The sequence below is a fragment of the Notamacropus eugenii genome, chromosome 4 (assembly GCF_028372415.1).
Source record: "Notamacropus eugenii isolate mMacEug1 chromosome 4, mMacEug1.pri_v2, whole genome shotgun sequence".
Taxonomy (NCBI): Eukaryota; Metazoa; Chordata; class Mammalia; order Diprotodontia; family Macropodidae; genus Notamacropus; species Notamacropus eugenii.
In genome coordinates, this window is record NC_092875.1 from 132,979,035 (window position 1) to 133,051,123 (window position 72,089).

A 72,089-nucleotide genomic window follows, 5' to 3' on the forward strand; every position below is an offset into this window, starting at 1 on the left:
CCTTTATTTCCATTCCATGTAATCTTAAATTTCAATCACATATCAGTTCAATAATAGGTACATATAATTTCAAAATAAACATATACATATAAATATAAATATATATATATGTGTGTACCTGTATATGTCCATACATGTAAAGCAAGTCTTCCATCATCAAATTTCCCTTAATGGGCTCCACCTGAGACCTATAAATGGGTGAGAAAGAGGTTTAACTCTCATTAACATTATTAACTCTAATATTATATATGGCTATATATATATGTATGGCTATTTTTTTACATACAAATATTGTAACTTTTAGTTTCTGTTTCTAAAGAGTTACAATAATTGCAAAAAGTAATTACCTGTTGAGTGCCACTTTAAACTGAAAAACATGAAGACAAAAAAATTAGGATGGCAAATCATTTTATGAAGAATTGCAGGAAAAAAGCTGAGTTTTTCCAGTGTCATCAGCCTGCTCCAGACTTACCTAAATAAAGTAATTCAACAAGGAATGTACGCTTAATTTTCCCATGTACAAAAGGTCATCATTTATTGAAAGGATTATACTTCACATATGCCTAGGTAAATACAATTATAAGCTTCAGAATATCAAATCAAATTTGAACAGAGAAACATTTCAGGTGAACAAAGTATTTTGTTGTTGAAAGGGATAAAATATAGTTTATCAACTGGATAAAACACTGTCTTAAAGGTTGTGCTTCAAATCGTCTGTACATGTAGACATAAATTTTTGTCTATCAGAACATGTCTAAAATATTAATTAATTCAAGAACTGTCATAATCTAGCTCCAAATCTCTGTGGCAATCTTATTTCCTGCATTTCCCAGCTCCAAGCAAAGTTGCCTAATAGGTTGAGTGCTGAAGTTAGAGTCAGAAGAAGTGTTTCCAAATTATGCCTCTGACAATTAGTATTTGTAAGACTATGGCCAAGCCACATGAATTCTCAGATCCTGCTTCCTTATCTGCAAAATGGGAATAATATGAATAACAATAATAATCATCTGTAATTATCTCAGACAGCAAGGGTCAAATGAAATTGTGTATGTATAGTACTTTGAAAACTTTAAAGAACCATATTAATTTCAATTGTTAACGTGATATTCATCATAACTCACCACACATATTCCAGCTTTCTTCGTACACTATTAATATTATTGTCTGTCTAGGATATCAGCATCTATTATTTCCTTATCTGGATGAAATATACTCTCTAATGCTGTCAGAGTGAGACGTGATTAAGTAGTAAAGTCTGTAAACTATTAATCAATTAACTTGACTTCTATCTTTGGTTAAGGACATTAGGTTTATGAATACTTTGAACAGGAATCAGTGAAGTCAATATCCAGCCTGGTTTCACACAGAATAGGTTATACTGAAGTAACCTCATTTCCCTTTTTGTGGTGGGGGTGGAGATAATTATATGGGTAGATAAGGGCAGTGTTGTAAGCATATTGAAATTTAATTTGAGGAATATATTTGATAGAATTTCTCACACATTGTTTTAGACAAGATGAAGAGTTTCAGGGTAGAGGAAAGGAGGGTTTAATAGACATTCCACCCACTGAATGACCAGACATAAGGGATGGTAATTTACTTAAGGCAAAAGGGAAACTGAATGAGAGATCCTGAGTTTTCTCCTTATTACTGTAGTAGTCATAATAATTATCAGGTATTTGGAAGAAGCCAGAGAAAGAAAGTCTGTGAAGTATAAAGTCTGTGTATATCTGGAATGCATAAATTACATTGTACAATAGTAGATTGCAAAAATACTTGGCAGCCTAGGTCAATAGACTGAATTGAAAAGATCAGACAATCAATACATATTTATTAAGTACCTATTTGATGACATGAAGTATGATCTAGTGAATAGAGAACTGACTTTAAAGCAAGAAGATCTGACTGTGAGACATCTTTGTTTCTCACACAGTATGTGTGACCCTGGTAAAGTCACCTAAGCTCTCATTATTCTAGGCAACTCTCTAGCACTATGAGTTGCACAAAAATGCTAAATATATTTTTAGAAAAGTTTTTTTTTTTCATACTATAGAAAGAAATGGATCCAGTCCCTACCCCTATAATGCTCCACATAATGTATTAAGGATAATCCCCAACCCTGTAATATTGCACACATTGTATAAGGAAGTATACAAAGAGAAAAATGAAACGTTTCTAGTCATTAAGGAGTTTAGGGTATAACTGAAGGAAATCAGAGATTTCAAGAGAAATCTGTTGGAAGGCAGCAATCAGGAGGAAGAGAATTCTGGGAATGAGAGACAGTCACTGGAAAGACACAGAAATGGGAGACAGAATCATGTGTGACCAATTCAGCAAATAAACTAGTATGATCAAGCTATTGATTGCATGGAGTAGAGTAATAAAGAAGAAAAAAATAGAAAGGTAAGAATGAACTTAATTTTGAAATGATTAAATCCCAAACAGAAGTTTGTGATTGACTCAAGAAATAGTAAGGTACCCTAGGGATTATTCAATAGAAGGATGACATGTTCAGAACTATACTTTAGAAAATTCACTTTGATGGTTATGTGGAAGATGTATCACAGTGGGAAGACAGGAGGTCAGGACACCAATTAAGAGACTATTTCAATAGTACAGGTGAAATATAATAAGAATCTGGCTTGGGATAGTGACTATCTGAGAAGATTCATATGCAAGATTTATTGTGTAAAGATGAATGACAAAATTTGGCAGCTGATTAAATATGAGTGGTGAATGGGATTGTGAATTCAAGGACAACATTGGGCTTGGTAAGCCCAAATGCCCTGGGAAAACCAGTGATGGACTTTTAGATGACCATCCTACTTCCAGCATGGTCTGGGTTGCCATCCCCCAAGGATGCAATTCCAGTAGAGAAAGGATCTTCCATCTCCAAACAGTGAACCACTGCCATTGACACAACAAAAATTTCAGTCTTACTAAAACAGAAAAGGCACCTGAGAAAAGAGTCAGGTCAAACCTTTCCCCCTAATCACTCTCAGGTAGTGTTCTGGAGATAGCTCAGGTCTTTAAGCTCAAGAATCCCAGGAATATCAATGCTTTTGGTCCACTGACCCTGCTTCTAGTCTGGTCTTGCAGCAGCTATACAAATAAACAACCTTTGAGGAAGTAAAATCTGTCAAATGACTAAGAAAGTTGCTCCAGCACCAGTTCCCACCTCCCTCCCACCAGCTCCACTTCACATACACACAAACACACACATATGTGCACACACAGGAGCTGTAGCAGCAGCAGCAGCAGCACAGAAGCAGTCACTCTGTTAGTAGCCACAGTTACTGAAAACCTGGGAAGGAAAGTTGTTGATACCAAAGTTCTTGGCACTGTCCAGTGGTTCAACATTAAATATGGATAAATTTTTAAATGTAGATGACACTAAAATAGATGTATTACCATCTGTTTTGCTGATGATCTCTAAGGTTCACTGGATTTTCTAACTACTTGCCTCTGAAACTTCCTATATATTGTTTTAAAATTCTTAGTACAGTTTTAAGTCATTGAATATAATGACTATTAAAGCTCACGTGTACATTAAGAGTTTTGTAGGTGAGAGTCTGGGAGCAGCAGCCTCACATCTAACTCAGAGTTTTATTTTTTTGAAGTCAAAGAAAGACAAAGTTTATTAAAGATTCACCATATTGGGTTGACTCTTAAGAGCCTAGGCATTTGTGACACTTGTATTCACAAGCGGGCCAGATATAATATCTCAGCTAGACAGAGTCTGAACTGGATTGAATCTGAGGACCTTCATGGAGGCAAGATAGAACTTAAATACAGGAAAATACTGTAGGAGGGATCTGGGGTGGTCTGATAGTCTTGGGTGATGAGAAGAGGGTTTTAGGGAGGGTCTTAAGGAGAAGTCCAAGGAGGACCTCATTGGGACTGGGGTGTGGTCAAAGGCTGGACATAGTTGGAAGCAATCAGGAGATATCAGACAATGGAGGGTTTGAGTAGGAAGCAGGTGGGGCAATCCAGGCAATGGAAGGCCAGGCTAGGCCTAGGGCAACAGATTTGAGTATGAAAGGGCAGATTAAGTGGGGAGGTTCAAGGGGAGTTCAAGGAGGTTCCCAGTCTGAACTGTATCATTTCTCCTTTAAACAGATTAAACCCAAATTCTTTTGGGGTAAAGGGCAAAAGTCTCAGCTCCTGAAACTCTTTCCAGCTGGCAAGAGGCATAGAGCTGTCCTGCCCCAATGGGTCCTGTTCAAGGGGTACATAGCGTGAGCTGTCATCTGGCTTGCACTCTAGAAGACAAACCTGGCAAGGGGCTTAGGCAAACAAGGAATAAACAGGCACAAAAGGAGTATAAAGAAAAGACAATATCCCTGGCATAAAAGACAGTTTCTCTGGAGAGAATTAAAGGTGACTATGGCAAGGCCAAAACATAGAAGGGCATGTTTGATAGGGGAGTTTTTCCCTGTCAGATATCCCCTTCCTTTCCAAGTTGCTCCATGGGCATGTAGAACAAGGAAAGCATATTTTGAGTAAATAAAAACATCAACTGACCTGGGGTCCTAAGGAATGGGTTAAGACTCCCAAAGCCTGTCTTCTCCTTTCATCAACATCCACAGTGAAAGGGTTTACCTAGATAAGGCTTAGTTTTCAAACTCTCAAAAACTTTAGCCTGGTCTGAGTCAGGGCCTTGAGTAGAGTCAATAAAACCAAAATCAGGAATCCAGAGTCTACAAAATCCTTCCATGCTTAAAAAAACTCGAAGCTGTTTCTTAGTGATTGCATCAGGGATAGTGCTTTTGCTCTCAGAGGTTAAGGAGAGAGAGGTGGGCATGAGTTCATGGTCCAGATACTTTATGGACTGGCATGCTAGCTGGACTTATAGCCTCAAGCGCCCAAGAAATTAAGGCCTTCTGTGGCAGCAGCTAAAGATGCCTCCTGGGTGTGGCTACAAATAAGAATATCGTTCATATACTGAATTAAGCTACTACCTAGTAGTTTCAGGTCCTTTAAATCCCTTCCCAAAGTCTGGCCAAATAAATTGGGGTTATCTTGAAACCCTTGGGGCAAGAGTGTCCCTGTTAGCTGATATGGACTTGATTTCCCAGGAATTCATTCAAAGACAAAAATAAATTGTGAGTATTCTCCATTAGGCATTTTTGTGGGAAGGTGAATGGGATTTATCTGGGCCATTCACCCTGAGCCAACAGGTTTATCTGACCAGCAGGGCCTGTCGACCCTGAAGGAGCTCGCTGTGAGTAACGATGAGGCGGGAGGCAAAGATGTAAGGCAACTCCGTTTATTCAAACTAGCTCAGGCACTTATATAGTATCATGTACCCCTTAGTTACGTAAGCAGCACAAGCAAGATTAAACTAGTTTAAGCAAGTTTTGCTACTGCTTTCCAGCCACATTTCAGGAAGTATCTGGTGGTGAACAGGGGCGGAACCCTTCCTCCCAGCTCCATCTTGTTCATGCCTTACCAATCTCCCCTCAGATTACCTGAGCCGTGATTGGTGTACGCCGTCCAAGAGAGCTGAGGGTTGGCAATTCCCTTACAGGAAGGATTAGAGAGTTGCATGGAGGTGAACAAGAGACAAGCAATTTATACTTGAGGAATTTTTCAATTAAAGGTTGTAGTCCTTCCCAGGCCTCAGGCTTAATCAGATATTGGTCCTGAAGAGGGAACACTTTAGGGTCTGGGAGGCTAACAACAGCTGGGGTGGAAGAAATAGCTGGCCCTGGAATTCCAGGATCCCAAATAATTGGCCTGACTGACTCCCATACTTTCAAGCAAACATGGGGAGATCTAGTGAACAGAGGCAAAAGGGAGATGGGAGAAAATAACTAGAGAAAATTGACTTCCTAATTTCACCATCAGGTCCCTTCCCAACAAGGGCGTAGGGCAAGAGGAGATCATAAGGAAGGAGCATTTAGGAGGGGTTGTGTCTGGAGATATCCCTTAGTTTTCCCTTCAATGCCTATGACCCAAGGGGTCAAGGGGAAGGTAGGAGGAGAATAACTGGTTAAAGCAGAGAACTTAACCATGTTAAAGTGGGTAACCTTACCTTCAGCCTCTGTTTTTGGAGAAAGTGGGAGCACTGTCAGCACCTAGGCTTTCCTGTTGTTCCAAGTCCTGAGAAGTCTGGAGGACAGGGTACCGGGTGTTGGCTCCACCATTCTTCCTATCTGAGGGACAATTTTTCCTCCAAGTCCCTTCTGGTCACATGGGCATTGTTCCATAGGTGTCGGTTCCTGGGGTTCCCTGAGGGGGGGGGGGATGCCCTGGAGGGGTGCTCCTTGGACCAGTGACCCTCTTTGTGCCATTGAAAGCAGGTTTCTCTACTGCCCAAGGAGCCAGGCTTCCTCCAAGGTGGCGCCCAGGAGGGGTACTCCTTGGATCTTGGCAGCAGCCAAGAACTGAACATGCTCCTTGTCTCTGGCTCTTTCCCTGAGTTCTCTTTCCTCAGCTGCAACAAGGCCTCTGTTTTTAAGGACTCCAAATGCCATTTCCACTAATTGAGCCTGAGGTGTTTGGGGTCCCATTACAAATTTCTGCATTTTCCTCCTAATATATGGGACAGACTGATTAATGAAATATATGCTAAGGATTGCTGCCCCTTCTATGGAATCAGGATCCAATTTGTATGCTTTTTAATAGTTTCTACTAGCCAGTCTTGAAAAAGGGTAGGGTTTTCGTTTCCTCCTGAGTAATCTCCCTAACTTTTTGAAAATTTACTTGTTTTTGAAATGCAATTTTTAGGCCTTCTAACAGGCTAATTACAATACAGTCTCTCTTTCCTGTATCCTCACTCTTTTGATAATTCCATCCTGTGTAACTAGTGGGAACAGCAGCTGCTCTTAGGGAGTATTTTGTGGGATCATTGCTAGCCATATGATCCCCAAACTTTTGGGCATGTTCCCACATAGTCCTCTTCTCCTCAGTGGTACAGTAGACAGAGAAAAAGATATGCAAATCATTCCAACAAAGTTCAAATTGTAGGGAAAGGTCCCTAAAACTCTCAGTAAATTTAGTGGAGTCTTCCAAGTATTTCCCCAATTTCTCTTTAACCTGAATGAGGTCTAAGATGGACAATGTGACATGAGGCACTGTGGGGGGAGGGACTTGGTTAGAGAGATAGGAAGTCCTCCTCTTCATGAGGGAGGGGCTGGGGAATACTGACTCAACTGGTTTAGGCTGCAAGGTCAGGGCATCTGGCTGGCAAAGGGGAAGATCAGCTGACCCCAGAGGAAGGGAAGAAGTCAGGGGGGGAGATCCCCCAGAGAGTGTAGTGGGAACAGGGCCTCAGGACAGAGGTATCTCAAGGAGTTTTTCTAAGAGCTTAGGTAAGTAGCTGCTCTCACTTTGCCATCTTGGCTCTGCCCAAGTGTTTTCTAAGAATTTGGTTCTCAGAGAGCTTGACAAAGGCCTTTATGTAAGGTATTTCTATCCATTTTTCCTTTTGATAATAATATAATTCTAACTGTAAAAGAGTATTACATTGTAAGTTCTCAAAAATGGGCCATAGTTTGTGGTCCTCCAGGTGATACTGAGGCCAAACTGTTGCAAAAGAACACCAACTTATATAGTTGCAAATTTCCATCGTATATAAAAAGATCTGCATATGTACAACAATGCCACCAATTCCTCAAGTGTCCTACTAATTCTAAATACTGAATAAACAACAAATAAGTGATAATAAAGAGCTTTACAATACCCTGTATTTATTTTGTCACCCTATTAAAATGGGAGCTGCTTATCTAGAGTTTAGTATGACACTTTGTTTATGGAAATTTTTTAATAAATGCTTTTCTATTAATTCATTGATTCATTCATTCAAGAGAAACTCAAAACACCTCTCTTGTAGCACATGATTTTGACTCCTATATTACTGAGGCCCTCCATCATGAGATCTCTCATTTCACCTAAAAATGCATCCTCATTCATCCTTTCATTTTTTAAATTTCATATTTAGTCATTGCCCTTTAACAGCTACTTCTCTATTTTTAAAAGAATATGTGTCATATCTCAAAACAAAAGGAAAATCAAACATATACAACAGCAAAGCTTTCCTGAACTTTCTGACCAACAAAGTACCATTTTATATATATCACCTTTAAACCAATTCTGAATAGCAAGTAGATAACTATCTTAACTAAATCTGCAAAAATTTATAAGGATAAAATGTATGCTTTGAAATATGTGAGTTTGTGTAGCTTTACACCTCTGGTCTAGTAAGAAATGGCAAATGAGAAGTCTTTGCAATAGAATTTTCTCATGAAAACAGCATAATAAAATACTTAATGAAATACATAGACTATGGAATTGGTTTCTTTAGCTGTAAGTGCTTTGAATAACTCTTTTTTTGTAATGAAGACTATTCAATGTGCCTACAGAGAGGTGATAACTTTTTTCCCTAACCTCAAAAGTAACCCCTTTTTACCAACTACAATGATGCTCTTAGAAGGCTGTTGCTTAGGTTATTTAGCCACAGTAAGTAGTTGGTAGTACTTAAAATAATGCTGATCTCACTGCCACATTGTGCTTTCTATTCCAGTAAGTACTTCTTCTGATAGGATTATACCACTGGGAGAACATAATTGTTTGTCTCTTTAATGTAATTACCATAAGTACTACCATCAGAGACATGCTGAGAGAATGTCAAGAGTACAAGCTGACCTTATTGGTTCAGGTGTCTGGTCTAGTTAGGTTTTTAAGATGTACAGCACCCAGATTTTGAACTTCTTTACATGATTAGCTTTTGTTTCTGATATAAATTCAAAAATAGTGGATTAATTAATAAGTGATGGCTGTTGGACATATCTGACGTTTACATTCTTGACCAATTAGTTAGTCTTTTGTATAGGGGGAAGTCCAGCAAATAAACACACACACACACATATACACACACATATAATATATATACATATATATAAACACATACACACATACATTGTGTGTATATATGTATTAATACACATACATACACACACACACCTATATGTTATTGTATTGCCAAGGCAATATTCATAGCACTGGTGGTGACTACGAATATGCCAGCAATAGTTTTCAATTGCGAAATATAAAAGACTCTCTATATAGAAGCCAGAAGAATAACATTTATTTAGACACAAGCAAGTCAAGTCCCAGAACCAGAAAACAAAATCTGTCATGGTGACCAAGAAGTTAATAAACATGGTCTCCACAGGGAGCCATTCCCAAGCCTCCTGCTTTCAGCCAGGGCCTTCTCACAAGCAAATACTTGTGAGCCTGAGCCTTGCCATGGGCACACCTACCTTCATCCTCTCCCCATGCCCCAACCATGCTTAGTCACTTCCTCCTGGTTCTGCTCTACGCTTCCTGTTCTGCCTGTTCAGCACATGTGACTTAGGCTTCCAGGTGATTTAAACAAATCATATGGGTTTATTAATGAATGAGAAAGAGCTTTCCATTTAAATTACTATTATATTTGGCCCCAAGATCTTTCATATTCATATTTCATAGGTTGGTGGAGGAACTGGTATTAATAGAACCTTAATAAGGATAACAGAAAATAACCATATAAAAAAATATCTTAGGCAACTGGTGTCAATAGACCTTTATAACAGTATAACAGGGATCACACAGAATGAGCACATAAAACAGTATTTTAGAGTGGAGCTTGAGCACAAGCACCCCATCATCCCCCCTCAGCAAATTGGACCCAGAATCTTGGCGTAAGGGGTGAAGGACTCTTCTTTCATAACTACTTCCTGTTGATATTGGATGTAGATCTGTCCCTGCCCCAAGAGATCCCATTAGAGAGATCAGTTCTTTAGCTGGCATCTGGAGTTTGGTTGACTTCAGGTCCAGAGATGACACATCACCATCATGGATAAGGGGTGACATCCAGCTTAAGCAATCATGTATCTGCAGGTCGAGGGTACTAATCTTATAGGAAGCAAGTCTAGCAAACAAATTTAACAGATGAAAACCAAAAAAAAAACCAAGGCAAAAACAACCAGAAGCAGAGTATATATAGGATGAGCTGTGATTCTGGAGTCCATGAAAATATCATAGCCTTATTCATGATAGAATATATTAGTTAAGGGTACAATTTGGTAATCATCCTCTCCTGAATAAATAATAGTTATGGTATTTTGTTTCCCATTGGCTATAATTTCCACAGCTTTGGAACATTATCTGGCTTCCATTTTGCTTGCAATTTAGCTCTCAATTTTATTCTATCAGTGGAACCCAGTCCTTGAGTTCATCTGCTATTTATTTCAAAAGGAGGGTCAATTTTAACAAGTAGTCTTGTTTCACAAAGAATAATACTCACTTGAACTATTCTATTATTTTTATAAAACTTCATGGCTTCATCACCTAAATTTTGGAATATCACAACAATTTCTCCTTGATGATTAGAATCTAACACTCCAGTCAATATATGTATTCCTGGAATTGTTAATCCTGATTTAGGTAATATGTTTTTTTCCAGGTTTCATAGCCATTTAGATTGTAAGGCCAAGGATCTTGGAAAGTGTGGAGTGTGATGGCAATCAAAATAGGATCTTTTGCTGTTTTTGTTTTAGTATAATCAAGTGCATTATTGAATCTTGCCTTTATCAATTAAGAGTCAAGGAGTAAAGTACAGAAACAAGAGTTTCTTTAACTTAAAACAGTATATCTATTTGTATTGTTAATGTGATTAAAGCTCTTTTCCCAACCATTGATGGGTCTGTCCATTAAGGGGAATTTGATTAGGAAAGATTTATAGGAACACCCACAGCTGTTGTTAATGAAGCACTGTCTCTCAAGTGTTGGGTTGCTCTCTGGCTCTAAAAAGAAAGGTATAAATACTATGAGGTTGAGGTTTTACTTTGGGGCTTAATTTTTGGTAAGAAGGTTTGAGAGCCAGATGAGGACTCTGGGAAGCTACTAACAGCCCTCTGGCTTCGAGAACCCAAATACCATGCTTCCCTCTCTGGTAACAATGATTAGACAGCTGCACCTGTCTGTTGATTTATAGTTAGTCAGAGGAAGCCAAGTCTGTTGATTGCTTTGGGGCTTACTGACAAAGTATTCATTTGGCCAGATGAAGGCTCTGAGAAGCTGTTAAGGAGTTCCCCATTCCCCCTTCTCCAACTTTGAGAACCCAGTGTCCTGCTTTTCTCTCTGGTAAGGATGGTTAAACAGTTGGGGTCCAATTGTCTGTTGAATTCAGGCAGAAGAAGCCATATTGTTGATCTTTTGATTTCTTTGCATTTTTCTTTGAAATTCAGGGTGCTGACTCCCAGGACTAACAGAATTATATATGTACTTGGTTAAAGGAAAATATGTGTGCTTGATTAAAGTGATTGTTAACCCCTCAAAAGCTATCTTTCCCTTTATGAATGCAGATCTAAGAACCTGCGATAACAGGTACTCCTTTGCATGTTGGGGTGCTTACTGACACAGTTATAGGGTAGTATAGATGGAAGTTGTGTGTTATTATAGTTAAAATGTGAGTATATGTTTTGAATGTAGCAAGAAAAAATAGTTATAATCTACTGGTAAAAGGACATAGGATCATATATTTCAAACGGGAAGGGATATCAGAGTTCACACTATGCTATCGCCACATTTTAAATTTCAGGAAACTAGGCATAGATAGTTTCTGTTACTTATACAAGGTCATGTTGCTTTTAATTCATATTACTGATACTTTAATTGAAATTCTCTAAAGATGAGATTATGGATACTCAAGACTAATTAGAGCAGTTTAAGGGGAAAAGGTTATACAGGGAAATGTTATCTATTAAAAGATGTAAAAATTTGCCTGAGCTACAATAAAAAGGAAAGTTCACGAAATGTAGAAAATCAGGTACACACTAGAGACTGAGAACGGAAAAAAAACTCTAAGAGGTAAGTTTTACGGGATTCTAAAGTGAATAATGATAGTTTCTGTAATGGTGGGAAGTCAACAGCAAAGAATATAAGGAACAAATTAAATTTGTTGCTTTCGAAAGATTCCCACTTTACAGCTCAACTTTAAAGCAGAGTATTTGAGGTACTAGGGCAAGAAGTAGTTAAAAAAAAGACAAGCAAACTTGAGGACATCTGGGAGCCAAGATGGCAGAGTAAGCAGTAAATCACTGTAACTCTTTCATATTCACTGCCAAATAACCATAAAATAACACTCAAAACTATAGCCTGGAAGAGCAGAAGCAGCAAAAAGATGAGATGAAACAATCTTTTAGCCTGGGGGACTCAAAGGATTGGTAATAAAGGTATGTCTCACTAGGGTAAAAGGGGAGCACATTCCAGCGCAGGAAGCATCTTAGCAAGCTACCAGCAAGTCCTACCTTAGCCAATGAGTGGGACATTTGGGGCTCCAGTTTGATGAAGCAAGCAAACACCAACCCCACTTGCTTTAGCATAGGCAGGGGAAGTTAAAGACTCCAGCTCCAAGAACCACTAGGTATCTCAGTGTAGCCCTGGGCACAGAGATATCCTCCAGCAGACATATTTCCATGTGTTCCAGTGCAACCCCGATGAAATGTGGAAGTATTCCACTAGGTCTCTTTACATGCCAGACATCACCACTGGGACCCCAGCTCAGCACAAAGTAAGCTGTCAAACCCCCTATGGCCAATAGCAGCATCACCTAGTCCTTGCCCACCTCCTCTACATAGCACCAGACACAAAGATTCCCCTCTAGGCCTCAGGGAAACTTCAACCTAGCACCAGGTAAACAACAAAGGCCTGTAGCCATTGGCACAAGAAGCCTGAGACAGTGCCCCTTCTACCTGAGAAGCAGAGCTCAAATTTAAGAGAAAGGAAAAAGGACAAAAAAGAGGAACAAAAAAACAAGAAAAGGAATCTGACCATAGAGTTAGTATGCTGACCTGGAAGACCAAGAAACAAACTTAGAAGAGGACAACAATGTCAAAAACACTTATGGGTGAATCCCCAAAGAAAAATGAGAAGTTGTCTTAAACCCAGGAAGAACTCATGGAAGAGAGCTTAAAACAAAGGGAATGGAGCTTAAAATTTATATAAGAGAAGTAGAAGAAAAATTGGGAAGAGAAATAAGAATGATGTAAGAGAATTATGGGGAAAAACAAAGTAAACATCTTGGAAAACTGCTCAAAAAATAGAACTGGTTAAATGGAAAAGGAGATGTAATAAAATTTAGAACTGGGTAAGTGGAAGCTAATGACTCTATGAGATATCAAGAATCAAAGAAATTCAAAAGAATGAAAATATTGAAGAAAATGTAAAATACCTCTGGTGTGGAGTAGGGGGTGGGGGTGGGACTGTCCTAGAAAATATATCCAGGTATAATGGCAAGCAAAGTAGGATCTTTCGTTAATTTTGTTTTAGACAATCAAGTGTCTCTCAATCTTGCCTTTGATTAAACAAGAGTCTTTAACTAGAAACTGTGTGTGCGTGTGATGTATATATGTATATGTTAGAGTTTTAACCAATCAGATAACGTGGACTCTAGCAAATCAGGTGCTAAGTAAAACTGTGTGTAAAGAAAGCCAAAGTTGAGAGAATGGAGATGTGAAGAGAGACAACACGGAGAAGAAGAGAGCTGAAAGCATACCTCCAACAGTAGAGAAGAAGACCTCTGATAGCCGGAAGGAAGTCCTGTCAATCTCTGTTGATTTCTCAGACAGAAGCCCTGTCTGTTGGTCTTCATGAGTGAATTGAGATACTGGTGCTGGTGGCGTGTGTTCATATTGTTGTTCCCCTGATGAACTTTGTTTTTTTTCAGAGACAGAAACTGCAAAGTGGAGCAGTCCTCATGATCTGAGACATGGAGCAGGAGCAGAGAGCTGCCTATATGTGAATCCAGGTGAGAGTCGAGAGTGGTCAGCCCACAGACCCTGGGACTTGGAAATCAACCTAGAGTTATAGGATGAAAGAGACTTGGACACTTGATATTGATTAAGGGCATTTTTCTTACTGTGACCTGGGGTAGATGATTTGGTGTTTTGAAAAAGGACTTTACTTGGATACTTTGTATTGATTAAGGATGTTGATATTGTTATAAGATATATATGGATTGAACAACTTGCTTTATTTAAATAATTTGTGTGAATGTCATGCTTTACTTTGTTGAACAATGCTTAGTTTGTTGCTGAATAAATAGAGAGTTCATTGCCCTATGCAATTAGACCTTTGAAATCATTCACAGCAGTAGTTGTCAGGTGTGCTTCTCTGATTGGCTTTACACCAGGAGAGAAAATATCATAACTTTGGCTGTCTGAAAGCCATAATCACCAGAAGCACTTAGACAGCATCTTTCAAGAAATTATCTGGGAAAATTGCCCTGAAGTCCTGGAACCACAGGGCAAAATGAGCATCAAAAGAATTCATAGGTTACCTCAGGAAAGAGATCCCAAATGAAAATTTCAAGGAACACTACAGCTACATTTCATAACTATTAGGTCAAGAAAAAATGTAGAAGCTGCCAGAACGTGGTATCCTGATTGTGACTCCACCACACTTGAAATATTTCTTTCTGGGAATTCTAGAATTTCGCCATAATATTCCTGGAAGTTTTCATTTACAGATATCTTTCAGGAGGTGATCAGTAGAGTCTTTCAATTTCTATTTTACCATTTGGTTTTAGAATCTCAGGGTTATTTTCCTTGAAAATTTCTTGAAATATGGTATGGTGACTCTTTTTTTTTGACTCTCAGATTTCAGTTAATCTAATAACTTTTAAATGATCTCTCCTGGATGTATTTTCCACATCAGTTGTTTTTCTAGAGGGATATTTACATTGCCTTCTATTTTTTTTACTCTTTAGTTTTTGTTTTATGGTTTCCTGATTTCTCATAAATTCATTAGCTTCCATTCTAATTTTTTCCCCCATTTCGTTCCGTTTATTTAATTTATTAATCAGGAGGCTCCATTTTGTCCTCTGCCTGCATCTCTAATACCCTTCCCCCTATCTCGGCGCACTCATGACATCACCTCTCATGATGAGGGTGAGGCCAAGCACTGCCCCCTTCCTTGCCCCTCCCCCATCATTACTCCCAAGATTTGTGACCTCTCCTTCTTATGGAAAATTAATTTTTAGAGTGCTTCAAAGCGATCTTTTGGTAGTTCAGCACTGAATAACTCAATTAAGGTAGTTATTTGTGAGGATTGGAAGCTCAATTCCATGTGGACAGTCTCGGGCGGGTAAAGGTGGGAGCTTCTAAATCTTAGAGCTCTCACGAGACCTTCCCAGGAAACGGCAGGGAATAGAGGTGAACCGAGCTATCTTGAGTAATTCCACCTCTTCCCGTGAGAAACGTGATGGGAGAGAGATCTCCCCGCCCTCGAGATGGTCCCGGATCTGGGCACACTATTGTTATCTAACAGCACAGTATTCAGATGCAAACTGTGTGGCTGAAGGTTAAGTAGGATTGAGGAAGCCTGAAAGTGCTCTTAGCACGTGAGGAGCCAAGAGGACAGTAGGCTCCGCTTCTCTTCTTTCCTCTCTCCCCTCCCCCTCTCTCCCCGCTTGTACTTCTACTTCCAATCCCTTAAGATCTTAGCCTCCTTAGGAAATCTCCCCCTCTTCCTCCTAAGGAAGACCCCCCTGCACTTGTAACTAGACCCTGAAATAAAGCTCAACCCTTGTTCGACTCTGGAACGTCCTTTCTCTCATATGTGCATCCAGCGTGGCCAGCCGAAGACCTCGGAGGTGAGGTAAGAAAGACTCGGGTAGCCCACTCAGGCCTCTAGGCTTGGCAATTATTATTATTATTTTTATTTATTTATTTATTTATTTAACTTTTAACATTCATTTTCACAAAATTTTGGGTTCCAAATTTTCTCCCCATTTGTCCCCTCCCCCCACCCCAAAATACCAAGCATTCTAATTGCCCCTATCACCAATCTGCCCTCCCTTCTATCATCCCTCCCTTCCCTTGTCCCCATCTTCTCTTTTGTCCTGTAGGGCAAGATAACTTTCTATATCCCATTACCTGTATTACTTATTTCCTAGTAGCAAGAACAGTACTCCACAGTTGTTTCTAAACTTTTGACTTCCAACTTCTCTTCCTTCCTCTCTCCCCACCCATTCCCTTTGGGAAGGGAGGCATTTCAATATAGGCCATATCAGTGTAGTTTTGCAAATGAATTCCATAATAGTCATGTTGTGTAAGACTAATCATAATTCCCTCCATCCTATCCTGCCCCCCATTGCTTCTGTTTTCTCTTTTGATCCTGTCCCTCCCCAAGAGTGTTGATTTCAAATTTCTCCCTCTTCCCATTGCCCTCCCTTCCATCATCCTGCCCACCCTGCTTATCCCCTTCTCCCCCACTTTCCTATATTGTAAGATAGGTTTCCATACTAAAATGAGTGTGCATTTTATTCCTTCCTTTAGTCAAATGTGATGAGAATAAACTTCATGTTTTTCTCTCACCTCCCCTCTTTTTCCCTCCACTGAAAAGTCTTTTACTTGCCTCTTTTATGAGAGATAATTTGCCCCATTCCATTTCTCCCTTTCTCCTCCCAATATATTTCTCTATCACCCGTTAATTTCATTTTTATAAGATATGATCCCATCCTATTCAATTCACTCTGTGGTATCTGTCTCTGTGTGTGTGTGTGCATGTGTGTGTGCGTGTGTGTGTGTGTGTGTGTGTGTGTGTGTGTTCAGTACCCAGATACTGAAAAAGTTTCAAGAGTTACAAATATTCTCTTTACATGTAGGAATGTAAACAGATCAAATTTAGTAAGTCCCTTATGATTCCTCTTTGCTCTTTACCTGTTCATGCTTCTCTTCATTCTTGTGTTTGAAAGTCAGATTTTCTTTTCAGCTTTGGTCTTTTCATCAAAAATGCTTGAAAGTCCTCTATTTCATTGAAAGACCATTTTTTTCCCCTGAAGTATTATACTCAGTTTTTCTGGGCAGGTGATTCTTGGTTATAGTCCTAGTTCCTTTGACTTCTGGAATATCATATTCCATGCCCTTTGATCCCTTAATGTAGAAGGTGCTAGATCTTATGTTATCCTGATTATATTTCCACAATACTTGAATTGTTTCTTTCTAGCTGCTTGCAATATTTTCTCCTTGACCAGGGAACTGTGGAATTTGGCCACAATGTTCCTAGGAGTTTCTCTTTTTGGATCTCTTTGAGGCGGTGATCTGTGGATTCCTTGAATACTTATTTTGCCCTCTGGTTCTAGAATCTCAGGGCAATTTTCCTTGATAATTTCATGAAAGATGATGTCTAGCTCTTTTTTTGATCATGGCTCTCAGGTTGTCCCATAATTTTTAAATTGCCTCTCCTGGATCTATTTTCTAGGTCAGTTGTTTTTCCAATGAGATGTTTCACATTATCTTCCACTTTTTCATTCTTTTGGTTTTGTTTTGTGATTTCTTGGTTTCTCATAAAGTCATTAGCCTCCATCTATTCCATTCTAAATTTTAAAGAACTATTTTCTTCAGTGAGCTTTTGAACCTCCTTTTCCATTTGGCTAATTCTGCTTTTGAAAGCATTCTTCTTCTCATTGGCTTTTTGAACCTCTTTTGCCAATTGAGTAAGCCTATTTTTCAAGGTGTTATTTTCTTCAGCATTTTTTTGGGTCTCCTTCAGCAAGGTGTTGACCTGCTTTTCATGCTTTTCTTGCATCTCTCTCATTTCTCTTCCTAGTTTTTCCTCCACCTTTCTTACTTGATTCTCAAAATCCTTTTTGAGCTCTTCAATGGCCTGAGATGATTAAATATTTATTTTGGATGTTTGGGATGCAGAAGCTTTGACTTCTAAGTCTTTCCCTGATGGTAAGTATTGTTCTTCCTCACCTGAATGGATGGGAGGAGATATCTGTTCACCAAGAAAGTAACCTTCTGTGGTCTTATATTTTTTCCCTTTTCTAGGCATTTTCCCAGCTGGTGACTTGACTTCTGAGTTTCCTCTCCACACCCACCTTGCCTCCAGATCTGCCCAGATAATGCTTAGTGTCTGAGATTCAAATGCTGCTTCTCAGCCTCAGGGCTTTGGGAGGGGGCAGGGCTGCTATTCAGTGTGAGATTAAGTTCAGTGCTCAGGTGGGGGCAGGGCTGCCACACTGGGCTCAGTTCTCTCAGGGGGTTTATGCGGGAGTCTTTCAAAAATGGATCCAAGCTCCTGCCTGCTTTGGGAGCCCTTGTCTGCTGCTGCCTCCACTGCTTCCTCCCAAGGGGGCCTGAGTTATGGAGACATCCCACTCCCCTCTCGGCAATCTGAAAAGACCCTTTCACTGACCTTTGGTGCCTGTGGGTGGAAGGACCTGTGAGGCCCCTAGAGATTCTGTCCCTGAAGCCTGCTTGGATCTGTTTCTCTCCGTGCAGCATGGCCAAGGCAGAGGTAGGCTCTGCTCTGGGTCCAGTGTGGGACAGACTTTTGGTGTTGGTTTTTCAGGTCTCTCTGGAACAGAAATCTCCTTCACTCTGCTGTTCTGTGGCTTCCACTGCTCCAGAATTTGTTGGGAGGTCTTCTTTACAGGTATTTTATGGGCTGTATATTAGGAGTTAGCATATGTGTGTCTTTCTACTCCACCACCTTGGCTCCTCCCTTCCATTCTAATTTTTAAGAAATTTTCTTCAGTGAGCATTTGGACCTCTTTTTCTATGTGGCTAATTCTGCTTTTAAAGGTATTCTCCTCTTCCTTTGTTTTTTTAGACTTCTTTAACCATTTTGTCTAGTCTTTTTTTTAAGGTTTATTTTCTTCAGCTTGTGTATGTGTGCCTCCTTTTCCAAGCTGTTGACTTGTTTTTCATGACTTTCTTGCATCCCTCTGATTTCTCTTCCAAGTTTTTCCTCTACCTCTCTTACTTGATTTTCAAATCCCTTTTTGAGCTCTTTCATGTCCTGAGACCAAATCTTACTTTTCTTGGAAGCTTTGGGCATAGGATCTTTGACTTTGTAGTCTTCTTAGAGTGTGTTTTGATTTTCCTTTTCAGTGTAGTAACTTTCTATAGTCAGAGCTTTGTCCCATTGTTTGCTCATTTTCACCACCTGTTATTTGACTTTTGACTCTTTGTTAAAGTAGCGTTCTGCTTCAATGTGGAGGGCTCATTGTTCCAAACTTTAGTGGTTTTGTTCAGCTGTTTGCAGAGATACTTCTAGGGACCAGTAAGGTTTCAGGTCTTCCAAGGTGGTAAGGTCTAAGAAGAAGTGTTTGGTCTGTGCTCTGGTCTGTGAGTGATCACAAGCATTCTTTTCTAACCTGAAACTGTGAAGTTCTTTGTTCTATTGTGGCCACAAGCTCTGCTCCACTTGTGTTCCTCCTCACACTGAGATTGCCACCCAGGACTTCAACCTACATCTAAGTATGGGCAAAGCAACAGAGTCCTACCTAAATGCTAACAAAAAGACTCCTTTAATCTCCTTCTAATTAATTGTTAGACCCCCTTACCATCTGTGACTGAGAGCTCCAGAAGCAGTCACTACTGTGGCTGATTTAGTCACTCCCCAGACCTGCTTCTGGTTTACTGGTACAGGTTGGAGAGTTATGAACTGTCTCAATCATTCTGTAGAGTAATTAGAAACTATGCCCAAGGGACTATAAAAACCCACATACTCTTTGACCCATCAATACCACTACTGCGTCTGTATTCAAAAGGAGATAAAAACAAATAGGAAAAGAATGAATATGTACAAAAACATTTTTAGCAGTTTTTTCTGTGGAGAACAAATTAGAACTTGAGGGGATGTCCATCAGCTGGGGAATGTCTGAACTGTGGTATGTGATTATAGTGAAATACTATTGTCTGTGTTCATCCTTTGTTGCTAAAGAAGACTATGCCATCAGAGAAATGACATGACTCGCACTTGTCTTTGTTTTTGAGTGAAGGAGGGCTGTGCAGTTCACCAGCCTCACTTCTTCTCCAGAGCCATCTGAATCCAGTGACCAGATATTCATCAGGATGAGTGGAGATGACCTAGGATAAGACAATTGGGGTTAAGTGATTTGCCAAGGTCATACAGCTAGTGAGTGTCAAGTGTCTGAGGCGAAATTTGAACTCAGGTCTCCTGACTCCTGTACTGGTACTCTATCCAAACTATAAGAAATGATGAGCAGGTTTTTCAGAAAAACCTGGAAAGATTTACACGAACTGATGCAAAGAGAAATGTACTTTGTACAAAGTAACAACAATATTGTAAGATGGTTAGCTGGGATTGACTTAGCTATCCTCAGCAATACAATGATCCCAGATAACTCTGAAGGATATTTTAGACTGTCAGTTTGCTTATGAGTAGCTAGATAGCACTGTTGATTGAGCATCGATCATAGCATCACAAAGACCATAGTTCAAATTTGGCCTCAGTCACTTACCAGGTATGTGATTCTAAGCGACTCACTTAACCTTCTGTTAGCATCACTTTCCTCTACTGTAAAATGGGGATAAGGTTAAATCAATTAATAATTTAAATTAAATAAATTTTTAGCAAATAGCTTATACTTATGCTAAAAATAAATAAATAGAATTTCACAGTAAGTAAACAAGTATAATTCATAAGGCAAAAGCAACATAGTTTTCTGAAGGAAAAACAGGCTTAAGTAACCCACCAGGTGCTTTGCAGGAAAACATAAGTATGTAGTCAAAGGGCAAACTCACAAATATAATCCACTTAATCTTTCAAGAAGAATTTGACATATACACACATAAAAATCTCCTAAAAATAAGAAAATAATGCTTAGATTGAAATATGAATTTTTATGAATCAGAAAGTAGCTTTGAGCTGTGAAACAAAGAGAAAAATAGACTAAATGGCTGTGTGAACAATTGAGTCCTTCAAGGAGATTGGTCTCATTTAATATTTTTATACCAGATATAGAAGAAAAAGTATACAAAGAAACCTCTGGGTTTTCAGAAGACACTAATCTCTTCTTGTAACTGTACTGACAACTTGTCAGGGATAAAATTCAGGAGGATTTTGTAAGTCTCTGTGAGTGAGCTCAGAAATAGAAGATAAGTTTCAGTGTGAGTAATTTAAAGCAACACATTTAAATAAATAAAAAAAAAATCCACCTATCACCAATGTCAATTACAGCACAAAACACATAAAACTTTGCTAAAAGAGGACTTACACAATACATTCATAGTGGGGAATTGTGAGCAGTTTGGGGTGGGGGGAGGAGGGCAGATACTATCCAATATTCAAAATAAGTCAGCAAGCATTTACTATGTACTAGACTCTGTGCTAACCACAAGGACACAAACATTTACAAAAATAAAGAAAGGACTTGCCCTAACGTAACTCACATTCTAATAGGGAAGAAAAACACCTGAAAGGGTGATAAAAAGCAAAGCAAGTGTACCATCGACTAGGAAGTATATTGGTAAAATCTAGAGAATGACGAATATCTGATCCAGGACTTTTTAAAAAATGGAGCCATAAAGAATAATTCACCAGTTAGTCAATCAGTAAACAACCAGTTATTAAGTATCCCCCATATGCCAGGCACTGTGCTAAATGCTGGGGATAAAAGGAATTATAAAAGGATAATCCCTGTTGTCAGAAGAGACAATATGCAAACAGTTATGTAGAAACAGGAAGCATATAAGGTAATTCAGTGATGATTTTAAAGGGATGGCACTAAGATTATTGAGGATTGGGAGAGGGTTCTTATAGAAAGTCAGACTTTAATAGAGAATTAAAGGAAGCCAGTGAAACCAGGAAGCAGGAATAAGGAAGAAGACAGTTCTTGACATGGGGGAAGACAGTAACAATTCCCAGATTAGGAGCTGAGGTATCAAATGTGAGGAGAAAAGAGGTTGACATCGCTAGATCTCAGTATATGTAGGTGTGAGTAAAATTTATGAAGATTGGAAAGGTAGCAACAGACCAGGTATTTAAAAGCCAGATAATTTTATATTTGATCCTGGAGGCCATAGGGAATGACTGGAATTGGGAGGTAACATAAGCAAATTTGTAGGTTAGAAAAATCAGTTTGATGACTCAGCAGAGGATTGACTTGAGCAGAGAAGGATTTGAGGCAGGTAGACTAACCATCAGGCTATTGCAATAGTCCAGGTATATGATAAGAAGGACTTGTGGTAGGGTAGTACCAGTGTCAGAAGAGAGGTGGAGGAATATATAAAAGATTTCAGCAAAGTAGAAATAATACAACTTGATGATTATTTGGATTTTTGAGAGTAAGTAAGAATAAAAATTCAAGGATAATACCAAGTTTGTGAGCCCAGGTGCCTGGAATGATCAATTACACTCAACAGGAATTGGAGAGTTAAGAACTGGAAATGGTTTGGATGGAAAGATAATGAGTTTAGTTTTGGATCTGTTGAGTTTAAGAGGGCATCAATGCATCCTGTTCAAGATGCCCCGTAGGAAGTTTAAAATTTGATACCAGAGTCAGGGCTGGATAAATAGGTCTGAGAATCATCTGTATAGAGATAACAATTGCATCCATGGGAGCTGGGAACACCAAGTGAAATAGTATAGACAGAGAAGAAAAGAAGGTCCAAGATAGAGCCTTGGAGGCAATTAGGTTTAGTGGGAATAACCTGGTTGAAGATTACACACACACACACACACACACACACACACACACACACACACACACAACATGTAGGAGGATACTCAGGAGACAATAGTTTTGGGAAAACATAGAAAGAAGACAGTATTATTAAGGTGTAGAGGGTGATTTTTTGTTGTAATTGCTGTTCATCTTTCATTCTTGAAGTGGATCCCACTAAAGATGAGAGAGGAAAAATGGAAAAATGAGTATTGAGAAAAAGTCATTACATATGTTGATTAAGAAATCATTGGTGGCAAAGTGCTGGAGAATCAAAGAAATGCAAAAAAAAAAAATGGTTTCCTGGAGAATTCCATCAGTATAGTACCTCAGTTTCATAAAAGCACAGGGTTTCTGGGTAATGGATAACGTTCTTGAACTTTCCCAGTCACCAATGGAATGAAACAAGGTTGCATGTCTGCTTCCATGCTTTTTACCATAATGCAAGATGTCTTCAATGAAGAAGAAAACAGAATCAAGGTTAGCTATCACACTGACAATAAATTATTTAACTTGAAAAAGCTACAAGCCAAAACTAAAGTGGAAGTTCGTGCATGATTTTCTTTTTGCAGATGATTGGGTCCTCAATGCATACTCTGAAGCTGAGATTCAACAAGTTATGAATTGATTCTCTGCTGCTTGAGCTAATTTTGGCCTGATGACACTAAGAAAACACAGGTTCTCCACCAACCAGCACCACATCATCCATATGAACATATGGCTGTTATAATAAAAGAACTTTTGATTACTATGGATATGTTCACTTACCTTGAATATACACATAGAAGATGATAATGTTGACACATTGATTTCCAGAGCTAGCTCAATGTTTGGGAAACTATGAAGGAAAGTGTGGGAGAGAAGAGGTATTAGACTGCCAACCAAGTTTAATATCTACAGAACGATTGTGCTGACTTTATTCTTGTATGCCTATGAAATCTGGACAGTCTACAAATGCTGTTCGAGAAATCTGAATTTCTTCTATATGAATTGTTTTAGGAAGATTCTGAAGATCATCTGGCAAGATAAGGTACCCAACACTGAAGTCCTTTCTTTAGCTAAATTTCCAAGTATTTAAACTCGACTGCAGAGAGTACAACTCTAATGGGCTGGTCACATTGTTTGAATGCCAACATGACATTTGCATAAAAGACTTTTACAGAGAACTCATGCAAGGCAGGCACTCACATGGAGGTCAGAAGAAGCCATACAAGGGCAGTCTCAAAGTTTCTCTGAAGAACTTTGGAACTGATTTCATTACATGAGAGATACTGACAAAGGACAGTCCAGAGCAGCATGTCCACATCAAAGAAGGTACTGTGCTTTATGAGTAAAGCTAGTAATTAAGTAGTTCAAAAGAAAAATGAAATGCACAGATTTAGACACATTTTCCCTCCAAAAGTTCATATGGACTATTTGTATCAGACTAGTGGTAGAACCTTTTGAGTTCTTATTGGTCAGATCAGCCACAATCAGACCCACTCGCTGTTCCTTGACTCCAATGTAGTGATGTCATTTTGTTCCTCTTTGACAAGGTAGGACAACAACTCAACAACTTTGGTCCTGAGTGCTTCTAAAATTGCAGTTCCCTTACCTTGATTATAGGTCCCAGTTTTTGCTGTGTTGGTAGTTTTCTTTATTTCAAGCTGAGACTGGCATAGTAAGTCATTCTGGCAAGGTTTATCTGTGTGACTTGAAGGAGTCCTAAGTTACATTTCTGGGAGTTCTAGTTCCTCACAGTTCTGGAATGAAGAAGTTATTGCAAGATTAAAATTGGAGGATGTCAATTTTGTTGTCAATTTTTTTCCCTGATACAGAGGGGATTTTAAATCTCCCTGGAGAATGTCATGGAGAATGGAGTAAAAGAGAGAAAAAGTGAGAAGTGTGTACAGGAACAGTGAAATAAAGAACTGAGAAATAAAGAACTGAGTTAGAAAGAATAAACAACAGAAAGTATAAGTAAAAGGAGAAAAAAAAAGCAAGACTCAGCAGCATCAAGGAAGGTAGACAGTGGGGATGGCATCTTAGAGCAGGAAATTCATTTGAAATCATCTTTTGCACCCAACTCTTCATTGCAAAGCTTTCCAGAAGAAAAATTCTAGAAGATGAGCAAAATCAGGAGTGAAGAATATGGAACCACCCCTGATATTTTTCATAAATATGTATATGTAAAAATCTGTACATAAATATGTATAAGTAAATATGTGTACATACATATATAAGTCTTTGTAAACCTTTAATGTGATATAAAACCCATATGTAACCTTAATTGCTATATGAAATATTTTGTTATGAATTGTCAGAGTTCCAGTCCTTTTCTTGGAACTTATCTTAGTCCTTGAGAAGAAGGGTAGAAATCTTGGCATCTATTTAAGCCTTCTTCAAAGTACTTATAGCAACCATAGCCTTCTTTAATCTCCCCCTTCTCTTCCACAGTTTAGTCCTACTTTCTCCTTTTTTGCTAGTTGCTCCAGCACCACTTCTTCTTTCTGGCTTTCCTCTTGGTGCATATACCTTTTTCTCTTAGCTGCAAGACCTTAAATGGCTCTCATTATTTCTGACCTATCTCCTGCTTTTATCACAGGCTCTTAAGGGTATGACTAGATCCTTTAGTCCATAAGAAAAGACTTTTTGTGTTACCAACACAGTAAAAACTGGGACCTTTAATCAAGGTAAGGGAACTGCAATTTTGGAAGCACTCAGGACCAAAGTTGTTGGGTTGTTGTCCTACCTTCTCAAAGAGGAACAAAATGACATCACTAAGTTGGAGTCAAGGAACAGTGAGTGGGTCTGATTGTGGCTGATCTGACCAATAAAGATCTAACTGAAATGCCAATGACTGATCCTTGTTCACGGGAAGGACTGAATGCTTGATTGAGCTAAGTATTCTTATCTAATAGAGAAAACTGCATTCAAGTGTAGTGGGGTAATCAGTGGAAGTGACCTCTACTAGGACCATGGATTTAGAGCTGGAAGAGATCTCAAAGGATATATAGAGTCCCAAAAGGACTTTTCCCCTCTCCTTTTACAGATCTGAGGTCCACAGAGGTTAAACTATTTGCCCCAAATCCCATAAGAAGTAAGCTAGTAAGTAGCAGATCTGGATTCATTTTCTTTGATTTAAAATCAAGAACCATTTCTACTAATGTCTTCAGTATCTACTGAATTTTTCAGTGATAATTAAGTTTACTTTCTGCTGTAAAAAAGAAAAAAAGTACAAGCATTCTCACTATAAATGAAACTAACGAAGATTTTGAAAATAAATGGAAAGATGACTCTCACTATAGTGGTAAATAAAAAAGACGGCAGAATTGTTTTCCTTATGCATTTTAAGGCAACAAAAAATATAAAATTTTGTGATGATCAGCCCCAAATGAAAACTCTCAGGAAGATCACAGTCAAAATTCAGAGTTTCCAGGTCAAAGAAAAACAATACCAAAAGCAAGCATAAGGTGAAAATTCAAGTACTGTGGAGTCACACTCAGCTTTATACACAATTATTTGTAACCACTACAAAGGAGTGGGAGCTTGGAATAAAAATTCCCAGAAATCAAAGGATATGGGCTATAATATCAACCAAGCAATGTACCCAACAAAAATGAATATATTCCTATGAGGTTGGGGGATGGAAGGAATAGACTTTTAATAAAATAGAGCACTTCCAAACTTTTCTGAAAAAAAAGACCAGCACTTCAGAAAAACTTAAAAGTACAAATGAGGAATCAAAAAAAATATGAATAGGTAAATATGAGTAAACTCATAGGGAACTAAATGAGTATAAACAATTTCCTTTCTAGTATAGGAAGACGATACTTGTGTCCCTTCCAAATTCTGTCTTTATTAGGGTCGTTGAGAAAGTCTAATTAGACAGAAGGTCTTTGAGTAGTTCTGTTATATGTTGATGACAAAAAGAATAGAAAGGAGAAATACACCAGATTGGTGAGGAAGGGAAAGAAGGGATGGAGAAAACTCTCACATAATCAGCATATGAAAGTAGAAATATAATATAGATAAACAGAAAGGGGTTGGGAGAAAGTGTGATGATTTAACATCCCTGTCACCTAACCTAAATGAAGGATGGAAACACACACACACACACACACACACACACACACACACATACACACACACACACACAGTTGAGCAGAGAAATATATTTCATTCAACAGCAAAACAGGGAAGAAAAGAGTAGAAGGGAAAAAAGGGATAATAAAAGGATAGACAGGTTATGTGAAGGTTTAGTCCTAAGTAAAACAAACCCTAAGGACATCCTAAAATATTTACAACTCTTTTTGCTATGGCATAGAAATGGAAACTGAGAAAGTACCTCCCAAACGGGAAACGGCAGAACAATAAATGAAACAAAATGTGATGCAATACTATTGCACTGTAAGAAATAACAAAAGGGATGGTTTCAGAGAAATCTGGCAAGGTTTGTTTGACCTTACATGAATTGAGCTAAGCAGAACCAGAAGAACAGTTTATATAGTGACAAAAATGTCACCAAGACAAAAAATTTTCAAATCTCCCCTAATTCTGATCACCGTAAGGACTAATCAGAGAACAGTGGTGCAATGTTTCTTGAAGTGCTAGTCAATTAACACATATCAAGAACTTACTATGTGCCAACCACAGTGCTAAGCTCTGAGGATAGAAAGAGAGGCAAGAAACTATCCTTGTCCTTAAGGAGCTCACAATCTAATGGAGAAAGACAATATATAAAAAGAAGCTGAAACAGGGTCAGGAAGAAAAAGAAGCAGGCACCGGGGATGTGATGAAGACCAGAATCTTGTAGGAAATAATGAGATGGATGCACTGGGATACCTTCCTATATAGAGGATTTGTGAGTAACTCTTCATGTCCACCTTCTTCCCTCTACATGCGAAAAGAAGGAGGAGTCCCTGGACTAGGGAGTTCTGTGGAGGTGTGAGGAATTTCTTATGGAGAGTATCCATACTTACAAAAACTTGGCACATGAAAATATTGACGTATATCCATTCCCTCACTACCCTGCTAGATGCTAATAGTTGGTAGTTAGGTAATCTGATAAATAATCCTCTCTAAAGTGTTTATGTAATTACTCTCCCAGTTAATATTAAAACACTAATAATGAAATATTCATAAGGTGTCTTAGGCACCACCTACCTTGTTTTCATTTTAGAATCAGTTAGGTGACTTAGTATATAGAGTGGTAAACCTGGATTCAAGAAACACTGAGTTCAGATGTAGGTTCAGAAGCTAGTTGTGGCACCTTTGACAAGTCCTTACACTCTTTTTTTCTCAGTTTCCATATCTATAAAAAGGGGATGATAATAGTCTCTATCTCACAGGTTTCACTTGAGAATAAAATATGATATTTGTAAAGTGCTTTGCAAACCTTAAAATACTATATAAATGCTATTTTCTCATATATACATACACGTATACACATATTATACACACATCATCTGCCCCAATTTAAATAACTTTAGGTCAGGAGCTTTCTCTTTTTTGTTTTTCTACCAGTAGCAGTACAACAGGGCTTGACATATTGTAGGTGCACTCAAGAAGCAGCTAAGGAAGATAAAGCAAATTTGGAGCAAGATTTTGTAGCATCCTTCATATCCTATCCCATCCCTAGTAAATGTAGTGTCAGCTGAAATGATGGAAGATCAGAAGATTTAAGGCTAAATGTTTGCTATATTAAGTAAGATTTAAATATGCAGTAGATGGAGTTTAGTCACTGGAGATATGTTATATCACTTCTGTAGTCTCACATTCTATAATTCTGTGAAGCTAATTTTAACTCTGTAACCATCTTACATCCATATCTGTATTTTCTTCTATGATCGTTTCTCTCATTTATACCCAATTAAAATGATGACGCACCAATTTTTACAGACTATTCATATGGTACATTATGTTCCAACTTGAAACATGGTGTCATAGCTCCAATTCTCTGGAGGCTATTGCTTAAAGTTTGTCAGTCAGCACTCCCTGTAGCTGAGTCTTTTTCTATGATGTGCTTAAAATGTGACCACTGCCCTAGGCTTTCTGAAGAGCTGTGAAAATGTCAATCTAGAATCTAAAATTTTATAGGAAGGGAAAGAAAAATAATCAGTACTCAACTTGTGTGTGAATACAAGACTGAAAAGAATTGGTCCAGCAAAATGTTCTGAAAGTCAAAATACTAAGTGCTTTCCTGCAGTAGCAGCAGGAACTTCATTGAGAGATGAAAATCCTCAACAAATATATTTTACCTCACATCCACCTCTTAGAATCACTAGCATTCTTTGAAGTATAGTTCAAATGTCACCTCCTGATTTCCCCAGCTGCTAACACCCCACCAACAGTACTTTTTATTTTCATTTTATGTTGTTTCCACTAATAAATCCAAGTTTCTTGAGGACAGTGATTATGTTTTGTAATAGTGTATCTTCAGTATATATCACAGTGCTAACTCATGTTCAGCATTTAATAAATGTGGTTCAATTGACTGATTGTCTTTTATTCCATGAAATGAAGTTAAGAAATTACCAGGTTCAAAAAGAAGCCATTGATTGTTCAATGTCACCATGCTAAGCAGACTTCTAGTGTATCATTCTAGGAGTGTATGTATTTGGCCCTATGTTGTTTAACTTTTTTTCTGAACAAATAGAATGAATGCATAGATGGAATGTTTATCAAATCGACAGATGAGAGAACAACAGGAGATAAATTAATATACTGAAAAAAGGATCTGAATTTTAAAAAATCATGACAGATTAAGATGTTGAATAAGAAAATTTTGTAATAAAGGCAAAATTTTGTACATGGTTATGAAAATATTAATTTTGTAAATACAGTATGAAGTTGAAACAAATTGTGGCTAGATAAGAACTCTAGGAGGTAAAAAATTTTAGAAGTTTTAGTAGATTTTATTTTCAATATAAAACATTAGTGCATCATTTCTGTATGCTAATGTGATACTGGATTCACAATAAAAGGATGCCTTGCCTGTGAGATGACTTCATATTTATACTGTATAAAACTTACAAACACATAGTTGTTTGCATGTTACCTTTTCCATTAGAATATAATATTCTTAAGGGTCATAACCTCTTTTTTGCTTTCCTGTTTATAGCCAGGACTTAATGCAAAGCCTGACATGTAGGAGGCCCCTAACACTGTTGTATTTTGCATGGTCATCTCAAATTCTTTCTTTAGTTTTAGTCACTATATTTCAGGAAGGATACTGATAAACTGGAGAAAATCCAGAGTAGGCTGACTAGAGTGGCAAAGAACCAGTTAATGCTACATAAGGATTCTTCATGTCTTGGATAAGAGAGTGCTTATGTCTTCTAACCAGAGCCCACTTTGGTGTAGACACTGCACCCTTGGCTTTAGAGGTGTCCATAACCTCAGGAGTATGTTGATTTGGTTATATGGGGTTTAGGTCAAGGATACTGGGTTGAGTGAGGAGATTGTCAAAGCAAGAAAAGATCAATTATTAGCAAGATTAAGATCATTGAGAGGAGCCAGAGACTAAAAAGCTTGAGACTAAGAAGAATAAAAAGGATGAACAAGAGAATAAGGCCATCAGAGGAAGTATCTCCTCTGCATGAAGGCCCTCCAGACCAGTAACCCTCATCTGGTATCAAATATGCAATGCTCAATATATGCTCCTTGAATATGGATGCGATCTGGGCTTGGATCAAGAAATAGGGTTAGAAGTGGATAAAGGGTGAAACCCTCTGACATCCTTTGCTTCCAAGAGACCAAATGTCCAAAGAGCAAGCTGTCACCTGAGCTTCAAGACCTGTCTAGATTAACCTAATAGTATTGATCCTCATCCTGTGAGAAAGAAGGATACCATATTGTTAATCACCTTTCCTGCTTGGGTGTAGGGTATATTTAGGGAAGACTGGTGTGAAGTCTTTGGTGTGAGGTCTGCTTTCTACCTTTGGTGTCCATGTCGTCCACCTAACCTCCGGTTCCAAGAAGCTGTGGTGTGCACAGTAGCCACACACTGGTAAACCACTTCAGCTATGGGCTAAAGAAGGTTGAGCATAACTGAGGGGTCTCAAATTCATTGGCCAGTTGGGGAGGGTGTCTACCCCAAGCATGTAAAGAGTTCTCCTGGTGGAATGGGTCAAAATGGCACCCATGTCATGAAAGGAGACTGAATTGTTTCTATTTGAATTGTATTAGGAAGATTCTGAAGATCACCTGGCAGGATAAGATACCAGACAGTGAGGTCCCTTCTTAAACTAAACTTCCAAGCATTCAAACTCTGCTAAAGAGTGTAACTTTGATAGATTGGCTAAATTGTTTGCATGCCAAACATACACTTACCTAAAAGACTATGTTATGGAGAATTCACAGAGGACAAGTACTCACATAGTGGTCAGAAGAAGTAATAAAGGATACGCTCAAAGTCTCAAGAAATTTGGAATTGATTCTGTGACATGGGTGATACTGGCACAGGAGCACCCAGCATGGTGTGCCCTCATCAGAGAGGGGGCTGTGCTCCAAAAGCAAAGTAGAATTGAAATAGCTCAAAAGAAACATGAGAAGCACAAATCTAGAGAACTCATTCCAAATGTTCACATGGACTATGCATGCTCAACCTGAGTTAGGACGTTGAGTTTATATTGGTCAGATCAGCCACAGTCTGACACATTGTAACTTCATTCTAACATAGTAATGTCATTTTGGTTCTCTTTGAGAACAAAGGATGATAATCAACCAACCAACCAAGTTACCTTTCCTACTAGTGCCCACTTAGGATTAGAATTTGCATCGTTGATAAGAAGCATGATCATGAGGGCTGAGTGATAGTGGCTGAGTTTGAGGCATTTATGCTGGTGACAACCTTCCCCTGTTGCAGGACATGGGCTGGTTCAATTGGAATATAGACAATTATGGAATGAAATATTTGACAATTTTTTAAAGGGGCTGAGTGCCAAAAAAGCTTGTTTTGCTCTGTTGGGACACAATGTGGCCCATGAAGAGACCAATCTGCATAATCTCCAAGGAAACAGGAAGAATGCTGGGTTTTACCACACAGGAATATCTGAGTTATGGAGAACTGCTTCAAGTAGTGCCACTAACTGACATCTCTATCCAGAGGCAGTTTATGCATACATTTTGTAGGTACATAATGAATGCTTAAGCCAAGAGTCTTGGCAAGTGACTTGACTACTTGTTGTTGTCTCAGACTTTGGTCCCTGCCCTATGTGACAGCAAGATCTGATTCAAGGCTTTGGGGCAAGGTGATTTTTTTCTCTTGTTGCTATTATAATAATTCTACCATTTAAAGTAGGTTCTTTAACTCTCAAAAATCAAGGATTGTTTCTTTAACTTTGATAATCTTGTTGTTGACTATTTTTGAGATACCTATTTAAAGGTAAAAAAAAAAATGTCATATAAGGATCAGCTGAAGGAAGTTGAAATATTTAGCATGAAGAATGGAAGGCTTTTGTATTGGAATTGGTGGGAGTAGGACATGATGCTATCTGCAAATGTCTGAAGGACTGCCATGTGAGAGTATGACTTTCCCCTTGTTCTACTTGGCTTCACAAGAAAGATTTATGAACAATGGGCTGGAATTGTAAAGAGATAAATTTAGATTTTGTATAAATAAAAGCTTGATAATAATTAGATCTTTGATAAAGGTGGAATTGGAATAGACATAGAATCATTGATACAGTGCTTAAAGAGAAATGAGATGCCATAGAGTATAGCCTCTTCATTTTAGAAAAGAGGAAACTAAGATTCAGAGAAATAAAATGACTTTCCTAAGTTAAGTTTCCCTTCACTGGAGCAATTTAGCTATAGAAAAATTATGGAAGGAATTATTGTTCATTTACAAGTTGGAATAGATGTCCCTGTGAGGTTCCTATTCTTCTCTAACAATGCAATCCTCACCCCTACGGCAGAGACAAATAACCTCTTACTTGAATTTTATTTTTATGGAGTGAGAACTAGAGCATAACAGAAATTTTAAATACAAGTGGGGATACTTAAACAAGTTGGCTAATGTTTCCAGACATTCTTCTGACAGTGTTTAGGATAGACTAGTGTGTAGTGTGTAGTGAATACTCAAAGCTCTCTAATTTGGTCCTAATTTTGACATTCACTTGATAATAGGCTCATAGCCCTAGAGCTAAAAGAAGCTTTAGGGATAACTGAGTCTATGCCTGTCATTTTATATGTGAAGATAAGTTACTTTCAAAATCAAAAAGGGAAGTTTGAAATGAAATTTACAAGATGTGCAGCAAAGATAGACTAACAAAACCTAATGCATGATATTTGACAAGTCACATAATATCTCAGCGCTTTACATGTCTGTAAAATGAGGTAGTCGGATTTGCTATTTTCTAAGATACCTTAAAGTTTTAAGTGGCATGATGATTACTCAAGGAATCAAGAATCTTTTCAGACTTACTTTAATGAAAATATGATCTCACTAACCTATCAGCTATATTTTCCAGTTGGGTAGATCACCTCACATCTTATGAGATACAGGTTCTTAGCCTTCTGAATTTAGGGGGTCAACATGGTGCGGTGGAAATAGTTTTGAGTTTGTTATTTGGACTTGAGTTTGAATCCTGATTCTGCAAATAAATACCTGTTACTTTGGAGAAATCTTTGGACCTCTCTGCATCTCAACTTTGTTGTTGTTCAGTTTTTTAGTTATGTCACACTCTTTATCACCCCATTTAGGGCTTTCTTGGTGAAATTATTTGAGTTGTCATCCCCCTTTTCCAGTTCATTTTACAAGGTGTCAACTAGCCTATCTACAAAATGAGGTTTGGGAACTAAATGTCAGTCAGTCAATGAACAAAAATTCATTTTATTTCTGGATATCAGGAAATCAACTTTTAAATGACTGGGATGCAAAAAAAAAAAAAAAAGGAAAACCATTCTTGATTTCAAAGAGTTCACATTCTAATGGGGCAAACAACATAAAAAAACTGTATATACAAGATATGTACAGTGTGAATGGAAACCAATCTCAGAAAGGTCCTCACCAGTGAGATAAGCAAGAGAGACCTCCTGCAGAAGGTAAACTTTGAACGGAGTCTTGAAAGAAAACATGGAAGGAAAAAGAAAGAGGCGATAAGTACAATGCTGGACACATTGTAGGTGTTTTAAATATTTTATTCTTGACTCTTGAGGAGGAAGAACATTCTAAGAATGGGAAAAAGAAAACAATGAAAATGAATACTCACAAGACCTTGTCATGTGCAAGGAGGAATAACAAGAAATCACTGGACCATAGTGTATATGTGGAGTGAACTAAAGTATAAAGGACTGGAAATGTAGAAGGAGCCAGAAGGTGAAGGGCTTTAAATGTCAGAGAGCATTATATTTGATCCTGGAATAATTTGGGGACACTATAATTTGTCCAGTAGGGGAGTGGCATAGAAGGATCTGCATTGTAGGAAAAATACTTTGACAGATGAGTATAAAACGAATTGCAGTCAGAAGAGAAGTGAGGCAGGGAGTCAAATCAGAAATCTCCTCAAAAAGTTCAAGTATGAAGTAGTAAAGGTCTATACTCAGGTGGAAACTGTACAGACTGGGGCGACTATGAATATGGTGATTCCCTAGACAATAATAGGACATTTTGGAAGAGGGGAGTGTTTTAGGGGAAATATAATGATTTCTGTTTTCAGATATGTTGACTTTGAGATATCTCTGGGATATCCAGTTCCAAGTGGTCAAGAATCAATTTCTTTTCAGTTCCTATCTAACTCAGATCTATGTGCTTCTATGATTATTCATATGGTCTCTCCTTTGTGCTAGGGGCTTTCCTTAAGGTGGTTTAGCTTTGTTTCCAAGCTATATGTGGATATATATGATCTATTAATTGCCCCTTGTCTTTCCCACATGAGTAGATACCTTACTTTTTTATTCATGCTTTATCTTTTCTTAAAACTATCGAAAATCTCATGTTTTAAACATAATCCATTGAGGGAAGTAATATGTTCCAGCAGTCCCTCTATCTCACTAATACATAAAATAAGTGGAGAATTCATTCTCTGCTCTAGGTTTCCTCAACTGTCACTGTTGTCAGGATTTCCAGGATAGTTGATTTCCATTTTCACTACTTCAAACATCAGATATGCTAAAAGTGACTAGCAGTGTATTGAAATCCCTATATTATGTATTTGTTCCTGGATTTCACTTACTCACTTTCCCCTGAACAGTCTAACTTCTGTGGGCAAAATTTAGAAGTAAAATGTGTACTGCTATGAAGTTAAAAGGCAAACAAGAAAGAGAGAAAGAGAAAATAGGACAGGAGTAATGAGTAATGTTAAAAAGGCACAAAAGGGACAGATAAAAGTATAACAAACTTTCCACCAAGAAGATTGTGAAAATTTGCTTGTTCCCAAGTCACTATAAGTTCAAGCATCTCAGGACACAGCTTCTGTACTTACTCAAAAGTCTAAACTCTGTGCTTATGCCTTGGCTAATCTAAAGACAATAATTGCTACATACACACACACACACATACATGGATACATATATAATGCTAAGCTATCTAATCATCTTAAGGAAAGCCCTTAGCACAAAAGAGAAACCATATGAATAATCATAGAAGCACACAGTTTTAAGTTAGATAGGACCTCTACAATTTATATATGCATGTATATATAGATAAACAAAGACACATATTACATTACATTATATTTTAGTAGCTTGTTTTCCTTTCAAGGTCTCTAAGAGGTCATATCAACAAGAATTTAAGCATTTAATATTTGCTATGCACTTTCCTAAGCATGGAGGATACACAGAAAGGTGAAACCACTCCCTGCTCTCAAGAAGCTTACAATCTAGGGAGAAACGACATACATGTGACTATTTCCAAATACACGATAGACAGTAGGAATCAGAGATGATTTTAAAGAAAAACTACATTAATGGAAACTTGGGATTCTTGCAGAATGTAGAAGCTTATCTGACACTTGGTAAAAGCCAGTGAAACTATAAGACAATGATGAGCAGAGAAAGAGTTCCAGGCAGAGAGGACAGCCAGTGAAAACGCAGTCTCTATAAGAAATTATGTCTTGCGTGAGGAAGAGTAAATAGGCCAGTCATTGGAATAGAGAGGAGAAGGATGGGAGTAAGATGTAAGATGACTCACAATGTAAGGTACCCAGATTATGATAGACTTTAAAAGTCAAACAGAGGATTTTTGTTTGATCTTGGAGTTATTGGGAACCCCTTTGAGTGAATGTACTAGAACAATATAAATATGTGCTGTATTATTGAAGTACACTGTAACACAATAAAAATTAGACTTTCAAATGTAAAGGAAAGTGTATATATAGACTGAAAAATCAGTATTAATTTGTTGTTGTTCAGTCATGTATAATTCTTTGTGATCCTTTTTAGGATTTTCTTGGCAAAGAATGCTGAAGTGGTTTACCATTTTCTTCTCCAGTTCATTTTACAGATGGGAAAGCTGAGGCAAATAGATTGAAGTGATTTGCTCAGGATCACCCTAAGTGTCTGAGGCCAGATTTGAATTCAGGAAGATGAGTCTTCCTGACTCCAAGATCAACACTCTAACAACTGTGCAACCTAGCTGTCATACAAAGAGATGGGACTAACTATTAGATAGATCTGTTATTTAAGTGGTAAAAGGAACTCTCTGCTGAGGAAATTCCTTTTACAAATTGAAGCCTTCACTTTCTCCACAACTTAAATCCTCAAAGTTGCTGAGTAAACTGAGACTAGCCTAGTGAAATTTAAGTGACTTGTCCATCTTACTCAGCCACTTACTCTCAAAGTAGGACTTACTCAAGTGTTCTTCCTTTCAAAGTTGATTCTTAATCTACTATACCATTCTTCATCTTTTGTTTTGAGAGAGAAAAATAAACAAAAAAATAAGTAAAGAGGTCAGTAGGGTTTTGCTTTGAATTTCACCATCATAGCAAATTCTACACTTTAAATTAGAGGTAGGATTGAAAAAAAATCAAGGACATGATAATTTGAACAGATTGAAGACTACTTGGTGCTTTTCTTATCAACTCCTCACATTGCTCATGCTATAATTATTTTATGGATATGTCACAGATGTTGAAACATACTCATAATCAATATTTGCCCTGAAAACCTCACCTAAGCTTTGCAATTTCCCTAAGGGAAATTTCTATCAAGGACACCACTGTTCTCACAATTATCCAGATTTGCAACCACAGAGTCAACCTCTGATTTTCACTTTCCCTTATTTCCCATATATAATCATATACAATTTTTCCTCCTGCTCCCTTCCTTCCATTTGAAGAGTTCCCAAACTAGTTCCAGTACTCAGAAAATCCTGGCTAAACTATTGCAATAACCTCCTGGTTGACTCTGACTCTTCTCTATATTCTAATGCATCCTCTATACAGCTGCTAAATAATTTTCTTAATGTGTGAGTTACTGCATCACTGCTAGATTATCTCCTTTGTTTGGAGGTTGAAACTATTCGCAAGCCAACTCCCATTATTTCTAGGTTGAATTAATGTTAGATCACACACACACATACACACACATACACATGTGCTACGTTCCAGACTGACGCAATTGATGCTCCCCATGCACACCATCTCATCTTTAACCTCGAGTACTCACTCCCAGTAATGATTTCATTCCTCAGCCCTCTGCCTCGTGAAATTTATATGAAGACAACTGAAATTCCATCTACCTCCTATATGGTGTCTTTCCTGCTGTTCCCCATTTTATACATTCACTCTTTCCCAAATTTATACAAAGAAAGAGAGACAGAGTCACACCCACAGAGACAGAGAGAGGGAAAGAGAAAGAGAGAGAGAGAGAGAGAGAGAGAGAGAGAGAGAGAGAGAGAGAGAGAGAGAGAGAGAGAATCTAAAATCTACTTATCTGTTCAGTTCATTCAGGACAAAGACCTTTTTTTTTGGTCACTGAATACCCAGGATTTTAGACAATGTCTATGTCACAATATTTGTTCAATTGAATTGAATCTACTTGCAATTTCCTTGCGAAGATTTTTGCTGTATGCTTTTTAGACTACTCTCCTTGATTAAGAAAATAGGAATGAAATCTCAGTTGAGTAAATTTTCCTTTTGCCTGTCATTCCTTTTCATCACTACAAATAATTCTATAACTTTCTGGATTTTACTTAGGCTCCCAAATGTCCTTTATATTATTGTCTGCAGCTCTTTCAATATTTCAGTGTTCATGACATAAATGCTACTTGAACTGTATCACTCATGTAATAATCTTTACTAACTTCTCTCACCTATTTTCTGTACCAAATAGTCTAAAATATCACAAAATCTTAGCATTGGAAGTGACCTCAAATGCCATCTTGTCTAACCTAAACCTAACTCAGAGTTATCTCTCCAACATCCTCCCAAAAGTGTTCCTCCTCATTTGCATTTCTTGAAATTCTTGAATCTTCACATTTTAAATCAAGTGGTACTTTCTCCAAGAGACCTTTTTTTCTGACTTCCACATCTATCAGTATCTCATATCACTGAAATTTCTGTTGTTTAGAGATGATTTTCAGTTTTCTGTGAATCTGCTGTATTCTACTATTAGAATTTAAGCTTTATGAGAGTAGAAACCATTTCACTTTTGTATTTATACTCCAGGTGCCTGGTGTATTTACCTTATACATAGTAGACTCCAATTAGTTCTCAATATTAATTGATCAACTAAAGTAACAGACTCTCCCCTGGGTCAGTGTACAAAGGACACCTGACTCTCTTCTAATCCTAGTCCCAATATTGTCATTACTCACAGCACTGTGCATATGTTTCATGTGTTCTCACTACTCAAGAGACTATCTTACAAATAGAATTTAGTCTACCTTAAAAATAGAATTTAAAATTCATTCAACAAACAATATGTAATAAGAGACATTTCCTCTACACATTGGGGTTTGACATGGCAGCAGATTCTGCCAGATTCCTTTAGAAATTAAAAAAAAAGTAGCAACGATGGCATTTCTGCCCAGGGGAATTTAATAATTGTGGGAAAAGACATGTACAGGGCCTCTTAGAACCCATCTAATACAAAAAATTAGCTGAAAAAAGGATCTACAACCAGTAAGTACACCTTTAGTTGAAGATATTCCGTAAGGGGGAACCCATTAATTCTGAAGATGGTTCATTTCCCTTTTGAACTGCACTAATTGGGCTATATTTCCTTACACCAAAACTAAATTTCTACCTTTGCAACTTATGTTCGTTGTCCCTAGTTTTCTCTCCTGAGATTAAATGAAAGTAATCTTATCCTTCTACAATCCAGTTTTTCAAATATCTGATGGTACCCATAATATTCACTATATTTTTCAAGACCTACTTTTTCCAGGCTCTGTTCTTCTAAATTATCCTTGATGGAGGAGTTTCCTAGCCTGAACTCCATGAAAGTCCAGGGAGAATCTTTTTTCATTATCCGGTACATAAGACTGGGGGGATTAAACAAAGTGATTAGGGTAATTGAAAGGAAAATACATTTATTAGTGCATTAAGAAAATTTGCTTTGGTTAGTAGCCAAAGGAATCATGCAGTTACTCTGCAGCTACTCATCAGAATTCCCTGTGTTAATAGGAAATCTCTAAGATGGTGGAGGCCCCTTTTAAAATAGAATCATTCTTGTTTATCCTACTGTTATCACTAAGGAGGGAAACGAAGTACGGACCCCATATTTCTGTTATCTAGGTCTCAGAGATTACTTTATCTGGGGAGAGGTTTGTTGCAGACTCACACTACTAATGATCATCCTCCTCTCTCTACATCTTCATATGACTTCCTGATATCTTACTAAACCTAATACAAATGAGAATATGACACATTCAAAAGAGGAGGATAACTGAAATGGAGGAGAAATTATTTCTACCAAAAGAATTGAATATCTTACTAAGGAGGTTGTTTTTTTATTTCAGTCTTAAAGGGTCAATGGGAAAATATTTCCTTACTACAAATATTCCTTTTCTCTACCTCTTGAACTATTTATATGTGTATCTCAAGGATTAGCTGAAGTCTGTATCACACTCCAACCATGACTAGCCTTCACTAATCTCTCCTTTCCTAACTGTTTACACATATTTTGAATCTCAATATGGGGACATTTAACAGTTGCACTAAGTTTTCTAATTGATTCGTGTGAATATATTTCATTTGTTAATTAGATAGAAAGCTTTTTAAATACATATTTGAGAACTATGTCATGCTTTTAATATCCGTCTTAGAGCCTAACAATATCATATGATTTTTCACAGAAGGTACTCCATAAATACTTGCTCACTGAAGGAATTACTTTTTCCCACAATGTGAAAGATTCCAGATGCACTAGTCAAACCCAGCAGCTTTCCCTGTAGTTCACTTATGGACATAAATGTCAAAAACCATGTAACACCTAGGTAGATCCAATGATGAAACTTACATCCTTGGCTTTACTTTTATATCAGCCTGTTATATTTTAAATTCCATCAAAAGGCAGATAATTGGATTTTAAATGGCTAGAAAGGCTCTTCAATCATCCTTAAATTAATTCCTGTTGCTAACCCACAGAGCTTAAACCACATGCAATGTCTACTCAGTAGGCAGTCTAATGAGGATGGTCACTACCTTTACATTACTCACCACCCCTGTAGTGATTATCTCTGCAGGAGACTCAATATAATATTTTCCTAAAATGGATTCATCTGGATGTGCTGTTACCCAGCCTTTTTCTTGGCAGTAGTACTTATTAAAAAATAAAACACTAGGAGTTAAAATAATAATAATTAATAACAATAATAATCATGTAAAATTGGCTAATAAACAATGAGAATATAGCTGCTGCAAAATCAATTCTAGAAAAAGTAAAATAGAAAACTATGCAGTTTGAAATTTGCATAGCTGTGAAAATTTAGAACTGTACACATGTGTTAAATATTTTAGAAAACAGAGACACAATGGGAATATCCAATCCAAACTTATCTTTCAGAAACTACCCTAACATTTTAATGAGAGCTGATTTTATGTATAATGTCTTTCTCCCTTAAGGCTACTAAATTTTAGATATTAAGTATACAAAATGCTATTTTAATTAATCGTTGCAAAAGTTTAATGGTTCAAGACTGTAGCATCACACAGAAGATATCTCAGTAAACTAGTATGATTCTACATGATTTTCAGTGGAATAGTTCTCTTTTTGATACTTCACAGAACAGTAAAGACATCATCATGGCAAAAAACAAAAATAAAGCACTGAGAAATATAGTCGGGCAAATATACCTTGTTATTTCAGTGTAGCCATTGTCTTTTTGGTGTCAGTTCTTCCATCAATTTTGTTGTTGCTTGCTCATTTCAGTCATGTTTGACTTTTCCTGACTCCATTTTGGGTTTTTCTTGGCAAAGATAAGGTAGTAGTTTGCCATTTCTTTCTCTATCTAGCTCATTTTATAGATGAGGAAGTTGAGCCAAACAGGGTTAAGTGACTTTCCAAGGGTCCATACCTAGTGAGTGTCTGAAGACATATTTGAACTCAGGAAGATTTCAAGCCTAGTGCTCTATCTACTGTACCACCTTGCTGCCCCTCTTCCAACAACAGTGCAGGTCAAAACTCATCAAAATCTTTTCATGGAAGCAACTTGCATCCATATACTGTCATAGACATTCCACCAGGGATCTACCCATTATTTTAGAGGCATTCCTTTAGGTAACGAGTTTTTAATCTGAAGTCTGAACTCCATGTGTAGATTTCAAGCAATCGATGAATTTGAATGAGAAGAAAAATTGCACCTTTATTTTCAATAATATCTTCCATCTTTTACAATCAAGTATATTTAATTTTGTGCATTTAGTAATATTCTGAGGAGGGATTCATAGCCTTCACCAAACTACCAAAGGAATTTTTGACACATAAAAAGTTAAGATCCCTTTTTCTAGATCAGAAGTCAGTAAACTACAACCAGCAGGCCAAATCTGGCCCACTGCCTGTTTTTTTATGTCCTGTTGGCTAAGAATGTTATTTTGTTATACAAAAACAGGAATTGGGTCAGATTTGGCCCAGTCTCCAACCACTTCTTATTATTGTGCTATTGATTAGTTGCACGATATTTTGAGACCACCACATGCGCATATCAATTATGGTTTACGACTAAGGGAGCTAGTTAGCATATTGCTGGGCCTGAAGTCAGGAAGATCTGAATTCAAATTTGACCCCAGACGTTAAATAGTTTTGTGAGCTAAAGTCATATTAGCTTTGTCTGGCTTAGCTCCCCGAAGTATAAAATGGAATAATGATTTCACCTCCCTCCAAGGGTCATAGTGAAGATCAAATAAAATAATATTTTTTCCAACTGTTTATGATAGTGCCAGGCATAAGGGAGGTACAAAATGAATCTTTCTAAGGGGTAAAAAAGGTTATCATTCTAGGAAGTCAGGGGAAAGGTCTATATCTAATTCCCACCATCCTTCTCTGCATTGCGGGGATAGAGCTGTCCTGGAATAAATCTTCCTTTCAAATATAGAAGATAAGAAAGGCAAACTCAAAACTTTAAATGAAAAAACCAAGATAGTCTCAACTAAGAATATGTAAATTAGGGCAGAAGGTGTGTATGTGATCCTGGGCTGCCTTTGAAAGCAGTTGATTCAATAGAAAGAGTCTGGGATCTGGAAACACTGGGGAACTGAGTTCAAATCTCAGTGCTGTGACCCTAAATGAAAAATGTAACTTTGCTGTGTCTCTATTTCCTTCTCTGTAAGATGAAGGGGTTGGAACAGAATACCCTTAAGGTCTGTTTCAGTTTTACACTTACGATCTTATTATCTCAAGGCATTTAACCTCTCATCAAATGAAGAGTGTAGTACTTCAGGTCCTTTGGCATACCATAGTGAAGCCCTCAGTCCCAAGGTTGGCCTCACTAGTAATAATGTTGAGCCAGTACTGAAACTTCTCTGTCTTTGCTGTGAGTGTGAGGTCCTGTTCTGTGCCTTTCAACTGAGGTTGCTTTTTATGCGTCTTGATCTACACATTGTTTGCAGTTCTTGAACAGGTCTAAGGAGAGATGGTCAAGGTGGTGATGGTGACTTGAACTGCCTGATATCTACTGCCTCCTATCTCCCCCTCAGGGTGCCTTGCTGCTCCAGCTAGGCTGAATTGCCTCCTTCTCCCCAGCTGGTAATAGGAAATTTCTAGGAGAAATTAAAAAGTACTCTAAGTTGATCTAGACATTGATGAAATATGTACACCAAGGGAACTGTTGCAGCAACATGCAAGATATAAAATATACATACATACATGTGCAGTTTTGTCTTCTAAAATTACAAGCTGTTCTCTAAGCTGGAGGAGAAGATGAAAAGACATTAAAATTACATCTTCATGCTCTAGTTAATTGAGTATGATAGATTCCCAAGACATAAGAAATAATCTGGGAAAGATGTAGGCAAGAGGGTAAAAGATGTTGAGTATGGGTGGTCAGGTGGACAGGAAGGAATCTTTTATCAAGAAGTGAATGAGTAGAAGAATATGATGAAAAATGGAGTTCAAATCAATGGAATGATACAGCAGATATTGTTTTTTTCACATTTACCTTCCAGGATTCTAGGTAGTTTCGCATGACACTGGCCAACATTTTTGAAACACTAAGGACATTATGTAGACACTAGTACACGGGAAGAATTTATTCCAGAGGAGTAAGTAATGCTTAATGACATCTGATAACCCCATAATACGAGAGATTGAAGATTACTGCATCTAGACCTGACATAGATGTACATAGAAGCTGTGAAGTTTTATGAGAGCACCTTTTGAAGACAATGAGAAAATTTGCCAAGATGCTTTAAACTACAAGAATGATAGGAACCTTAAAGGCAAAGTGACCAGATCATTTCAAAGTTCATAAAAAAATCAAGGATAAGGGAAAATGGACATAATAGCACCTCTATTTTACCTTTATGAGACTAGATTTCAAAAAGTTAAAGGAAAAACAGAAATGGCTTCATGTCAAGAGACTACATATGAAGGAATAAATCTTATAAAGGATGAAACTGTGTGAATTATAGATGTCACTTAACTTCTCTGATTGTTATCAGTATATTTTCCTCTGAAGGGAAGAAGTGGAAGTGATTATCCCTAAGGGTCTTTTTGTCTCTAAATCCTTAGATTATATCATTTTATAAAAATTCCTGGTAAAGCTGGAAGAAAATTTCAACTAAAAGAGTTAAACATGTATATCATCAATGCTTAACACAGTTCACATCTTAATTACTAAATAAATACTTGCTTTTTGATTGATTAAATATCTGAATTAGAAAGAAAATGTCAGCTACAGAAATAAAAACAAACAAAAACACAACCATTCTGTGCCTGAATGGTTTTGTCTCTGAGTTCAAAGGTCAAAAGTACAGATATCTTTGGATTTGTGATTCAATTAGCCTGCATCCCTTTTCTACTAGAGCAGATCCCCACTCATCCATACTGCTTTATCCTGTTTGGGGCCTTTTTCGGTCTCTCTATAAATTCTTTTGGAAAACTTAGAGTTGGAAACTTTCCTCTTTGTTTTTTAAAAGCTTCTATGTCCAAAATGTGCAAAGACCTTATCTCAGGAGGAGTTCCAGATGCGATGTGTTTCAGAGTTTAAAGGTTTAGGTAAACAATTTCAATACTGTCAGAGGAACAGTGGATCACACCTTCCCTTTCACAAAGACCTACTTAGTGACCTGTAGATAAAAGTAACCTTCAGGGAAATCCCCTCTGGTCTGAGAAACTTCAAGCCTAAAAGTCTGGGAAAACTTCTCACTCTGAAAGGTCATTCCTGGTTTTCAGGTCAAGAAAGGGAGAGGAAATTAAGCTAAACTAGGAATGTGCCTATATTAGAGTCCAGGCCTAGAACAGAAGATATATAATCAAGAACAAAAAGAAAATAATAACATGAGGCTAAAACCACAAATGTGCTGAGACTTGTGAAAAAAGATCTAAAAATGACAGAACATTAATTTATTTTTTTTATTCTATTAAACTAAGATCTGGACCTGGTATTAATTTAGTATAGGAAAGCTCTGGGTGCGAAAACTCCTTTAAAATACTTAGCCTCAGAGAGTTGCATAGTGCTGTGAGGTTAAAAAATTTGCCCAGGAAGACACAGTAAATGTTTGTCTGAGGCAGATCCAGGAAAACTTAAACTAAACTCTGCCTCAGTCCTTGATTATATATATTTTCAAGTTGGAAAGATGACATGCTAACATATTGCAGAGAGAAGGCAAAACTACTCAACTCATGTTTCTTCTCAGCAAGAATTACCTTTAAACAACAATAAAAAAGAATGAAAAATGCAACCAAAAGTTATAGACTCGGGTTGTAAGTGAGCTTAATAGAGTTTAATTTACCAGATAAATTAAATTTCACCATGCTGAAGAAATTTGTACCTTCGGGGTATATAGTCTTATAACCTTACACCTGAACCATTGCAGTAGCCTTTCTGGTTGGGCTACTTACTTCAAATTACTCCCCATTATAGTCCATTCTCCACTTAGCTGTCAAATAAACTTCTCTAAAGCGAAAATATGACCATATCAACCCTGTCCCCCCCAACCCCTCATCATTCAACAAATTCCAGTAACTCCCTATTATTTACAGTATCAAATAGAAAATTCTCTGTTTGGTTTTTAAAGCCTATCGATCAATTTCTTCCCTGTGCATTTTCACTATCATCAATGTCTGACTTGTTTCCTTCTTCTTAGCTCTTTCTTGCCCTCCACTGGCTTACTTCATGTCTTGGATAAAATCCTACTACTTCCATGCAGCCTTTCCAATATCCTTAATACTATTTCCTTCCCTCTGTTCATTACCTACAATTTATCCCATTCATAGCTTGCTTGAATATGGTTGTTTACATGTTATCTCTCCCACTGCAATGTGAACTTCTTGAGAATGGGGACTTCTTTCCTTTTCTTTGTGCCCTCACTGATCGATACTATGTTTGGCACATAATAGGCACTTAATAATTTGTTCTTATTTACTGAGTTCTGATTTCAGAATCACTATAAGTATTATTTCATAAGGCATTTATGTTGTCCTGTCCACTCTATGCCTGAGACAAGGCCACAGGTGAGGCCAACAGAGTTTGAAGCATTTTACATATTATCAATCATTTTTGACATATCAGTTATATACCAGTCAAGCCAATATTATTTATTACATTCCTAGTATCTGCAAGGCACCAAGTTAGGTGTGGTATAAAACACAGATAAAAGTGTCTACCCTCAAGGAGCTTACTACTATGTATGATACAGAATGCAATGACCACAACTGATTATCAATGGGCTCAGGCTACATGCTTCATCAATAATATAAAGAGTATCAGAAAAAAATAAAAATGAGAGAGTAAGATAAACCATGAAAGGAGCTACTTGAAGGAAAATATTATAACCTGAACAGATTATGCTGCCAAGGTATAATTTATCTTGCTTATATATAAATTGGTGTGCAACATATTTTAAGATAGGATGTGAGGTTAATCAGCCTAATACAGTGAAGCTATTCACTCCACTAAAGGAAGACCCTAATTTAGAGTACAGAACACAAGAGATTCCAGTGGCTATGTCTATGTGCTTTATAAAATTTTGTGAACTAATGAGTGGCGGCAAGGAAATACTTCTCTGATTTCAAAGAAAGGGGCCTATTATGGACTGGTGGCTTGAACGTCAAAACCTTCCAGAAGAGACTATTAAATGCTTTCCTATGAACATTGCAGAGGAAAATGCAATGATTACTACCTTTGAATCAGTACCAGCTGTATAACATGTGTACAGTTTCCTCATCTTTAAAATGGGAATAATATACTTGTAGTACTTCTCAAGATTATTATAGAGATCAAGTATGTGCTTTGCAAACTTTCAAGTACTGAGTATGTTCATTATCTATTCCATACATTTCTTTCCCTTTCAGTGAGTTCATTTCTCAGTTCATCACCTTCCTCCATTTGTTGGACCTGCACTTTACTCCACCTCAACCTACAGGGATGGTCATAGGATAGGTCTCACTACCACTTTTAATTGTATCACTTATATTACTTTGAACTTGACATTTCTCTCCATTTTAAAGCCCTATCCTTTCACCTCTTCTTCTGTCTCAATACCAAATCTATTTTTCAAACTCAGGCCTCTCTATACTCTACCATGTTCTGCCAATCCAGACTCCTGTTCTAGTCTCATTTTCCTATCTTCATCGTTTTGAACTTATGGTTATTTAGTTCAGAAGCATTCTATTTTTTAAACTTTAATTCTTTTTTTCTCCTTCGTCTCTCTAAATATTATGCCTTCTATTTACTATCTGTATCCAGTGTTCCTACTCAACTGCCTCTCTCTCTACTCTTTCCCTACTCAATCTCCTATTCAGTTGTGACAGCTGTGTATATTATAAATTCATGTTATCTAATCCCTGTTGAGACCTCACCATTCTAATGCATTCATTTTAGTCTTTCCTAGTTGACATCTGTATTTTAGGCAAAATTGAGGAAGCTAGATTACACAGTGCTTATAGCACTGCATTTGAGTCAGGAATATCTGAGTTGAAATCTGTGTTCAGACTCTTAGTAGGGTACTGAACTGTGCAAGTCATTTCACTTCTGTCGGTCTCAGTTTCCTCATCTGCAAAATAAGGATAATCTTCTCATAGTTGTGAGAATAAAATAAGACAATGTTAGCATATAACTTTGCAAACTTTAAAGTGCTATTTGATGCTAGCTAAAATTATCAATAATTCAATTTAAATTTAATTTAGTAGCTGTTTATTGAGTACCCGCTGTGCTCAAAATACTGTATTAGGTTTTGACAGGCAAAAAATAAAAAAAATAAAACAGTTCCTGCCTTCAGAGAACATGCATTTTAATAAAATAGTCAAAATGGAAAATATTTATTTTCATTCCATACTCTTGTTTCCATGCATCTAAAGAGACCATTTGTCATATCCATAATGCATTCCCTCCAGAGTTTTGCCTGGTGAAATTCACATTCTCTATAAACTCTAGCCTAATTAATGAAGCCTGATCCAATTCCCTCAGTTGAAAATGATCTTATCTTCCACATATTCCTTATAAAAAAAATCTGTCTTTTCCTTATGAAATTCTACCTTATTTATATTTAAACATGACTGTCCCCGTTAGATTGTATGCTTCCCCAGGCAAAGGGTGATGTTATGTTGTTGTTTTTCATCTTTAAGTCTTGGCTGCCTAGAACAAATTTTATCACATCATACAAATATGATAAATATGAATTGCATTGAAATGAATTCATTTTGTATGTTTATCTTACCATTAATATTAGACTGTAAGCTGCTTAAGGACAAGAACTGAATTGTTCTTTTTAAGTTTTATGTCCCTTGAAAATAATAGATACTTATTAAATGTTTGTTGAAATTAATTCAATGGAGCCTTGCCAAGGATATTTGAGAAAAATATGAGTAGATTGAAAGGCTTCCACTAGCTATGCTTTAATGTGCTACTCAGTGCTAAGGCTCTGAAAGATAGTGTCCTTTAATGGAGAGAGAGTTAGTCATACAGTCATGAAAAAAATGAGTTCAAATCCCACTTTCAACAGTTACAAGTGCTTAGACCTTGTGAAAGGCACTTAACTTTAGATTCCTGCCAATTCCAAGTATGCAATACTGTAAGCCTAATACTCAAGGCCAAACCTTACCGCCAAGGACCCTAAATTCCTCTTCCTGCTAATTCTTTACATTTATTTACATCCGAAATGTAAGACATAATTAATTTTCCATTTCTAACATAAGTTCCAAAACTTCTATCAGTTTTGTACGAGAATAAGCCTTAGAGATACTATTTCAGGGAGATAAACTGTAAAATTCCAGAATTTTACTTTTAATTTCAAATTTGTGATGGGTTAATTCTTCTAGTACTCTTTTGCTTAAATCACATGGACTAAGGGCTAGGCAGTTCCTTTCTTACTGCTGATCTATATCTGTTTATCTCAAATTGCAATTCCAAAGACTTTTTGAAAGATGTTGTCCATTTTTACATGTTTCAACACTGTTGAACACCTCACCATTTTCTACAATTCACTCCTACTCTAAATTCAGAGATAGAACAGCTCTTGATGCTTCCGTTATTCCTTTATTTTTTTCCTTATCCAGTTATCCGCTGTCTTAATTACCTTTCAGGGCCCCTTGAAAGTTCTTTCTTTTCTTTCTGGATCTATGTTTTTTCTCCTAGCTTTCTGAAAATGGCTTTAAGTATAACCTGTGTGCATGTTATCTGTATCTATAACAATATCTTTTCAGTCCTGACCACTTTTCTCACTTTCAAAGAAAAATTTCAGTTGCCTTAAGGAGATCTGTACTCCTACATCCCTCTTGCACCTAAAATTCAAATTATCCTACCTTCTGATACTTTATATACCAGATCCTATACTTCCCACCATCAGTGACCTTGCTCATAATATTCTCCAGGTCTAGAATATCCTCCCTCATCCATTGTGTTTCATGAATTCAAACTGGTCTTTTTGCTCACAAATCTAATGCTGTTTTCTGCATGAAATCTTCTCTGATCCTCTCTCAAAGAAAATAATAACTATTTTCTTTGTAGGCTCAATATAACTCATGCTTTTTTATCTCTAATATATTTATTGTGTATTTTTTTTTTTGGTTTTTGTTTTTTTTTTTTTTGAACTTAACATGGCATTTTATTATCAAAGGAAGTGTTGGGATTCCTTTTCAATGTTATTTAAAAACAGCATATACCACCATTTATTTGGGTATGATTAGGGAAGTCTTTCATAAAAGCAGAGAGAGTGACAGTTCAAGGTCTGTCCCAGGCCAAAAGTCTTTTTTTTTTTTTTTTTTTATATTATTAAATTTATTTATTTAACTTTTAACATTCATTTTCACAAAATTTTGGGTTACAAATTTTCTCCCCTTTTCTCCCCTCCCCCCCCCAAACACCAAGCATTCTAATTGCCCCTATGACCAATTTGCTCTCTCTTCTATCATCCCTCACTGCCCTTGTCTCCATCTTCTCTTTTGTCCTGTAGGGGCAGATAGCTTTCTATACCCCTTTACCTGTTTTTCTTATTTCCTAGTGGCAAGAACATTACTCGACAGTTGATCCTAGCACTTTGAGTTCCAACTTCTCTTCCTCCCTCCCTCCCCACCCCTCCCCTTTGGAAGGCAAGCAATTCAATATAGGCCATATCTGTGTAGTTTTGCAAATGACTTCCATAATAGTTGTGTTGTATAGGACTAACTATATTTCCCTCCATCCTATCCTGTCCCCCATTACTTCTATTCTCTTTTGATCCTATCCCTCCCCATGAGTGTCGACCTCGAATTGCACTCTCCTCCTCATGCCCTCCCTTCTATCATCCCCCCCACCCTGCTTGTCCCCTTATCCCCCACTTTCCTGTATTGTGAGATAGGTTTGCCTACCAAAATGAGTGTGCACTTTATTCTTTTCTTTAGTGGAATGTGATGGGAGTAGACTTCATGTTTTTCTCTCACCTCCCCTCTTTATCCCTCCACTAATGAGTCTTTTGATTGCCTCTTTTATGAGAGATAACCTGCCCCATTCAATTTCTCCCTTTCTCCTCCCAATATATTTCTCTCTCACTGCTTGATTTCATTTTGTTTTAAAGATATGATCCCATCCTATTCAATTCACTCTGTGCACTCTGTCTCTATGTATGTGAGCGTGTGTGCATGTGTAATCCCACCCAGTACCCAGATACTGAAATGTTTCAAGAGTTACAAATATTGTCTTTCCATGTAGGAATGTAAACAGTTCAGCTTTAGTAAGTCCCTTATGACTTCACTTTGCTGTTCACCTTTTCATGGTTCTCTTCATTCTTGTGTTTGAAAGTCAAATTTTCTTTTCAGCTCTGGTCTTTTCATCAAGAATACTTGAAAATCCTCTATTTCATTGAAAGACCATTTTTTCCCCTGAAGTATTATAGTCAGTTTTGCTGGGTAGGTGATTCTTGGTTTTAGTCCTAGTTCCTTTGACTTCTGGAATATACTGTTCCATGCCCTTCGATCCCTTAATGTAGAGGCTGCTAAATCTTGTGTTATCCTGATTGTATTTCCACAATACTTGAATTGTTTCTTTCTAGCTGCCTGCAGTATTTTCTCCTTGACCTGGGAACTCTGGAATTTGGCCACAATGTTCCTAGGAGTTTCTCTTTTTGGATCTCTTTCAGGCGGTGTTCTGTGGATTCCTTGAATATTTATTTTGCCCTCTGGTTCTAGAATCTCAGGGCAGTTTTCCTTGATAATTTCATGAAAGATGATGTCTAGGCTCTTCTTTTGATCATGGCTTTCAGGTAGTCCCATAATTTTTAAATTGTCTCTCCTGGATCTATTTTCCAGGTCTGTTGTTTTTCCAATGAGATATTTCACATTATCTTCCATTTTTCCATTCTTCTCTCTTTGTTCTGTGATTTCTTGGTTTTGCATAAAGTCATTAGCCTCCATCTGTGCCATTCTAATTTTGAAAGAACTATTTTCTTCAGTGAGCTTTTGAATCTCCTTTTCCATTTGGCTAATTCTGCTTTTGAAAGCATTCTTCTCCTCATTGGCTTTTTGAACCTCTTTTGCCAATTGAGTTAGGCTAGTTTTCAAGGTGTTAATTTCTTCAACATTTTTTTGGGTCTCCCTTAGCAGGGAGCTGATCTGCTGTTCATGCTTTGACTTCATGTCTCTCATTTCTCTTCCCAGCTTTTCCTCCACCTCTCTAACTTGATTTTCAAAATCCTTTTTGAGCTCTTCCATGGCCTGAGCCCATTGGGTGGGCTGGGACACAGAAGCCTTGATTTCTGTGTCTTTGCCTGATGGTAAGCATTGTTCTTCCTCATCAGAAAGGAAGGGAGGAAATGCCTGTTCGCCAAGAAAGTAACCTTCTATAGTCTTATTTCTTTTCCCTTTTCTGGGCATTTTCCCAGCCAGTGACTTGACCTCTGAATATTTTCCTCACACCCACCTCACCTCCTGATCCTTCCAGCCCGTGTTTGTGGTCTGAGATTCAAATGCTGCTTCCAGCCTCAGGGCTTTTGGCGGGGGCAGGGCTGCTATTCAGTATGAGATTATGTTCTGGTGCTGAGATCGGGGCAGGGCCACCTCTCAGGCTCAGTTCCCTCAGGGGGTTTATGCACAGACCTTCCGCAATGGATTCAGGCTCACGCCCGCTTGGGGAGCCCCTGTCTGCAGCCGCCTCTCAGCTTCTACCTCCCGGGGGGGGTGCTGTATTATGGGGGCACCCCACTCCCCTCTCGACCCGCCAAAGAGACTCTCTCACCCACCCCTGTCACCTGTGGGTGGAGGGACTTGTGCAGCCGCTGGAGATCCCGTCCCTGAAGCCTGCTCGGATCTGTTTCTCTCGGTGCCGCAGCCGTGGCCGCAGCAGGTCTGGGCTGGGCTTTGTGTCTGCAGCGCGACGGACCTTTTGGGAGATGTTTGCAGATCCCTCTGTGGGTGGAGGGACCCGCGTGGCCGCTGGAGATCCTGTCTGTGAAGCCTGCTCCGATCTTTTCCTCTCGGTGCCGCGGCCACGGCAGGGCTGCACTCAGCTCCCAGTCCCGGCGCCCAGTCCGCAGCGCGAAGGTCCCCCCGCGAGAGGTTTGCAGGTCTCTCTGGAACAGAAATCTCCCTCGCTCCAATGTTCCGTGGCCTCTGGGTGCGGAATTCGCCGTGAGTTACTTCCCTGTAGCCATTCTATGGGTTGTGGGTTCAGAGCTATGTGTATGTGCGTCTTTCTACTCCGCCATCTTAGCTCCGCCCCCCTATTGTGTATTTTATATAACATAGTTATATTAATAAATGTCTTACATCATACACATTTCAAAGATCGTACCTTATCTAAATTTTGTAAGTGTTCCAAATCCTAGATTCTACTCTGCACACAGTAGGCATTTCATAAATGTTCACAAAGTTTTGCTAAATCCCCAAAAACTTCATCTACATGCATATTCTGATGGCACATTTATAACTACCCATAGTAATTATGATATTTTCCTAAATTAGGAGGCAGAGAATAATTTGTATTCTGGTACCAAACAGTCATCATAACCTTCTACCCTTGGAGTTTATTATTTTCAGCTGCTCATAGGGTGAACATTTGTTATGCACTGGCAATAAACCTGCCTTTTCAATAACTTGAGAGAAAATTTCCATTTTTAAAATTCCAATGCACACATTATTTATGGGCAGATAATGGCATCAGAGTAGGAGAGCAAGGGATGTTGTGAGCAGGCTGATGGCAAAGCTGCTATTAAGCTCCAAAAAAGAAAAGAGGAAGAAGCAAAAGCAAATGGATAAATACGTAACATCATTCTCATTAGTTATAAACTTTCCTCAACTTTGAATCTATCTGAATTTTGCTGCAATTACATTTTTAAAGTATTGTGGCTATTTTTCAGTTAAATCCTTTTACCTACCCTAGTATATTTCCTCAAAGGTAAAGTTGAAATGCACAAATTAAAAATCCAGACAACTTGATGTTTTCTTTCTTAAAGTACATAGCAATTTTCAAGAGTTTTTACTGGATCAGAAAATAACAAGGAGATATTAAAAGAGCCGAGCCAAGTAGGAATTCAAACAGGCAAGAGTAAAAGCACCTCTTCAAAGGGGTGCATCAATTTGATAATAAATAAATGCAAACACACACACAAGCACACTTCTATGTACATGTGTTTGTGCATGTGTGTATGTGTACAAGAGAACAATATTTCACTATAACTGGTTTTCTTTATTAACTTATGTATTTTATTTTATAAATTTAAAAACATTATTTTTAGGAGTCCATAGGACTAACTAGACTGACAAACAAAGAGGTATAAAAGAGTTAAGTTAACCTGCTTTAGAAGCACAAACATATCTCTGCCAAAATTACTCAGAATTTTGGAATTACTAAACATGCAGCAAAGCAAAATACAATTTTTTTTCTCTTAATAGTGTTTTAATTTGTCTAACTAGATATAAAGAGAGTTTCAAGATTCATTTTTATCAGATTTTGAATTCCACATTTTCCTTTCCCCCTCCCCAAGATGGCAAGTAGTTTGATATAGGTTATATATGTACAATCATATTAAACAAATTTCCACATTAGTTTTATTGTGAAAGAAGAATCAGAACAAAAGGGAAAAACAATGAGAAAGAAAAAACATAACAAAAAAGTGAAAATTGCTACTTCATTCTGCATTCAGACTCCATAGTTCTATCTCTACATGTTGATAGCATTTTCCATCATGAATCTTTTGGAATTGTCTTGGATCAATTGTACTGCTACATTGCTGTTACATTGTACCATGTTCTCCTGATTTTTCTCCCTTCACACAACAATAGTTTATGTAAATCTTTCCAGGTTTTTATGAAATCAACCTGCTCATCATTTCTTATAACATAATAGTATCCCATTACATTCATATACCACAACTTGATGAACCATTCCTGAATTGATGGATATCACTTCAATTTCCAGTTCTTTGCGACCAAAAAAGAGCTGCTATAAATATTTTTGTACATGTAGATCCTTTTCCCTTTTTTAGGATCTCTTTGGGATACACACCTAGTAGAGGTATTGCTAAATCATAAAGTATGAACAGTTTTATAGCTCTTTGGGCATAGTTCCAAATTACTCTCCAGAATGGTTGGATCAGTTCACAATTCCACCAACAATATATTAGTGTTCTAATTTTCCCATGTCTTCTCCAACATTCATCATTTTCACTTGCTGTTATATTAGTCAATCTTATATGTGTGAGATAGAACCTCAGAGTTTTAATCTGAATTTCTCTAATCAAATATTATATATAATACTTTTTTATGTGACTGGAGATGGTTTCATTTCTGTATCAGAAAACTTCCTGTTCATATCCTTTGACCATTTATCAATTGAGGAATGACTTGCATTCTTATAAATTTGACGCAATTCTCTATTTATTTTAAAAATGAAGTTGGTAGGGTGAAGCCAAGATGGCAGGGAGAATCCAGGAAGTTGCCTAAACTCTCCCCAGTTTCCCTTTAAATCAAGTCTCTGAATGGATTCTGAAGCTACAGAACCTACAAAAAGACAGTGAAACATATTTCCACCTTAAGATAACTTAGAAGGACTTCAGGAAAGGTTGTCTTACTTGCATAAAAAGTAGAGCCTAGCACAGATGATGTCTGGGCAAGCAGGAAACTCTTAGACATAGCACAGATCAGTAATTTCAGACCTCTTAGTCCTAGGTCATCAGGCCAGTGGCACAGTTGACCAACTGTGAGGTCTAAAGCCCCAGGAGAGAAGGCAAATTGCCATCCGCAGAAACCAGGTGACAACAGGCATTTCTAGGCCAGGCCACCCAATAAACAAGTGCAGTAAGCAAGCTGCCAAAACCTGAGGTCCCAGCATATAAAGTCAATGACTAGGCCTGTGGCCCAAACAAGAGGCATGCGACAGTGCCCCAAGGGGGCCCCAGGAGCATAGTTCAACTTTTAAAAGCCATGAAATAGGTGAAAATTAGCAAAAAACAAAAAAAGAACCTTGACCATAGAAAACCATTAGAGTGGCAGGGAAGATTAAAACACAACTTCAGAAGAGGACTAAATCTCAAGGGGAACACAAATTGTTCTCAAGTCCAAAAAAAAGCTTCTTGGAAGAGCTCAAAAAGTATTTTAAAAGTCAAATAAGACAGGTAGGAAAAAGTTGGGAAAAGAAATGAGTCAACAGCTTGAAAAAGGAAGGCCAAAACTTAGCTGAAGGAAACAGTTTCTTAAAAAAAAAATGTAAGTTTTATTTTAAATGTAAATTCAAAATAAAAAAGAAACAAACTTAAATACTAAAAGCAAAATAATACAAAATAAGAAAATCAAAAAGCAATAAATTTCTATTTCTAGAAACCCTATATAATAAATAGTATGCATTGTATTGAAATCTGTCCATATTTTCTTTGCTTTCTTGTAAGTTTTCTTTTGCTCTCTGTGTGTATTTTTTACTTGTTTTTTTTTTCTCCACCCCTTCCCAGAAGGCTACAATCAAGCATACTTATATTTAGACAGACAAATAAATGATAGGTACATACATACATACATACACATATATACAAACATATATAGACATACACAGAAAGACAGATATACATGCAGACACATATACAAGTACATATGTCCACATACTTAGATATCAATAATCAAAGCCATATATAGACATATATATCTGTATGTGTCTATGTTAAGACCATACAATACTTATTTATCCTCTGGTTGCCTGAGGGTAAATAACCTCTTCCTTCATATTTTTCCAAGTTTACCAACTCCTAATTTCCTACATCACACAATATTTTCACCTATAGTGTCTAGTTATTTTAAATAGTTCAAAACAACACGATAAATATAGTGTAATTTCTCTTTTGATTAAATCTATCTTAGTCTTAACTTTATCCAAGTTCATGATTACCAAACTGCTCATTTCTCCTTGGCAAATGTTACTACAGTTCTTTATATCTATGCATATCTCTTATTTCCTATCCACCTTGACTCCTGTACCTGACTTTTAACTGCTACCTTGCTCCCCTTAACAGGAGTCAGTACTTAACCTACCCCCTCATCCAAGGGGATGAGGATCTCTCTCTTATCCTCCTATTCCCATTAATCTAGATACCCTTCTATACCCCCCTTTAATCTATTCTTTCACCCTACCCTCTAAAAAGTCCCTCTTTTATCCTCTCCGCATTCCTTATCCCTTTAGCATTTTATTTAACATTTTATTTCTTTCTGAATTTAGAAGACTATATATATATATATATATATATATATATATATATATGTAGATAGATACATTGATATATTGATATATAGATATAGATATATATGCATGTATATGTATATACATGTGTATGTGTCTATGTATTTCTATATATGTGTATGTGTGTGTATATAGAAAGATAGGTAGATATACACATGTTGTTCCTACTGAACCCATTCCTGATGAAAGTAGATTTCCAGAACTAACAGCCCTCCTCCCCTATCTAATTCCTTTGTGTCAGTTCTTCCTCTTGCACATCATTTATCAAATTACTCTTTTTTTAGCTGTTCCTAAACAGTTTCAGTTTTTAAAATCATATCAACCTCAAACATACCACAATCTTGCTCATAAACTGCCTAATTACTAATAGCAATCTTAGACATGTTTTATATTTTACATACGTAAAAGATAAACAGTCTGTTCTGAGTCTCCTGTATTTAGTCTTCAGTATGTACCTCACAGTTCTCTTGGCTTTTGTGTGTCAAAGCTTCTATTAAGCTTAGTTTTTTTTTTTTTATTATTTTAACAAAATCCTGAAAGTCTGACAATTCTTTTAATTTCCTTTTTTTTCATTCAAGATTAAGCTTAGCTTTGCTGAATATGATATTTTTGGCAAGAGCTCCGGTTCTTTTGCTTTTCCACATATACTATTACAAGATCTGTAGTCTTTTAGTATCACCACTACTAGGTCTTGTAATTGTGATATAACATATAATTCATATTGTAATATAACACTGTCATATTTAAATTGTTTTTTTTCTTGCTCATAATATTTTATCCTTGAACTGGGGTTTAGGGAATTTGACCATGATATTTCTGAGTTTTCCTCATAGGATCTCTTTTAGGTGGTGATTGGTGGATTATTTTCTTTTTCTACTTTCCCCTCTTGTTCTAGTCCTTCAGGACAATTTTCTTTAATTATTTCTTGTATTGTTTTAGCAAGATTCTTGTTTTAATCACAGTCTTCAGGCAGTCTGGTTATTCGTATATTTTCTCCTCTTGCTCTATTTTCCACATCAGTTGCTTTTCTCATGAGATGTTTCACATCCTCTTCTATTTTTTCATTCTTTATATTAAGTTTTCTTATTGTTTCATCTCTTATAACTTCATTAGTTCCCCTTGCCCAATTCTGATTTTCAAGGAGTCATTTTGTTCCATAGGATTCTGCATCTCCTTTTCCAATTGGATAACTTTTCTGAATTGGTTAACTTTACTTTCATAATCCTCTTGTTTTCCTTATTTATTTATTTATTTTTCCTCAATCTCTTTCATTTGGTTTTTAAGTTCTACCAATTCTTCTTGAGCTAGTGCCCAGCTGATGTTACTCTCTGGAATAGAAGAGGGCTTCATTGCTTCAGTATCCTCCTCTGAAGATGAACCCCAGTCTTCCCTATTCTGTAGTGATTTTCTATGTTTGGATTATTTCTCCCTTGCCTATTCATTTTTCTTTTAAATTTGTAGAAGCTTAGTATTTTGAAATCATCTGTAGCCCTGGGGTATGGGGAATGATGCATGCCTCTGGCCTCAGATGCTCCTTCAGTCTGGAATCTGAAACCAAGACCTCTAGCGTCCTATAAGTGCTCCCAACCAGAGACTTCTGCACTCACTAGACATATGGTATTCCTTCTCACCCCCACTGTTCTCCACACCACAGTTAGGTCTGCCATTCCTTGTCTGTTGATCCTTGATCTTCCCGAGCTCAGACATCCATGTCTCCTCATTGTTCCAGGGGTAAAAGGGAGCTTCGTGGGCTGGTCCTCGTTGACATTAAAGAGAAAATAGAGTTGCTCAATTCTTACTTTGCATCTATTTTTTCTCTTCTAAAAATATGATCTTTGGACTGGAAAGGAGTCCATCAAACATTGCTAAAAGGGAGTTAATACTTAAGATAAGGAGAGAAAGAGAAAGAAATTCCTTAGCTCCCTTTGATGAGTTCAAATAACGAGGACTAGATGAATACATTACAGAGAACTGAAATAACTCGCACACTGGTGAGTCACTCTCATAGTTTTTATGAAATAGTAGAGAGTAGGTGAGATACTTCAGGACTGGAGAAGGGTAACTGATGACCTGGTGTGTGTGTGTGTGTGTGTGTGTGTGTGTGTGTGTGTGTGTGTGTGTTTCATAGGGGGGATAGGCATGAGGGTGTGTGTGACAGAGACACAGAGAGAGAGGGAGAGGGAGAGAGAGAGAGAAAGAGAGACAGACAGACAGACAGACAGAGATTGCAGAGACAGAGCGATGGATAAAGAGGCATTGAGAGATAGAAAAACACACACAGAAACACAAAGAGACAGAGTCAGATGTGGAGATATAAGAGGCAAGGAAAACATAAGATGGAAAGCATTTTAACATTGATTAGATAAAAGCAGAGAAGGAGGATGAGAGAAAGAGGATTTTTAAAGATAAAATACTAAGGATTCATATCTGAATGACTAAAGATCATGAAGGTTCCATGAACACAACTGAGGGAGAAAGAAGGAAGAACATGTTTGGAGGTGGCACAAGATGATGAGTTCAGTTTTCTACATTAATTCAGTTCAAGGGCACTGCTTTGGAAGACATATCTTTTCTGGCTGACATGAAATTCATCAGGAAATACAGTGGTGTTTATTATCATGGTGACCAGCCAGCTATTTTCATTTAGTATGATCCTCCAAATACCTAACAGATGGATGTTGATGACAGTGTGCATGCCCCTTAGGAGAACCTCTTTGTACTAGAGGCAAATGGCAGGTTAGGGCATCTCAAGCCAGATGTATTCAGAGATGCTATGGATTTTGCCAGCAGCTGTTCTCTCTTGCACATAGTGAATGCTGAATTTATTTATTTCTGTCTCTCCCTTAAGGCATTAAGCATAGTAGGTACTCAATAAATGTTTGGTGAATCTGTTTTAGGTATTTAATTCCAGTGAAATGACAAGCTTGTTTAAACCAAAATACACAAATGGGTTGATAAATACATTTTACTCATGTAGTCTACATGATAAGCTGATAGTCATTCAGTCTCTAGTTCCTCAGAGGCCAAAAATGCTAATAATAGGTCATAAAATAACCTGTAGGTTTTTTACTTTGCTGAGTTCTAATTTGTCTTAGTTTCTTCATATTTACAGGGAGAGAGGCCTTATCCATATTTATCTTTTACTTTTAACATTTAAGATCATTGAGATTGCTACTTGACGTATAGTTCATCAAAAAGAAATTCCTTAACAACCAACATGTTTAAATGATTCATATCTAAATATGCCTACAGAGGATTATGTTTTGCCAAATAAAATTAAATTAAAAGATATCTCTGGCAAGAATATTTTTAAGCTGATTTAGCAATTTGTTTTCTCAATTCTCTCACATCACATCTATATAACTATATCTAGCTATATCATCTATATATCTATAACTTTTTATCTATATATAATCTGTGTTTAAATCTATTAACTCTCTATATACTTTATCTGTAAATATGATTGACTTTTTAATGAATAATCATCACAGATTACATCAAGTATTGTTTCTAAAACAAAAAACACATAGCAGCAATTTGGAATGTTAGAATCTTCTGATTTTGTATATAATGGTTATATTTTTATGGAATTGAAGTGACTTCTTGACATGGATACTATGTATTATTTTTTTTATTTTTTTTTATTTTTTAATGTTTAACAATCACTGCCATACAATTGAGATTTTATCCCCCCCACCTATCCCCCACTACCCCCCTCCCTCCCCACGACTACATACAATTCTGTATAGATTCTACATATACTTTCCTATTGAGTATGTTTTCACTATAGTCATGCTATGTAGTCAGACTAAGATAAATGAAAGAAATCGTATAACAAATCAGAACATGATACACAAACACATACACATACACAAACATGATCTGCTACATTTTGTGAGTGACTTCCATATTACTCTCTCTGAGTGTGGAAGGCATTTTGTCTTGAGAACCACCTTTGGGATTTTTTTTTTTTTATAAGAAGTTTTTGCGTTATTACAAAAATCCAAGTCTACCAGAAAAAACTCTCACACACTGTGGTTGTTGCTGTGCACAAAGTTCTCCTGGTTCTGCTCCTTTCACTCAGCATCAGGTCATATAAGTCCTTCCAGGCCTCTCTGAAGTCTTCTTGTTCATCATTTCTTATGGCACAATAGTACTCCATTACATTCATATACCATAATTTATTCAGCCATTCCCCAATTGATGTACATCCCCTTGACTTCCAGTTTTTGGCAACTACATAGAGTGCTGCTATAAATATTTTTGTACATGTGGGACCCTTTCCCATTTTTATGATCTCTTGGGGATATAGTCCTAGTAGTGATATTGCTGGGTCAAAGGGTATGCACATTTTTGTAGCCCTTTGGGCATAGTTCCAAATTGCTCTCCAGAATAGTTGGATGCGCTCGGAGCTCCACCAACAATGAATTAGTGTTCCAGCTCTCCCACATCCTCTCCAGCATTTATCATTTTCTTGTTCTGTCATGTTTGCCAATCTTATAGGTGTGATGTGGTACCTCAGAGTTGTTTTGATTTGCATCTCTCTAATCAATAGTGATTTAGAGCATTTTTTCATATGATTATAGATAGCTTTAATTTCTTCCTCTGAAAATTGCCTGTTCATATCCTTTGACCATTTATCAATTGGGGAATGACTTGTATGATTATACATTTGGGTCAGTTCTCTATATATTCTAGAAATGAGGCCTTTATCCCCAAGCTTAGCTGTAAAAATTCTTTCCCAATTTACCACATCCCTCTGGATTTTGGTTGCATTGGGTTTGGTTGTGCAAAAACTTCTCAGTTTAATGTAATCAAAGTTAACCATTTTGCATTTCATAATGCTTTCTATCTCTCCTTTAGTAAAGAATTCTTCCCTTCTCCATAGATCTGATAAATACACTATTCCTTGCTTCTCCAGTTTATTCATGGTATCAATCTTTATACCTAAATCATGTACCCATTTGGACTTTATTCTTGTGTACGGTGTCAGGTATGGGTCTATGCCTAATTTCCGCCACACTGTTATCCAGTTTTCCCAGAAATTTTTGTCAAACAATGAGTTCTTATCCCAGAAGCTGGGGTCCTTGGGTTTATCAAACAGAAGGTTGCTATATTCCTTGCCTACTGCATCTTGAGTGCCAAGTCTATTCCACTTGTCTACCTCTCTGTTTCTTAGCCAATACCAAGTGGTTTTGATAATTGCTGCTTTATAGTACAGTTTGAGGTCTCGTAGCACTAGGCCACCTTCCCAAGCATTTCTTTTCATTAGTCCCTTTGATATTCTGGACCTTTTGTTTTTCCAAATGAATTTTGATATTATTTTGTCCAGCTCTAGAAAGTAATTGTCTGATAGTTTAATTGGTATGGCACTAAATAAGTATATTAATTTGGGTAGAATTGTCATTTTTATTATATTAGCACGGCCTACCCATGAGCAACTAATGTTTTTCCACTTACTTAAATCTGACTTTATTTGTGCAAAAAGTGTCTTGTAATTGTGTTCATATAATCCCTGGGTTTGTTTTGGCAGGTAGACTCCTAAGTATTTTATACTGTCTACCCTAGCTTGATACTATGTATTATTATTAGAATTGAGTAGCCCTTACTCTCGGAACCACAGCTATAGTGGAAAAATCATTTATAGAATGATCACTTAATTGAAATAAAATAATTTAATGAAGCTTTTCTACATCTATGGAAACCACTATATTAGGTGCTGAGATACTGACGCTAATGACAACAACAATGAAAATAATAATCTTGCCTTTAAAGAGAGCTTCTACTCCTAGTCAACTAATTTTTTTCAGGAAAAACATGTACATGTATATTTTGTGCAGGAAGAGAGAACTAGAAAACAAGGAAGTTGCAGATTCGTGACACCTGCAATGGGCCTTGGAGGAAGGCAAGAATTCTGTGAATCAGAGATAAATGGGGAAATGTATTCCAGGTCCTCCTGACTCCTGCACTGGTCCTCTATCCCCTGTACCACCTAACTGCCTTGAGGGTAAAGTATGCAATATGTGACAGTCAAATACTTTCTCTGCTGGAGGCACTTCTTAGCACCTGCAAGTACTCACAGGTTTCCTCTAGTCACTTTCATCAGGCCACCCCACTCATATGTAATATCTCCTCATTTGCCCTGTGATCGCACTCATTTAGACTCCTTTTATGTCGCTACCATCTCCCTAGTAAACTCTTCACTAGGAAATCTCCTCAACTTACAAGAACCAATCACCCTCCACATTTATAGCTGAACTGCCTTCTGGTCCCTTAAGTGGGGAGACATGGAACTCCTCAAACCGAATTTAAGGCTAGAGGAGAGGAGAGACAACTCAGATATCTCCTTGCTTGCCACTATGCTGCATTCATTTTGGGCTACTTTGATGACCTTTATTTTGGATTTCTTTGACTTCTCCATAATTTCTCCACACCAGGGAGCTCCTCTTTCCCTCTCACTATTTTTAGCTTTCTTTATTGTGTTTTCTTTCAACAGTAGATTGTAAGATCCTTGAGAGAAGACATTGTCTTTTTTTTTTAATATTTGTATTCTCAGCACTTAGCTCAGTGTCTAACATATAGTAGGCAGTTAATAAATGATTATTAACTATTTACCATTTATTAATATTCATTTTTTTTATTGCAGATCACTGTCACATGTTTAGTGAACTTTAGGGCCTTGACCATGGGCTGCTCACTGAACCATATAACCATTTAGCCCTGAGAATGGTCTCTTTGCACTCATGAGGTGGAACCTTAGTAACATAAGGGCATTGTGCATAGGTGAATGGGTTAAATATTGGGTTAAAACTATACAGGAAGAAAAGTGAAACAAGAGCAAGGGTAAAGACTCAGAACAACAGGGTTGGATGGAAGGAGCAGAGGCTGCACTATGAATTAATAGGCTAATGAGAAGCAAGATGTGTTGACAAGAGATTATGATCAGATATGAGAATTTCAGAGATTATAGTAATGGACATGATATAGTTATGAGAGATATGCTAGATGAAATTATAACCATCTCTGTGGTTGGTTGAAATGGAATGAAGATATTAGGCATCAAATATTAGGAAACTGGAAGGTAAAGGTGTTCAAAGGAATAACAATATGTATGCTGAAGCCACAAAGTATTTGAATAGGAGATGAGGCAGAAAGGTGTTTAGGTCAGATATTGAACTAAAGGGAAATTAAAGGGGAGTGATTTGAAGGCTGTTAGATGACAGCAACTTTCATATGGGCATGGATGTGTGTATGTGTGTGTGTGTGTGTGTGTGTATGTGTGTTTGTATGCATTGAAAATCAAAGAAGAAAAGGTTATTGAGTAATGATGACAGAAGGAAAACATGGAAGCAGGAATGAGGAGAAAGGAGTAAGCCTGTCTTATCTAATTTATCAGAAACATGACAGATGAAACAACCAACACTTAAGACAATAGGTAGGAATGTGTATTGTCCAGAGTTAACCTATGTTTCATGAATATTAAGTCATGAAAATTATTACAAAAGATATGATATAAGTTGAAGGGGAATTTATTAATGACAGAGTAAAATTTCTAGATAGCATGATGGAAGAAAATCTCAGAGAATAAAAATATAGAATTGGAAGTATAGAGGTAGCTAACAAGGGAAGTGATATTTGCTTGGGAAGACAAGCGTCTGAATATTCAGAATTAATTAGGTGATCAGAAGTTGGCAATCCACAAACTCAGTGATCTGGCAGATGGTATGAGCTCCCACTCTCCATGATACTATGATCCATGTTGTCTTGTGATGGGGGTTTATACAAACCCTGGGAAACTGAGAATAAAGGCACATCAAAACTTGAGCTAAGCTACTAGTTTAATAAATCCATAGCAACTGGGTGACCAGGGGCTGAATTAGACTCAAATGACTTTGATTTCTATAGCCTATTCCAAGTTTGTTGTGAATAAATCATTCCCAATAGCTAAATACACATAAAGGGAATAATGGACTTTTGGAAAGACCTGAGGTCTAAGTCCCCAGTTTGGACAATGTTAGGACTATGTAAGGGGCAGCTAGGTGTTGCAGAGCATAGAGCACTGGCACTGCAGTCAGGAAGACCTGAGTTCAAATTTGTCCTCAGACACTTGACACTTACTAACTGTGTGGCCTTGGCAAGTAACTTAACCCTGATTGCCTCGCGTCCCCCCTCCAAAAACAAAAGGACTTTATGAAATGGTCTCATGGGCCCTAAATATATAATACAATGAGGTATTTTTGTCTTTTTAAATATGAAACCTCATGTCTAGATACAAAAATAGATTTTGATCTCTAATTTTCAGGTTTAAGTAATTAACTTGATTCGCCTTTGTCCAGAATTGTGATTCCATTAGTTTAGGGAAACCATGGAGAAAAAACTAGAAACTCCTTTACCCAAAGCATGTTTGCATCTGCTTTCATCATGAACCTCTTTGATTGCCTGCAAATGGTTAGGATATTCTCACTACCATTTAATCTTCCTATATTTGCTATAGTGAATCATCATGGCCTTCCTACTTTTGATAAATAAACTGCACTCACAACTCTAACTGTCCTTCCCACTTACCTTAGCCATGTTCTCCCCAATGGTCAATTCCCAATCTGTCTTTCCCTTCCATAGTACCCTCAGGAACACTTAATTCATTATCAACAAAATTAATTGTTTAATAACTTCTTTCCTTATTCCTCATTTCTTCTGGCTCTCACTGAAACCTGTTGCTTTCTGGATTACACTACATACATAGGCAATCTTTTTAGTACTGACTGTATTTTCCCTCATACCTTCTTACTCATTAATCCTGGTAAGGGAGCCAGAATACTCTTCACTCCCAACTGTCACTTGAAGGTATTCCTTCTCCCACCATCAGTCAGTATGTCTCTTCCTTTGATGTTCATGTGACAGAAATGTATCATGCATTCTAGACAGTGGTGACCATTATCTATTGATCTTCATGGCATTCTCCTTCTTCCACAAGCATGAGTACAATTCCTGATTCACAGCCTCTATCTCCAGTTTTTACCTTCATACTAGGGGGATTTAAAACGCATATGGGTATTTCCTCAAGTACCACTATTTCTAGTTCCTCAATGCACTTGACCCCTACAAATCACTCCTTCACTGCACCCTAGTCACATATAAGAATGGCCACACACTTTTTCTTAGCTTCACTTACAAATGTTCAAATTACATGTTCAAGGAATTGAAATATACTTATATGATCACAATATTTTTCTTATTATGACTCTGTATGCTTTTCTCCCCTTACCCCTACTCTTTATCCTTATTATGGCCTCTAAGTCTTCCACTCCTCAGTTTTTTCATACACCATCACCATTTTTCTGACCATACTCTTCTTTCTTCCCTTCTCTCAGTCCTTTGAAGAACTAGTTCAACTCTACTGTCCCTTACTCTCAAATTACTTTATTCAATTTTCATATCACTTTAGATATCTGAAAATCTACATCAGAGTAAAAATATATGAACAAAAAAAAAACCCTAGATCATGTTATATTGAAAAGCTATTACACTATATCTCTTCTCTTCCTTCCAAATCCCTTTAAAAAAATCTATACTCAGTGTCTTTATTTCTCTTACTCTCTCCTAAAACTTCTTTGATCTAAATGCCAGATTTATTATTCTAAAGAAAAACAATTCTTCAAAATTATCATTGATGTTTTATTTGCCCAATATAATGTACAGTTCTCAATCTCCATTCTTCTTTAACTCTCTGCCATATTTGACACTGTAGATTCTCTACTCTATATATATGTATGTGTATGTGTCTCTATCTCTTTCTATCTATCTATCTATCTATCTATCTATCTATCTATCTATCTATCTATCTATCTATGAATAGCTATAGTATTTTTTTTCCTGAAATTTAATCCTGGTGTTTTCAGTACTTCATTGCTAATGGACATTTTGAATTTACTCTTCTACAGATATCACAAACTCAACATGTCCAAAATAACATTCACTTTTATTCTTCCAAACATTCTTATTGCTATTTTTTTAATTGAAAATACCACCATCCTTTCATATCTTTACTCTCATTCAAACCACATATTCTATCACTTGCCAAATTGTATTATTTCATTCTCTATAGGATTTTGAAAATCAAGTAAGAGAGGTGGAGGGAAAACTGGAAAGAGAAATGAGAATAATGCAAGAAAATCATGAAAAGCAAATCAACAGCATGCTAAAGGAGACCCAAAATATACTGAAGAAAATAACACCTTTAAAAATAGGCTAACTGAATTGGCAAAAGAGATCCAAAAAATCAAGGAGAATAATGCTTTAAAAGCAGAATTAGCCAAATTGAAAAGGAGGCTCAAAAGCTCACTGAAGAACCCAGACATCATCTTTCATGAAATTATCAAGGAAAAATAGTCATTCAATGAAATAGAGGACTTTCAAGTGTTCTTGATGAAAAGCCCTGAGCTGAACAGAAAATGTGACTTTCAAACACAAGAATCAAGAGAAGCATTAAAAGGTATACAGGAAAGAGAAATCATAAGAGACTTACTAAAGTTGAACTATTTACATTCCTACATGGAAAGACAATATTTATAACTCTTGAAATTGTTCTCAGTATTTGGGTAGTTGGAGGGATTATAAACACACACACACACACATATATAGATATAGATATAGATATATAGATATATATAGACAGAGCACAGGGTGAGTTGAATGGGGGAATGATATATAAAAAATAAAACTAAATAATAATTAAATTATATAAAAAATTAAATTATATAATAAAATTAAATATCTAAAAAACAAAAATAAAATAAGGCTGAGAGAGGAATACATTGGGAAGTGAAAGGAGAACTGGAATGAGGCAAATTATTTCTCATAAAGAGGCAAGAAAAAGCTTTTTCAATGGAGGGGAAAAGTGGGGAGGTGAGAGGGAAAAAGTGAAGTTTACTCTCATCACATCTGGCTTAAGGAGGGAATAACATGCACACTCAGTTTGGTATGAAAATCCATTTTACACTACAGGAAAGTAGGGGAGAAGGGGATAAGTGGGGCCGATGATAGGAGGAGGGAGCAATTAGAAGTAAACACTTTTGGAGAGGGATGAGGTCAAAAGAGAGAATAGAAGAAATAGGGGCAGGATAGGATGGAGGGAAATTTAGTTATTCTTACACAACATGACTATTATGGAAGTTTTTGCAAAACCACACATATATGGCCCATATCAAATTGCTTGTCTTCTCAGTGGGGATGGGTGGGGAGGGAGGAATTGGAGAGAAGTTGAAACTCAAAGTTTTAGGAATGAATGTTGAGAATTGTTTTTGCATACAACTGGGAAATAAGAAATACAGGCAATGGGACATAGAAAACTATCTTTCCCTACAAGAAAAGAGAGATGATGGGAATAAGAGAAGGGAGGGTGTGATAGAAGGGAGGGCAGATTGGGGGAAGGGGTAATCAGAATGCATGGTATTTTAGGGTGGGGAGAGGGGAGAGATGGGGAAAAAATTTGGAACTCAAAATTTTGTGGAAATGTATGTTGCAAACTAAAAATAAATAAATAAACATTAAAAAAAATGAATGCAGATGTAAGAACCTGTGATGGCAGTTCCCCCTGTGTATGTTGGGGTGCTTACTGTTACCTTATGGTGATGAGGATGGGATCTGCATAAATTAAAAGGAAAGTATGGGGACTGAGATAATTGTTTATTGAGTCTTAGTTGTGGTAGCTATGATTTTGTGGTACCCTGGAAGGTGGGGGTGGCCAGAGCCATGGCTTGAGTGGATTAGCCCTACTTGGGACTTTCCTGCAGGAATAAAGGTCTTTAAAGTGTATTGTATTCAGAAATCAGATCAGAGAAGGGAAAATTTGGAATGTAGCCCTGGAATCCAAGCTGAACACTGTCTTTGAGCAGAAGTCTGCCTACTGAATGACCCAGCAGAAGCCAAGAAAGGCCAGCATGAAGACCTTGTTGAGGTGAAGGGTACAGTGCAGGAGTGCAGAGCTGCTTTCCCCAAAGACTCAGGTTGGAGATGGGAGTGGTTGGCTCCTGCCAAAGAAGGAGAAACCCAGGAACTTAGATTTCAGCCTTGGGGAAAGATTGGGACAGCACAGCAAGGCACTGAGTGTGCTTTTTTGCAACATTCTCCTGTTCAGTTTGGGACTGAGGGGGTGGAGTTGCCTATGGTGGTTCGGGGGAAGTGCCCTGTACCCCCAAGGACCCCACCCTGATGACTTTGTTGTCCAGCGACATCTCAGGACTTGGAAGTGGGGCTCCTTAGAATCTAAACCTGAAAGTGCAGGATAGGGGAGAACAAGAGGACTTTGCTTGAACATTTCTGTTTGTGATTGAGGAAGGAGGAACTGGTTGCTCTCTCCTCAAAGAATGATGTTTGGTTATGCCTATACCTTTGTGTTTATTTAATGCCATTTATTTACTTATTTAAATATTTATTTAAATATTTAAAGTTACATATTCTGCAAATGTGAACCATGTTGTATTTACTAAAGAAATGTTAATGTCTATTTTTTCCAGAATCCATGGTCATTTAGATTTGTAAAGCCAAGGATTCTGGAGGGTGTAGTGTAATGACAAGTAAAATAGGATCTTTTGTTCTTTTTGTTTTCCAAAAATAAAAAAAAAGACTACTGTCCATCTATTCTACTCTGTATGTTCTCATATCTACCTATTAATATCTACATGTCTTCTCAATTAAAATGAATTTCCTTCAGGGCAAGGCCAAAATACACATGCATATACATATACATACGGACATACATAAATTTGTATGTATGCATACATATGAATATGTGTGTATATATATGTTTATACATACATATGTATACATACATATAATATTTATCACAGTATCTAGTGCCCAATAAATAAAATGAGATTATATTAAAGCTCACTAAACTCTTTAGAGTATAATAAATTATTAGCTGTTTATTATTATTAACTCTTTATTGATTGTTTAATAAACTGCTTCATAAAAATTGTATTGAAAAAGTACTTAGAACATTTAGTTAAGTGACATGCTCAGAGTTACACAACCAAGATGGAACAGAGATCATATTGGAACCCAGTCTTCTTGGGCCTTCGAATTCAATTTTCCAAACCTGACAGGAACCTGACTCACTTGACTTACATTTTTCCCCCAAATGGCTAATTTATAAAATTCCAGGGAGCTTACAACACAGGGATTTTCAATGCCATCCTCACTGCCTGGTCAGCATAAAAAATATTCATTCCTTCTTCCCCAAAACACCAGGAAATATATATATTTACTTTAACACCAAGCAGTGACAACTAGAAAGTTCTTTAGAGCTTACTCTAGAATACTACTCAATTCCATTGGTTCTAAACTGAAGAAAAGAGCCTTGCATAAGAGACTTTCCAGTAAGCTTTACTTAGATGCTAACTCTCATGAGTACTGAATTTTCCCCGTTTCACTAGAAATTTTGATTTTCTTTAGTTTTTACTTATCAACCTCAGTTTCTAGAAGAACATCTGGTCTCCTTTTTGTCCTTGATCCCCAATCCTTGCAGAGACAATGAAGTTAAATCAACGACTGTCAAGGCTATTTACATTTTGTAGTAATAGCAGCCATGGGTGAACAAATATGACTTATTTTCCTCAGCACTAGTCACTTAAGAAGCAGATTCCCTGAAGGAGGCAAAGGACAGAAAAAGAATATTTCTTCTCTATCTTCTTAAGCCTAGTGATACTGGAGAACTGAATTCAGGGACCAAAAAATCTCTACACTGCCAGTCACAATGAGAATAGCTTTTGTTGGCCAGTCATTCAATAAGCATTTGTTAAGTCCTTGCTCTATGCCAGGTACTGAGTTGAATACTGAAAATTCAGTGAAAGACAGTAACAGTCCCTGTTAATGTTCTAGTGAGGCAGACAACATGCAAATAACTAGGTATATTAAGATAGTTACAAAAATAGAAGGGAGATTGCATGAGAGGAGAAGGGACAACATTCTGCCCACGATGTGGATAACCTTTTGCAGAAGGTCAGAGTTGAAGGAAAACAATTTGACAGCTTGAAAACTTGGTAGACCCTGAGGACTATAATTCTCTGCAAGCTTTGTCCTTTTCCTAGCTTTGTGTTTTGAGAGCAAACTCTTTTCTCTTTCTTTCATGAGTTTTCCCCAGATTGAGAATTTCTGTTGCAAAATCAGTCTTATACAAAAATAGAGCAGTCAGCTCCTTATGGGCTGTAATTTGATGAGTTTTTTGGGGGGGCGGGGGGAGGGCAACAGGATGGAGAATAAATGTAAAAATCTCTAGGCTCAAACTGTCTTCTTCACCTAGCCCAGTGGTTGTAATCACTGAGTGATCAAAACTTCTTTAAGTTAATAAAGAAAAACATTAAAATGAAGAGAAATAATGGGACATAATGTGTAGATAACTGGCCTCAAAGTCAGGAAAGCCTGATTTCAAGTTCAGATTTGCACATATTGAATATAAGTTCTCAGTACTCCCAGGCAACTCTAAGATTTGAAGGAGCAGAGAAAATGCTTCTCTTCATCGATAGAAGAATTGTCTTCAATTGGATTTTTATATCATTGACATCATACGATCAGTAAAATAAAATTATTTTGATGGAGAAAGTCAATAAATTATTACCGGCAATAAGACTCCTAAAAATATTCCCAAACTAAAAAAAAAAAAAATCACTTATAAATGATCCTCCATATGTGCACGGGTCCTTAAAACCTCTTATTACTGGAATTCCATTGTAGTCATTTTGCTCCTCTGACAATAACCCTAGGAGTCACTATAAAAAAAGCTTAGATCATTTAGAGAAGCTAAATAATACAGATTACACCCCACTGACAAAAACAGTCTTCATAAAATGCTATGGCCAAAACAAAACTAAAGAAACAGAAAACCTGTATTATCTGACAGATGAAATACTTCAGATGATGGCTTTCTTTGAACTAGGTTGGACTTCAGACAGGAAATGCACGGTACAATGTTGGACCTAATCAGCTATTTGATTTGGCACCATTAAGAAACAGAGGAAGGGAAAAGAGGGAAAACCTTCAGAGGAATTCATTCTGGGGACAAACTTCTAAGCTGCTACATCTTGCCTCTGAACAGGTCATGCTGCCTGCCAATAAAGATCTTTACTCCTCTGAATTGTTTTGAGTTTACTTAATTATAGACTTCATAAATTAAATTTATTAGTGATAATAATTTCTTTTAAAAATGCAAATTATTTATCAGTCATTTATGTCTTACCATTGATTGGTTCAATCAAATAATTTTTTTCTTTTTATCTAGATGAGAACAGATACACTAAATAAATTGGTGCTTTTAATGGAAAACAAAGAGACAAATAAGGAACAAGGCACAAGCTGGAACACAGAGACAATCTGTGTGGAGTGCTACAGTGGGTGTATATGAGGGTGGGGTGATATAACTTTAAAAAGTGAGAGAGTTTGAGGTACCTAGGACTTGGTAAAGGGGCTATCCTCAGTTGGTAAGGGTTGTGAAAAGGACATGGGAATTTTCCAAAGGTGAAAACACATTTTAAAAAAATTTTGCCTATGATATCTAAATAAATAGCTATGAAAAGGGATATAGATATAGGGAAATAGAGATGAGAGAAGGAGGTATAAAAGAGAGGTGAGGTCATAGGAAAGAAAATTGATGGGGAGACTGACTTATCAATGGTTTAGGTCTTCTGTACTTTCCTGCTTCTCCCACCTATTCTCTAATAATGGAAGTATTTTATATTTTTTCTTGAGTAAAAACAAACAAGAAAATAAACAAAAACATGCATTTACATCAAATATTCCCAGAGCCATGATTCTTGTCTTCAGTCCAAGACTTCCCTAAGATGCTATTTAATGCCACTAATTTCTCAGTTCTTGGGACAAGTATCACCCATTCTTCATTTGGAGTTTTGTTTT

At 37.2% G+C, this 72,089-nt stretch overlaps 1 pseudogene; it reads left to right on the forward strand.

The window, feature by feature from the left end:
- The first annotated feature begins 5,143 nt into the window (after positions 1-5,143).
- LOC140502332 (DNA repair nuclease/redox regulator APEX1 pseudogene) lies at positions 5,144-31,727 on the forward strand (annotated as a pseudogene).
- Positions 31,728-72,089: the final 40,362 nt, after the last annotated feature.